Below are 66,609 nucleotides of genomic sequence, written 5' to 3' on the forward strand. Positions count from 1 at the left end.
CTGCACAGACACCTCCAGTTCAATGTGTCCAGAATAGAACTTGTCAGCTTCTCCTACAAACCTGTTTCTTGCTCCACTCCACTCCTCCGCTTCCAATCAGTCCCCAAATCCTGGGAAGGAGGGCAGTGGCTTACAGAATATCTCCTAAATCTCTCTCCTGGGTTTCATGCCCTAACACTGTCCTAGCTGAGACCTTGCCATTTCTTACCTGGATTCCTGCAATCACCTCCGATCCCTTCCCTCTCTCTGCCTTCTCTGTGCCGTGGTCATAGTGACATGGCCTCCCTGCTTAAACCCTCCAGAGTCTCCCATCAAGGTCAGAATAAATTCAAAGATGCAGGAGTAACACATGAAGTATTGCCTGATTTGGCCCCACCTCACCTTAGCTGCAATAAGGCTCCAAGTCCAAGCTCCTCCACTTACTTACTGGCTGTGTGACTTTGGGCAAATAACTTAACCTCTCTGTGTCTTATTCTCTCCATATACAAAGCAAACAATGATTCTAACGTCTGTTATGACAATGCAATGAAAAATGCACATGGGTGCTTAATACTGTGCCTGGCATATAGTGGACTGTCATTGACACTCTCATCTTTGTGGAGAAGTCGCCATCCCCACACTCCAGATACACCATGGCCCCAAACTCCAAGGATCTCTTGTTATTCCCCCCACATGGGTCAGCCTGTTACCTCTTCCTCTGCCTGAAATTCCCTTCCTCTTCTTTCCCCACCTTCTTCCCAGGCTTCTCCTTCTTGAGACCCCACTCAGGGGTCACACTTTTCTGAAACCTTCCTCCCCTTCCTTCATCCTCCGATCATGGCTGGGCTCCCTAAGCATTGTTTCGCTCACCAGCGGTAGCAATTCCTCACTGGAAGGCAGATTACAGTTACCAACATGCTTTGCCCTGCACGGTGTCTTTCAAACTCTTTGAATTTGTTACAACATTAAAAAGTTGGGAAACCTCACGTGAAAATCTAGATTTCTGTCAACTCCTGAAAAGACATGTACAAGAATGTTCTCGGTAGTATTATTTGCAATAGTTAATAAACAAATTAGTCTATTCGTACAATGAAGTACTACACAGCAGCCATTGCTGTATAGCTGCAATATTATACATGAACCATACATGAATAGCACACGTGAATCCCACGTGGCATGGAAAGAGTTGGGCACAGAAGTGTACATATGGCAGATACCCATTATATCAAGTTCAAGAATAGTCTAAACAACGTCTGCACTTGATGTCAGCATGACAGATATAGGGGAGGTAAACCTGCTTGAAAGGGGCATGAGGGGCCTCTGAGCTGGTGGCAATATTCTGTTGTTGATCTGGGCAGTGGTCACCTGGTGGTATTCTATTTCTGAAAACTCTCCGAGCGGCTAGTTTATGATTTGTGCACCTCTCTGTGTGTCTATTACACTTGACCAAAAAATTCTGTAAAAGATCATGTTGCATAACTTGATCACCCATCGTATTCATAAGACTTTGCTCTAAATAACTTCATTCTTCCCAAAATTCAAATGAACTTTCAGAAGACAGAGATTCGCCATGTTGAGAATATTTAAGAAAACATTTTGGGCATTGGTAGCCTTTCTGATGGACGAATCCAGAAATGCTCTGAGCCAGTAGTGGGTGCCCCCCTCCCCCCCAGTGGCTGTGTCCCCAGGGGCCTGGGGAGGGCGAATTAGGAGGGAAAGCTCTTTGGGCCTTGAGGTGGGCCTGCCTGCTGGTGGAGGTGACTTAGGAAGGGCTCTCGTTCTGAATTTGCTTCCTTGACACAGGCCTAACTCTAAGACTATTAAATATGGGTCATTTGTCCATTAACTTATAGACCCTTTAAAAACACTGCTGTGTGGGTTTGAGAATTTTGATCTTCTGCCTTACAGTGCAAACCCCAGGAGGCTGGCCGGAAATGTCCCATGATGGGAGGCTCCTGAGGACTCCCTGCTGCTTGGCCAGACAGGGCCAGAGAAGGGATTTCTCAGATTCTTGGCTTTCCGTGGGTTTTCCCCTCCTGACCCCCACTGTGGCAGTGTGGGCTGCGCAGAAACTGCCCTCTCTGTGGAGGCCTGTGGCCGCCCTCCCTCCTTGGAATGGAAAGCCTGCTCCCTGGGAAATGCTAGTGCAGTCCCAGTGCTCCGTGTGTCCCAGAAGCAGCTCAGGGGCCACAGGCTGGCTGGGCCACTGGTGGGCTCTTTGCTGTGTGGGCCCTGGGAAGGTCTGCCCTCCTTCCGGAAACAAATCTTTGTTCTGCCCAGTCACAAGCGGGCTTATCTATCAGGGTCAACCTCTTTCAGGTTTCACTGTAGGGTGGAACACACCGTCCTGGAGGCAGCCACCTGTCGAGTTTGCTCCAGAGCTGAGTCAAGGAGGAACTACCAACTAGGACTTGGTTCAAAGACCAGAGCCTGCAGCTGCCTCCAGGGAGAAGGGCTGGGTGGGCCACAGGGCTTGTAAGGAGGGCTCTTAGGGCGAGCCATCAGCACAAGCCAACGCAGATTTATTGAGGCCTACCTCACTGTTAGTGAAAGGCCCGGCACCAGGCCAGGTTCTAACGGTTGATTCTGTGGGTTGAAATAATGAATGAGGGGCACCTTGGTGGCTCAGTCAGTTGAGCATAGGACTTCAGCTCAGGGCATAATCTCACAGTTTGCAAGTTCGAGCCCCACATCGGCCTCTGTGCTGACAGCTCAGAGCCTGGAGCCTGCGTCCAGTTCTGTGTCTCCTGCTCTCTCTGCCCCTCTCCCCATCAGGCTCTGTCTCTTTCTCTCAAAATTAAATAAACGTTAAAAAAAATTTAAAAAAAAGAAATAATGAATGAAATAACTAAATTATGCAGTATAATAAAAGGCAGTAAGTGCTATTGAGAAAAATTAAAGCTGGTAGAGGAGATAGGGAATGCTGAGGGTGGCATTTTTTTTTATGTTTGTTTATTTTGAGAGAGAAGGAGACAGAATTGCAAGCAGGCTCTGTGCTGTCAGTGCAGAGCCCAATGTGGGGCACGATCTCATGAACCATGAAATGGTGACCTGAACCAAAATCAAGAGTCTGATGTTTAACTGACTGAGCCACTCAGGCACCCAGGGGGTGGCATATGTAACGAGAGAGTCTGGCTGAGAAAGTGTTTTGTAAGCAGAGCCTTGAAGTAGGTGAGTGAGCTATGCAGAGACCGGGGAAGGGTGTTCCAGGCACAGGGAACAGCCATTGCAAGGTCACTGAGCTCCCTGCTAGGAAGTGGGTCTGGGTATTTACGGGCCAACAAGGAGGCCAGCGTGGCTGGAGTAGAGAGAGCCAGTGGGCAGAGAAGAAGCAGTCAGGGAGGGCTGTGTAGGGTCTCCTGGGCCACTGTGAAGAATTTGCTTTTACTCTGAGCGAGATGTGGTCAAACTAACTCAAAGCCACATTTAGCAGATTGATTTAGCCTTCTAGAAACTAGCATTTGCATTAAGAATCAAAAGTCCTAAAAACTTCCCTGTTTTTTCACCCATTTAGACTCGTTTCTAAGCATCTTCCTTAAGGGAAGAATGAGAAATGTTATCCATATTTACAGTTACAGCTCCATTCATTCATTCAGTAAAAAGTGTATAGTTACTCATAAAAGCTTTGTTTATAATGCTGAAAAAATCCAGCAAACACCTGAAAGTCCAAAACTAGGGACACAATTCAACACATTATTGCACATAAATTTGATGAATTGCTATAGAACTGGTAAAAACTATTTTTCAAAGACTGATGGGGGAAAACAAGGCATATAAAAGAAACAGGGTAACTGATGTTTGATAGGATCTCAATTCATTTTTTTAAATGTACACATGTACATGGTAAACACAGACTTATGGACACAGTAACTATGGACACATGGACATGTTGCAACACGGATGAGCCTTGAACACATTATGCTAAGTGAAAGAAGCTAGTCACCAAAGACTGCATATTGTATGATTCCATTTACTTGAAATGTTCAGAGTAGGCAAATCCATAGAGACAGAAAGTGAACTAATGATTTCCAGGGGCTGGGCAGGAGGGGCTGGGGGTGATGGCCAATTACTAACAGGGTTTCTTTTGAGGGGGTGATAAAAATATTCTGAAATTAAATAGTGGTGATGGTTTGCACAATTCTGTGAGTATACTAAAAACCCCTGAATTGTACACTTTAAAAGGGCGAATTTTATGATATGTGAAATATATTTCAATAAAGCTGTTATTAACAAATGTATACCTACGCCATTGGAGAAAGACTGGAAGGAAATAAAATATTGGGTGGTGGTTTTTTTGCAGGGAAGTTATCATTTTTCTCCTATATCTCAGTCACGGTAGCAAGTTTGCAGAATGACAAAGAAAAGGGACAAGTATGGCACGGAACAGAGCCTACTTGGGGACTTTCTGCAAGTCTCACCCACCTCCTGACAAGGATTCCTATGGCAGTGATGTGTGATGTTTGCCCCACTTTTCCACTGTCCCCTCTTCTAGCAGACAGCGCTGCTGGCCCCTTTGGGATTGGGCGGGACTACATGACTAGTTCTGGCCAACGACTGTTAGTGAAAGTGACATGTCACTTCTGAGCTGGAGCATGTAGTTGCCCACGCGAGCCATCCCCAGGGCTCCTTCTGCTGAAGCAAACTTTGAACGTTCAGGATGGGGGCTGCTCTGTCAGCCTGGCTCCTAGTCATGACAACACGGAGCGCTCCCAGCAGACCCGAGATGGGCATGCGAGGTGAGTGGGACCTTCCTTTGGGAAGCTTTGTGGTATTTTTTTTTTTTTTTTTTTTTTGTCACAGCACAACCTAGCTGGTACCGACGAATGTGTGTAAACCATGTGATCTGAAGAGACGCCGCTGCCATTAGCCCTCTGCAGCTGCTGTCCAGACCGAAACAACGCAATGACTACCCATCACACTGCAGTCCAGTGTCCTACCTTCTTTTATGTTCAAAATGCCTTTATGTTTATTTTTGAGCTCTCTTTATAGCCAAGATGGGAGATAGGAGAATCAAATATTCTCACTGCACAGGCAAGTCAAGTGATTTGTCTCTGGTTCCCAGACTCATTCAGTGGCACTGTCCAGTGCGCCGGCCGCAGCGGCCCCTCAGTCTGGTCCAAAAAGATCCAGTCACTGGGCCAGGTTAAGCAATACAACAGCATAGCTTGTTCAATAAAGTTTGTCTTTAAAACAAACCAGAGACTTGACTGTAGAGGAAAAACCATAGCACAGCAAAGAAGTGTCTGGGAGAAATAGGCAAGAATGGGTCTATGAAGATAACTACTTACTTATATTTCTCCAAGGTGACCTTGATCTTAGGAAAGAAGGGAGAGAATTAGAAGAATTAGAAAATAGGGGGGTTGAGAAAGGGGATCTCCAAGTCTCCAAGCCAAAGAATTTGAAAAGGAGTTTCCCCCCTGCCTAGAGCGACAGCTCGTGATGTGAGGCCAGTGACATGGGAGGCTCCAGAAGTGGTAGTGGCCGCACAGAATGTGTCCCAAGGCCCTCAGCCCACGCTTCTCTCCTCAGTCTCCCTCATCCCTTCTAATGCCCGTCTGTCCCTGGCACTCAGTCCCCAAGGGTGGCTCAGCAGGCAGCCGGCACGGTTTTAACATCACGCAGACCTGGACTGAAACAACTCGCAGCATCAGTGTGGCCGCGGCACTCGAATCCTTTGATCCTCAGTTTTCTCATCTGTAAGACAGAGAAAGTACCTGGCTAACCCCAGGAGGACTTGGGGTGCTACAGCAAAGTAGCTGGTACAGTGTGTTCGGTCAATCATTCTTATTTCTGCATTTCTGTATTTAGAGCAGCAAACATTAAAAATTATATATATATATATGTATATATATATACACACACACACATATACACTCATGTATATACACATATATGCATATACACTCACATATATACATATACATGTATGCAGATACATGTATACACACATGTATATATACAAACACACATATACGCATGTGTACATGTATGTATATAGATACATATATACATATGTGTGTATAGATACACACACATATGTGTGTGTATACACATATACACATACATGTATATACACATATACTTATGTATATAGATATATACTCACATATATACATACGTATGCACATATACACACACACATATATACACACATACATATATACACATACATATATATACCCATATTTCCCAAAACACTTGCTAAAAGGTTTATCTCCACGAGTCAGCATTCTTCCAGAACTTTCCCAGAGTAAATCACCCTGGCCTCCCACAACTGGTCACACGATTGACAACACTTGTCTTGCCCTCTGAGATTGTCATAGTTTCATCCTACATTCTTCCACACTGAGCCATACTCTTTACCAAATACTCTGTTCAAAGTTTAGCTTCCATTATTTCCCCACTCTGCCCCCACCACAGTTGCTTGGCTTTTGGTATGAGCCATGGGATCCCTCTCAACACCATTACCAGGATATCACTCAGGGTGCCCTCTAAAAAATAAGTGGGGCTTCCCACTTTATACCTGGAGGTGCTCCACAATGAAGCTTCACGTGGGAATTCTAGCAGTTAGCTATAGCTGCATACACAAAACATAGTGGCTTAAAACAATAGGATTTATTTATATGAGTTTGTGGGGTAGTTAGGTGCTTTTCCAGCTCTGGGCCAGGCATGGCCAATCTCAGCTGGACTCACTCATGGATCTGAGGTCAGCTGATGGGTTGGCTGGTCCAGGATGGCCTCACTCCTATGGCTGGCTCTTGGCCAGCTGTTGGCCGAGGCAATGGAGACAGCTGGGCCATGTGTGTCTCATCCTCTAGCAAGCTAGCACGGGCTTGTTCGCATGGTCGTCGCAGGCATAAAAGAGAGCAAGCAGAAGCCTAGGCTCAAAACTGTCACAATGTCACATCCGCCATATTCTTTTGGCCAAAGCAAGTCATGAGGTTAGTCCAGATCCAATAGGAAGGGAGGGAGACTGCCTCTTGGCAGGAGGAGCTGCAAAGTTGTGTAAAGGGTGTGGATATGAGGAAGAGTAAAGGGTTGTTGGTTGTAGTAACCAGTTACTACAGGATCTTTCTCAGGTGCAGGGAGCAGGGCTGCCCTATTCTGAGTTAAGCACCAATGGGGTTCCAGTCCCTAATGGCTGCTGCTGAGCACTAACTTTCCTAGGACAGAGAGCCTGCAGTGACTCTACAGGTTACCACAACTCACTCTGTCTGGGCCAGTTGGGTTTGTGTTTCCCCTCATAGCTCTTTCTCCCTCACCTTCTTCCCCCTGCACACTCCCCACCGCCTTCCCTGTCCACAGTTTATTCAATCCGGACCTCCCCCTTTAACACTAAGCTCAAATGTCACCTCTTCCTGGAAGACTTCCCTGACTACTCTCATCCATCCCTTCCTCTCCTTTGTCCACACACAGTCAGTGCTGAACATTTTAAACCTTAGGTTTTTAGAGCCACCATGCATGAAGCTCTAATCAGGTGCCAGGAATGTTGATCTTCCCGATGCTTGAGTAGATACTTTTATTATCATCATTTTACAGATGGGTAGCTAGGTTGACAGGGTGACTTTCCAAAGGACTTCCAACGGGTGGTGAGGGATGGATTCTGTTTTCAAAGTCAGGCCTGTCCTACTCCACCACCTAGCAGAAGCTACGGGTGCCCTGCTCCCTGTGTGCCCTCACCTTCACCGCTTCAGTGCACACAGTGGCCCAGCTTCCAGCTGCCAGTGCCTGCATCTCTGCCTGACCTCCTTCTCATGAGGTTCACTTTCCCCACATGGAAGGTTCAAGAGCTGAGGGATTAACTTCCTGCAGGAGCAGTCCTCAACAAATGGCTAATAGGAGCAGGTGTTTAGCTACCCCAGGGTGGGGTGACTTGAATGTATGTCCTATGCTGGCTCCCGGGCAGGACTGAGGTCCCATTGTCCACAGTGCTAGAGATGGAACACATTTCCTGGCTGCTTTCCCCTTCCTGCCACACTGCCCACTGCCCACTGCCCTACTGACATTTCCTGGGAACATTCGTGAACACACTACTTTCCCTGGGACCCTTGTATCAGGGGATACTTCCTGGATGGCGCAAGCTAAGATATACCTCCTGACACCTTAGCTGTTTTCCCCCCCTTCTCTTAATCATCTCTTGTTAAGCTGTAAGCTACTTGAAGCCAGAGAAACTTGTGCTTATTCCCTTGGCCTTTCCTCAGCACCTAACCATGCTCAGAGCCTTAGACGCTCTGCAAATACTAACTGAAATCATTTATTGATTCACAGATACCCTCAGACTACAGATTTGGGGACAAGAGTCAATATCTGACCCCCCTTCCTTGCAGGTGGTTTGGCTTCTGTTTAAGATGCTGGTCAAATCCATCATAATTGGTAAATGTTCTTAGGTACCAATCTTCTCCCAAATCTTTGGAACAACTGTCCTGCCAAGTAGAAGATGAGCCTTTGACGTGGCTGAGGACATACATGCATGCTCACCTCTCTTGAGTGTCCTTGAACATGCCTTTGGGGATCAGTGGGCTGATGTGACCCTATAAGATTGCAGTCAAAATCTGAAGTAATCTGATTTGTCCTTTCTTACCCACTCATTAAAGAGTGTGTGGTCCCTAAAGAGTGTATGGTATACAGTGTCCTGTACTTGTCTACTGGAACAGAATTAGATAAGCTGGTAGCTGGGCTCCCTCCCACCTCATAGCTATGAATTCTGTCCCAAGTATCATAATGACCAAGCACTCAGAACATCAGGCTCAGAGGAGAACCCTAAGAACAGAGCCAGAGCTTCTCTTAGGAACCATGTACCTAACCTACACTATTTCAATTAATCCAGCCTTTGAAGCAAGGTAATTGCCTTCCTGCCCTTATTTTACAGATGAAGAAACCAAGGCTCAGAGAGGTTAAGTAGCTCACCCAGGATAAGGTGCTGATTGGCAGAGCTGGAATTCGCACCCATGTCTGGCTGCCTTCAGAGGCAATATTCTTTTGCCCACCCTGGACTCTATCTAAAGCACCCTTTGGCAGGGTAAGGACACATTAGACTGGAAGGAATGTATCAGTTAGATACTTCTGCATAGCAAACTTTCTCAAATATTAGTGGCTTTGAACAGCAATCCTTTATTTTTGCTCACACATTTGAGTTGGCTGAGGGTTGGCTGATCCAGGGTGGGTTCTGATGGGCAGCTTTGCATCAAGCTGCAGGTCTGGCTGGCCTCAGGTCCTTGCTGCAAGTTGGGCTCAGATCAGCTTCACTGGGGTTCATTCTAGGATGCAGGCAGCAGTTATCCAAGGAGATAGCTCTTCTCTTGGTGTTGACAGAGGCATGCGAGAGCACGTGGAAATGCACAGTGAATCTCAGAACTGGCATGCTGTCATTCCAGACTCATACCATTGGCCAGAGTAAGTCACATGGCCAAGTCTGAGCGTCTGGGAGTTACTTTGCCTCTAGTGGGAGGGACTGTAAAATCATCTGACAAAGGTGGAAAATTGCAGAGAGAAGTGAAGAATTGAAGGCAATAATTTTATCTGTGAGAAAGACTAAAATCAACACAAGGGAATGAATGGCTGTAGAGAAAATTGTGGGGAGCAGGGTTCATCCTCGGTGTCCCTCCAGTTACATTACACAAAGAACAACTACTCTGAATTTCAATATCTGTGCTAGGGTCCCTTTGTAGAGGCTGCTTAGTCTTGGAAGACCATCTCCTCAGGTTTCTCAGCTCCCTAATCCTCCTACATGATACCAGACATCAACCTGATTAAAGGGACAAATTTCAGCAATATGGGAAGTGTGTGAAAATAGAATGAAGGACAAGACTACTTCCCATTTTCCTTTCCCTAGAGCCACCCAGCTCTTGTCTTAGAAAATGAGTGACTTCTAAATCCCATGACTATTTTAGTAGAGAATTACCCCAAAGGTGGGCTGTGCAGGAGGGAGCAAGGGAAGGGCTCTGGATAGTCAGAACCTGAGGTCTTAGAAGAAGAAGATATTTATATATTTATTTAAATGTTTATTTATTTATTTATTTATTTTTGAGAGAGGGAGGAGGGGCAGAGAGAGAGGGAGAGAGACAATCCCAAGCAGACTCTATGATGTCAGCGCAGAGCCTGGTGCAGGACTCGATCTCACAAACCAAGATCATGATCTGAGCTGAAATCAAGACTTGGGTACTTAACCAACTGAACCACCCATGCACTCCAAGATGGAGTTAAGTCTTTGGGCCAGCCAGCTGGCTCACCTGGAATTCTTCTTGACCTCTTCTTGGGGACAGCTAGAGAAGCAGAGCTAGAAAGAGCTAAACAGACCTCAGTGGAAATATCCCAATCATATTATGAACTTAGGAAATGTAACATCTGTGAGGCACCCACGAAAAAATATTGAACCCAACTGATGACTGTGGTCTTGATTAGTGCTGTCACCAAATCTGCTCCTGAGTTCAGAAGAGTCTATGACCCTTTGGAGTTAGGTATGACCATGTGATTTGTTTTGACCAATGAAATGTGAACATAAGTGGAATAGATCACACTGAGTAGAGGATATGAAATAGTGTGTAATCCACCATGATACCTTCCTGATGCTGTGATACTCATAGAAGCATGTATTGAAAGAGAATCTCCATCTACCTAACTCTCACAGTGATTATAACAGACAGAGCCCTTGTGATGGCATATACTGGATATGAAGCCTAAAAGAATAATCAAGATTTGTTGACTAAATCACTGAGCTTTGGGGGATTGTTTGTTACAGCAGCATAATCTAACCTCTTCTGACTAATATAATCATCCAACTCAACCAACAGAGAGATGTTTCAGAACAAAGAATTCAGGAGTGACAAAGTTATGATTTTTAAAGTTTTTTTTTTAATTTTTATTTTGAAAGAGAGAGAGAGCAAGAGAGAGCAAGCAGAGGAGGGACAGAGAGAGAGGGAGAGAGAGAACCCCAAGCAGGCTGTCAGCACAGAACATGATGCGGTCATCAATCTTACAAACTGTGATATCATGACCTGAGCCAAGGTCAAGGGTTGGATGCTTAACTGACTGAGCCAACCAGGTGCTCCAAAAGTTATAATTCTTAAAATAATTATACCAACAAGGATTTATAACCTCTTAAATATACAACTAAGACTAAGCAACTGCAGGGATTATGCTTATGGGAAGAATGTAAATTCTATAGACCTTGACAAGTTAAAAATAATACTAAAACCTATTTTTAAAAATGAGAGGGAAGAAATAAGAGTGCTAATTTCTTTTTACTTTTATTACTTTTTTTAATGGGAATTCACACCATCTAACATAGAAAATTAAAGTTTAAAATAAACTTAATGATACTAACCTCCCTGTTACTGTTTCCCCCATATTATTCTTTATGCTCAGAAGAAATTGATGTAGAAATGATGATGTCTAGTAATGAAGAAAAAAATGCAGTGCGGTTCAAGAATTCTTTCAGTTCCATTTTTTTCTTCTGTCCAAATAAAATTAAATTCTAGCACTTTTGTCTTAAGTTGGGTTCTTCCAGAAGAAGACTGATACTAAAATTTAAATATTTCATGAGGGGTGATCCCAAGAAACCCCGGCAGTAGAGTGGGAAAACAATATAGGGAAGAAAAGAAAGCAAATGCCAGAGGTGTTAAAGGGCGGGGGGCCTCTGTGAGCAACTGGCTGAGTCCCACTGGGGAGCTGGGGGATACCACCTCAGAGCTGTCCCATCCAAAGGGCAAGGAAGCTGAGGCATTTAACTGCCACTTCCACCCATGAGTGGGTGTTAACTCCCTGGCACTCCCTCCCTGCCCTGTGCATGGGTAGACCCTACTCCTGCAGCTAGAGATACCCTCTGGCAAAGGGTACTCAGGTGCTTACTGAAGTAAGTTACTGGACTGTACTAGAACAGAGAATGCCAACAGCATATGGGGCCAGGCTCCAATACCACCTGCCGACATTTTCTTGAATTTAAAAGGCCTGTTTAATGGACTCATCTCAACTGAATTATTCCAAGTGAAAGAAGCCAGTCACACAAAAGGTACATATTATGTGATTACATTTATTTGGCTTTCTGGAAATGTCAAAACTATGAGGACAAAAACCAGATCATTTGTTGGCAGGGGGTGGGGAGGGCCACAGGGATGACTATGGGGAGGTACCAGGGAACTCTTTGGGGTGATGAAAGTGCCCTCCATCTTGATTCTGGTAGTGGTTTGGGGACAACGCATTTGTCAAAAGTCACAGAACTACACACCTAAAAAGGGCAAGTTTTCCTGAATATAAATTATAACTCAGAAATCGGACTACAATGCTCTTAAAAACATGTCTCCATATTAGTTGCTGTTTCAAGAAAGTTTAATTCTCTTCTCTTGAGGACTTAATGACTTGCTTCTAAAAATAGAAAAAGACAGAAGTGACATAGTGTGAATCAGAGACAAGGTCATAAAAGGCATTGCACTTCCTGCTTGCCCTCTTACTCCCTCTTGGGTCAGCTGCTTTGGAGGAAGTTAGATGCCACTCCATGAGTAGCCCCATAGAGAAGCCTATTTAAAGAGCAACTGAGGACTCCAGTTGACAGCCACATGAGTACAACATCTTAGAAGTGGATTCTCCAGCCCCAGTCAAGCCCTCAGATGCCTGCAGCCCAGCTGACGGTTTTCACCCTCATGGAAGACCCAGAGACAGAAACACCCAGCCAAACAACTGCGTGAGATAAAATGGCTTGTTTTAAGCTGCTATGCTTTGGGTTCCTCTGCTATGTAGCAATAGATAATCAATACACTGGCTTCAAACTTAAAGCAACCTATTCTAAAATAATTCATATGCTGAAATATTTGGCATGATATTCATGTAAGGTGAATGACAATTGTTTTTAGGTGGTCAATTTGAGGATCACTTGTCTTTCGTTTGTTCTCTTTTATATATTCTTGTACTACTTGGTATAATGACTGTGTATCCTTAAAGTTAAAAACAAAAGTAGGGCGCCTGGGTGGCTCAGCTGGTTGAGCATCAACTCTCAATTTTGGCTCAGGTCATGATCCCAGGGTTGTGGGATCGAGCCCCGCATCAGGCTCTGCGTTGAACAGGGAGCCTGCTTAGGATTCTCTCTCTCCCTCTGCCCCTGTCCCCTACTTGCGCTCTCTCTCTAAAGTAAAAACTAACAAAAAAGAACAAAAAATAATGACCCCAAGCCTGGGTATCAGTACAGAACATGTCGTTTACCCAGGCATCAGAGCAAGGGGACGTGTGTTCACAGGAAGCAGGAACACCACTCCTTCAGACAGTTAGAACTCTCCTGGGCCTCATACTCGGTGGCGCCGCAACAGCAAATGAGCCACTTCTGAAACTCGGCTTCATTCTTGTGCATCAGAAGGAACTGTCCCAACAGGATGTAGGCCTGTGGGGAGCGGGGGAGGCATGGAGAAAAATGGGAAAGGTTATAATAAGCCGGCCCAGATGTGCTCTTCTCCAACACTAGGAATTGCGTGAAAATCAAAGGAAGGGGCACAGGTCAGATGTGGGGGAGAATGACGGCAGGCCCTGAACCCCTGACCGGGGTGATGGGGATTCTGGGACTGGCCCCTGGGGAGGTGTGAGGCCAAGATAAATGCACATCTCTTGGGATGGGATTGAGGGCTGTCTAGCCTGGGGTGAACCAGAACTTTCCTTTCTCAACTTTAATGAGCCCATAAATCACCTGGGACGTTGTTAAAAGGGAGGTTCTGACTCAATTAAGTCTGGAGTGGGGTCTGAGAGTCTGCATTTCTTTTTTTTAAGTTTATTTATTTATTTATTTATTTTAATTTTTTTTTTCAACGTTTATTTATTTTTGGGACAGAGAGAGACAGAGCATGAACGGGGGAGGGGCAGAGAGAGAGGGAGACACAGAATCGGAAACAGGCTCCAGGCTCCGAGCCATCAGCCCAGAGCCTGACACGGGGCTCGAACTCACGGACCGCGAGATCGTGACCTGGCTGAAGTCGGACGCTCAACCGACTGCGCCACCCAGGCGCCCCAGTTTATTTATTTTTGACAGAGACAGAGTGCGAGCTTGAGCTGGGGAGGGGCAGAGAGAGAGGGAGACACAGAATCCGAAGCAGGCTCCAGGCTCCAAGCTGTCAGCACAGAGCCCAACGCAGGGCTCGAACCCACAAACTGAGATCGTGACCTGGGCCGAAGTCAGACGCTTAACCAACTGAGCCACCCAGGTCCCCCAAGAGTCTGCATTTCTAACATGCTCCCAGCTGAGCTGGTCCAGGGACAACATTTTGAGTAGCAAGAGCTTAGCATACTTCTAATGCTCCCTTCTGGTCTCTGATCTAGTATTTCTCTCTCTCTCTCTCTCTCTCTCTCTTTAAAGATATTAAGTAATCTCTACATGCAACGTGGGGCTCAAACTTACAACCCCACGATCAAGAGTCACTGGCTCTACCAACTGGTGCCAGCCAGGCACCCCTAGTACTTCTTTTTAACACACCCCCACACACAAACACACACACATGCACACGCATGTGCACACGTAAAGAGGAGTCAGAGAGGCTCCTCTTTCTCTATTGACCTTGCAGAGTTTCTAACTCTCTTCACTTGACATTGTGGGTAATTCTGTGCTGTCGTGGTGGAGCGGAGACCGTCTTGAGCATTGCAGGAAGTTTAGCAGCGGCTCTGGCCTCTACCCACCAGATGCCAGTAGCGCTCTCCCATCCCTCCAGACTGTGACAATCGTAACCATCTCCACACATTGCCACGTGTTCCTTTGGGGACAAAATCTCCCTGGATCAAGAATCACTGCCCGTGGCGTTGGCAGATGAGGGGCATCTTAGTACCAATTTGTTCTTGCAAACCAGCTCTGTGACCTTGGGCAACTCACTTAACCCGTAGTGAAGACCCCAAGAACCCAGCCTCAGTTTCTACATCACCTGAAGGCACACAACATGCCCCCCCCCACCTTGCAAATGGAATTAAGTGGATCTAGAGCGAAAACATTAGGAAAATGCTAATGCCTTGCTTGTCCTGGAATATGTGGCCCTGTGGGGGGAGCACGGAATATATAAAACTCCATAAACCTTGCCCACCTTTCCCTTCTGAAGAGTCTGTGTGCATGAAAAACACATGTAATTAACATTAAGTACACCGGGACAGACAGCTCTATGGCATTCTCTCATTCTCTAACTACTGCCCCACAGCCTTCCACTTCTCTCTTACAATTTTATCACATGATTATTGACAAGGAGCAAGCTCTCCATGGAGAAAGTGGTGCCTGAGACTGCATGGCCAGGATTGACTGAGTCACTAAATGGTGAAGCCTGGAGATTGAAGGTCACATAAACGCCTGCCTCTCGAGGCTGGTTTGGGGGCCCTCCAGCCTGGAGTGAATGGGAACCAGCGTCCACGCTTGCCGTCCTGGGTCCTCTCCAGGAAAACCAGCTGGTGTCTGTTTGCTTTCAGTTACATAAAACAAAGCAAACTTCACCCTAACCAAAGGGAGCATTTTTTTTTTTTTTTAAGAAATTAAATAGTAGCTGAGTCCCAGCTGTAAAATGTGCCCAAGCCTTGGAGCTTGGGGTCTCTTCTTTTGAGTCATGGTCCAGTTGTTGAAAAGATTGAAAAAACAGCCAGGATGTCATGGTCATGTTAACCTGCTACCTTCATCATCTTTTTAGAAAAGCCGTATAGATGCTTAGAACGATCTCATTTTACTTTATCGGTATCCTTGTACTTTTGCTGATGATTTTATGGAGATGTTTTTTAATTCAACTCTAAAAAAAAAAAAGAACATTTATTGAATGTTCATTGAGCCAGTAGCTTCAGTGGATGTGGGAGGCACAGAAGTGAATAACAGAATCAAGGAGAGCCTTGGCTCTGTCCAAGGAGAGGGAGGATTAGTGATGATAAATAATAATGATGGTAATAGCAAGTGGCACTTGGGTACCTTCAATGGGCTCCAGACCCCTGGCACGTTTTAACCCAGTTTCAATCTCCAGATGGAATCACCAAGAATCTGAGAAGTTGACTCCTGTTTTCCCGAGCCCCATTCTTGCACATCTCGACTGACAGAATCTGGCTGGGCACCTGTGGCAGGCTCTGCCGTTTCAGAGGCCTCGCTGCTGGTCATCAGCCGGTGGTGATTGGAGCCTCCACATCCCCACCAGCCTCAGCAGCCAGGAAGCCAGGGAATGTGTAGCACGCAGGACCAGAGGCAAATTGTCCAGGAATGCCGTAGGAAGAAGGGCCTCTTCTTGTGGCCTCCGGAGCCAAGTTGCAACCTGTCTCTTGTCCTCTCACCCTGCCACCTTCCAGTGGTGGGGAGGGAAAGTCAGCCCACGTCACCTGCTCCCAAGGGAAGCCGGAGTCGTGGGCCCCCATCACGGCCCTGCCCAAAGCCTGCTCGGTTTCTCTGCTGGTTCCAGAAAGCGAGGCCTTCACCAAGGAGAAGAAAATCTCTCGCCTCTCTCTCGGACCAAAGCTCACGAATTTCTGGCTGCGGGGAGGGAGATACAGACACACAGCAACACCGAGCAGGCAGCGTGCCCCCACCACCCCGGACAGAGCCCCCCTTGGTTTAGTGTTCTGCTGTTGCATCTTGAAGTCCTCAGTATATGTGAACGAGGGGCCTCATATCTTCATTTTGCACTAGGTGGCTGGTCCTGGTCAATGCCAATGAAAACTTTTCGTCTTCACGGTAACATCTGGCCTTTTCTTTCTTTCTTTCTTTTCTTTTTTAACTTTTTAAAAATTTGAACAAAGTTGGCGCCCGTTAGTTTTACGTGGACAACAGAGGTCCGCCATCTTGCACTCTCTGATTCTCAGGCTCGTCTGACGCCTCTGCTGGGAGCTGCCACTGCTTGGAGCCTACACCGAATGCTCTTACGTGGCCACAAGACTTTGTTGTGTGATCAACAACTCTCTTTTCCTCTCACCGCCTCTTCAGCCTTCATGGTCACTGGTAGCCATTGACAATCTTGAAAATCCAGTACCTCTCGGTCATATCTGGCTTAAAACTCCTTGCCTCTAGTGCAAATGCTCGATCCAATGCAGGGCTTGCCCCTTCTTCTTTCTTCTCCATGTCTCCCTGGGATATCCTTTTTTCTTTTCTTTTTTAAGTTTATTTACTTATTTTGGGAGAGACAGAGACAGCATGTGTGGGGGAGGGGTAGAGAGGGAGAGAGAGAGAGAGAGAGAGAGAGAGAGAGAGAGAGAGAGAGAATCCCAAGCAGGCTCCATGCTGCCAACAGAGAGCCTGACACGGGGCTCAGACTCAAGAAACCATGAGATCATGGCCCGAGCCAAAATTAAGAGTCAGACCCTTAACCGACTAAGCCACCCAGGTGCCCTTTAGGGATATACTTATACTAAAAAAGTATTTGTTTAACTGACATTCAGATTTAACTGAATGGGTCCCTGCATTTTTTCTGGCAACTCTATGCGGGGTAACCCCAAACTTGTGTGACCGACTTCTTGTAGGGCCCAGATGTCTGGTAGTGGGGTCCTCTGAATTACCAGCCCCCCAACCCTGGGACTGTCTGCCCAGATTCAAATTTCATCTTTCTCATCCTGAGTGACTTTGGAGCAGTCACATGGCTATTGTGTGCCTCCGTTTCCCAATCGGTAAAATGGAGGTGAAATCGTATACCTTATAGGATTTTTTGATGATTAAATGAGATATATGTCACACACTGAGGCCAGTCAGTGGCTGACATGTAGCAAACATCACACATAGTTCTGCTATTAGGAGAGCCTTAGGCAGCAGGCACCCAGAACATATACCCCTTCCTGACCTTCCAAGTATCTTTCAGGAGGAAGATTTAGTCTCAAGGATATGACTTTATAGTGTCTTCAAAGAGCATTGAACCAAACTAGAGTCTCTGGGATGGAAATGTCCTTCCTCTCTGTTGGATGACTTCAGGGTTATCCCCACAGTAATGCACCTGCCCCACAGGGCACTGCTCAAAGTCCCTGGATTTACTGAGTGCCTGGAAATTCACTTGCCCCTGGGCAGGGCTTTCATAGGAAGAGGAGGAGTACAAAGATCATATAACTATGATCATAGAACATAGAGGAGACGTGGGAGAGCCCCAAAGGCAAGCTGTGCCTCTCTAGCATAATGAGTGTGGGTTCTCAGGCCATGTGTGCAAAAAATAGTCAACAGTACAAATGTCACAGCAAGGGGTCCTATTGAACACTCAGTGTTCAGACACACAAGCTCGTTAGGCTGGGGTGGGTGGGCAGAAGGAAGCCTTTCTTCCCAGAGAAGGTCAGTTGTGAATGGGGTCCTGAAGCAGGTGAATGTCCATTTCAAGAAAAGCCTGCAAGGCGGGTGGTCCTGTATGTGTTTGTGATTCATGGACAGTCTGGCTTGGGTATGGTGTGGATGAGGGTGGGGAATATAAGACAGAGCTAGAGCTGGGCTATGGAAAGCCTTCAGCGCCTTATGCACAACGTATTTCTCCTTCCTGGTCATTCCTTTGTCCTTTGCAGCCCTTTCACTGTTAAATCTAGACCAGCACTATCCAGTAGAAATTTATTTTTTTAACGTGTATTTATTTATTTTGAGAGACAGAAAGTGAGAGAGAGTGGGGGAGGAGAAGAGAGAGCAGGCTTTGCACCATCAGTGGAGAGCCCCATGGGGGGCTCGAACCCATGAACCGTGAGATCATGACCTGAGCCGAAGTCAAGAGTCGGACGCTCAACCAGCTGAGCCACCCAGGTGCCCTTATCCAGTAGAAATTTAATGTGAGCCAGCCACATATATAATTTTTAATTTTCTAGTAGCCACAGGAAAAGGGGGGGACTAAACAGGTGAAATGAGTTCTGATAATATGCTTTATTTTCTATTTCGAAAATATTATCCTTTCAACATGCAATCAATAAAAAATTATTGATGAGATCCTTTACATTTGGGGGGTACTTTAAAATCTTAAATCTTTAAAATCAACCTCGTGTATTTTACATGCAGAGCACATCTTTATTCAGACAGGTGCTCAAAAGGTACAAATGGCCAGCGGCCAGCGGTATCAGACAGCAGAGGTCTAGATTCTCAGAGATCTAGATCTGCCAAAGCTGACTGGCTCGGGAAAGGGCAGGCACAAAATAACCCAGGAAGGGTGCAGCCAAATTTTTGACTGTCGAGGTCCTGAAAAGATTTGGATGAATCCATAGAGGAATCAATAGTTTTAGTTAAAAGTCATGCCGTAGCTGAGGGAGGGGACAGCCCCCCCCCCCCCCCCCAGCAGAGGCCAGCAAAGACCAACGTTAGCGTGAGGCCCAGAAAGGTGTCTCTCCCTAAGGTCTCCTGCAGGCAGGGTATAAAAAGCCAGGAGCTCAGAGGAAGTCACATCTCTGCACGTTACTATATAGATGGATATATGTGTCATTACGCATGTGTCCAAACCCAGAGAAACTCTGCAAGTGAACCCTAATGTAAACTGTGGAGCCTGGGTGATTATGACGTGCCAGTGTCATTTCTGCAATGGTTACAAACGCACCGCTCTGGTGGCGGTGTGGAATGAGAGAGGCTATACACGTGTGGGGGCAGGGGGTACGTGGGAAATCTCTGCATCTTCTGCTCAACTTTGCGTGAATCCAGAAGTGCCCTAAAAAGAAAAGCTTTAAGAATCTATAGGAGCCTGCATTTTTATCTGCTAACTCTGAGGCCCCTTCCCTGGACCACGCTCTTACTGCTGGCCCTAACCACCGACCGGTCCTTACCCAAAAGCACTTATTCACCTACAAAGTGTCTCGTGGATCCTTTTGCACACCCAGCCAGGCTCCAGCCCTGGTGTCTCGTCACCAAATCCCAGTGGAAGCCCCCTTCATGCTGCAGTAGCCACTTGGACCCTGATCCTCCTGCGTGGTTTGTGACGATACAATCCATGGCCTTTCTCCCCCTCATTTGGGCCCCTGATCAAGGCATTAACTCCCTGGAGCCTCTGTCTTCTCCTCTGTAAAGTGGACATAGAGGCCCTCCTCCCATTTGCGGGTGAGTGAGGGGCTCAAAGCAAAGGAGAAAGGCGAAATCCCCTGCGTCAGTGCTTGGAATCAGCGACCCTGGGAATGAGTAGGGCCTGGAAGTAGCATGCTGATCTCCGTGCTCACCAGGAGGTTGTGAACACAAGAGGGGCCTGGTCATACACAGCCAAACAGTTCCTTCTTCCCTACAGCCCTTCATCTGTGTAACAGGTTCCAGGATGCCTGAAAATTTCCCATTATACATTCATTCCCTTATCTTTTTTTTTAATGTTTAAATTTTTTTTATTTTTTTTTTTATTTTTTTTTTTTTTTAAATTTTTTTTTTTCAACGTTTATTTATTTTTGGGACAGAGAGAGACAGAGCATGAACGGGCGAGGGGCAGAGAGAGAGGGAGACACAGAATCGGAAACAGGCTCCAGGCTCTGAGCCATCAGCCCAGAGCCCGACGCGGGGCTCGAACTCACGGACCGCGAGATCGCGACCTGGCTGAAGTCGGACGCTTAACCGACTGCGCCACCCAGGCGCCCCGTTTTTATTTTTTTTTTCAACGTTTTTATTTATTTTTGGGACAGAGAGAGACAGAGCATGAACGGGGGAGGGGCAGAGAGAGAGGGAGACACAGAATCAGAAACAGGCTCCAGGCTCTGAGCCATCAGCCCAGAGCCCGACGCGGGGCTCAAACTCACGGACCGCGAGATCGTGACCTGGCTGAAGTCGGACGCTTAACCGACTGCGCCACCCAGGCGCCCCTAAATTTTTTTTAAACATTTATTCATTTTTGAGAGAGAGAGAGAGAGAGAGAGAGAGAGCGTGAGTTGGGGAGGGGCTCAAACTCACAAACCGTGAGATCACGACCTGAGCCGGAGTCAGACGCTTAACTGATTGAGACACCCAGGTGCCCCGATTCGTTCGTTTATCTTAAATATGCCAACTGGTCAGTTAGGCTGGAAACACAGGCTGGAAAAGGTAAAACTAGAGGGATAGGAAACAAATCAGTGGTTGCTAGGGGCTGAGGGTGGGGGATATGAAAGCACAGGGGGACATTTGGGAGTGATGGGATTGTCCTAGGTCTCGATTGCGGTAGTGGCTTCATGACTGCATGCATTTGTCAAACCTTGCGGAACTGTGTACTAAAAAAGGTGACATTTGCTATATGTAAATAAAAATATTTTTTTAAATGCCGAGTATGTCCGAACAACAGCAAAAAACATTAAATCGAAGGTGTTAGAAGCCGGAATAATGGTTACCTCTGAGAGTGAGGGGATGACACAGGCCAGGGAGAGACACAAGGGAATCATATGGCATTCCGGAGGTGTCCAATCACTGGATCTGGGGCGGGGGGGGGCATGAGCATATATATATGTAAAAATTCACTGAGCTGAACCCTTCCTATCAATGCAGGCACACCACAATAGAAAAGAAAAAGCGACAATCATTTCTTTTAAAGAGGAATTTTCCATGGAAACTGTCTCCCTAGCAGGCTTGCTTACTTCACTACCTGCTTGGTCCCATCTTTTATCCTGGAGGAAAGAATCAAATCTACCTCAGTCCCGGATCTCCAGCTTCCTAACAATATCACCTGTTGGATGTTAGATTGGTAGATATTCAGAATATTTAGCAGCTGGTGCAGGCAAGGTGTTAACCAGAAAACCACAGGCCCAGTAGTTCAGATGCCCCCTGGGAGCAGCCGTGCATTGCCCACTGAAGGCACACCACGCTGATTATCAGTTGTGCACGCCACAGTTCCCAGCCTCTTTGGGTGTTTCTGTAACATCTTCCTGCATAGTGGTGCAGACTGACATTAAAAACTAAGGGAATGGGGGCTCCCGGGTGGCTCAGTTGGTTAAGTGTCTGATTTTGGCTCAGGTCATGATCTTGTGGTCTGTGAGTTTGAGCCCCATGTCAGGCTCTGTGCTGACAGCTCAGAGCCTGGAGCCTGCTCGGGATTCTGTGTCTCCCTCTCTCTCTGCCCCTCCACGCTCACACTCTTGTCTCTCTCAGTCTCTCTCAAAAATAAATAAACATTAGAAAAAACTGAAGGAAACGAACAGCAATAACTGTGTGTGAAATCTCTCCACTGAGTGTGCAATGTTCTGCGTGAATTCCCATTTGCCTCTGCCTGTGCTCACTTTCTTTGGGTTCTCTTGGGATTTTCTCCTATTCTCCCCTAAAGTTCCAAGCAGCTTTACCAGCACCGTAAAACCAAATCATTACATAGAAAAAGAATGTTCAGATTCCACTGGATACCCTTGAGGCCATTCGTGGGTTGTGAGCGACATCTTGGAAGCTCGTATCTTACTCTGGTGTAGCCCCCAGTCTGCTGTTACTCCACCTGCCGCTGTCAGGGTGGTGCCCTGGTGGGGCAAGTGAGACCCCGCGAGTCTCTTCATGGAGATGGAAGTGTGTCCAAATCATCCGTCCTGACAGCTCAGCCCCAGGCTCGGGCTGCCGGCTCACTTCTGTTGACCTCTGGGTGTTGGAACACCCAGTGAATCATGCCTGGCCCAGCTGCTCTGAGCCAAAGCCATTCAATTTGCCCATCATCTGCTGGCCCTCGAGGCTGCCCAAGCATGAGGGGTCAGCAGCACTGAAGACTGTGGCACCCTGCCAAGTGGCAGCTTTCCTCTCTGATGGCGCCTTGCAGGGACACAGAGCGGCAGCTGCCATCTGGCAGGACTAGGGGAAGAGACATTGGGGAGAGAAGTTGGGGAAATAGGAAAAACAATGAATTACCTTGTTGAAACCTTTGGTGACCAAATTGATTGCAAGCTCTTGGCTGATCCCGTCCACCCAGGCAACATCCTTTTCTCCGATGGGTTCAGAGAGGAAGGCTCTCAGCCTGGGAGACATGTGATTCATCTTCTGTAACCGCAGTGGGAGGAACACAGTTAGAAGGTGGCCAGCTGCTCACAGCGAGAGGGGACAATGGGGGACTGCCCTGCCGAGGGATGGGGACAACAGATGATGGCAGGCTTCCTTCCAGCACCCAATAGTTATTGGGGACTTTCAGATAGCAGGGGCAGTGCCCTGCACTGAAGGCCTCAACACATCCATTGCCACCTGGATGGAATGAGAGATGTGTTATGATGGCTGTGGATGAGTTCAGCAAATTCCACCAAAAGATTGTGTTTAATGCTAAGAACTGCAACAGGTTCTCCTCTCCTCCTCTTCCCTCCCTAAGTGCTTAAAGGAACATTGCTTTTTGAGACTAGGGTTGCAGTTGGGGCAATGGGGATATGTGGGTCATAGATGCAAATGTTTAGTTATGTGGGATGAATAAATTGTGGGCAGCTAATATACAGCATGGTAATAATGGTTACCGATAATGTATTATATACTTGCAAATTTCTAAGAGGATAGATCTTAAGTTAAATCTCACCATACACACACACACAGAGAAGGATACCTATATGGAACTGATGGAAAAGTTGTTTAGCTTGATCGTGGTGATCTTTGCACCATGTATATACATTGATCAAATTATACACCTTTTAAAAAAACTTTTTCCTGGAGTGTTTTTTTTTAATGTTTATTTATTTTGCAGAGTGGGGGTGGCAAGCAGGGGAGAGGCAGAGAGGGAGGGAGAGAAAGAATCTCAACTAGGCTCCATGCTGTTAGCACAGAGCCTGACGTGGGGCTCAATCTCATGAACCATGAGATCATGACCTGAACCGAGATCAAGAGTCAGACTCTTAACAGACTGAGACACCCAGATGCCCCTGTACACCTTAATATAAACAGTTTCTATAAGTCCAGGATATCTCAATAAAGTTGTCTTAAAGAAAAAAAAAAACATTGCTTCTCTTAGCTAATTAACCTACCTTCTCCACCACCAACACTTTTATCACACTCTGTAATAGTTGGTTGTTTGGTGGCAAGTAACAGAAATCTCTTAAGCTGGATCAAATATTAAAGAAAATATTATAGAACTCAAAAGCCCAAGGATAAGGACAGGGATGGTTTAATTGGGGCCACAGCTCCATTTTCTCTGATTCTTTCAACTTTTTCTCCCTGTTTTGGTTTCAGTCTTGATTGGTTCCCCTCATAGCAGTGAAATGGCTGCTTTAGGATTCACATTCCTCAACACTCCACCCCGGAAGAAAAAGGAAACAGAGAGAACGTATCTCTGAGGAGTTCCAAGCAGAGCCCATCCAGTCTTGAAGGTCTACACAGGGCCACCAGTGTGAGCTTAGTGTTGGCCATATGCCCTAGTCCTAGATTTGGAGTGGAGTTAGCTTTCTCTGAACCATACAAGCTGTGAGATCAAGCAAAGTTTACCTGAGCAAAATTAAGATTATTACCCAGAGAGGGTAATAGTATATATTAGGATTATTAGGATAATTTATTTATTTATTTATTATTTATTAGGATAAATTAGGATTATTACCCAGGGTGGGGGGGATGAGTGTTAAATAGTAACCATAATATCCCACTATAGTCCACCCCTTTGGCGCCCCAACATCGGTACATTCTCATGCCCTTACACTGTCATCAGAAATACCCACACTGGGCAAATGTAGACTCACCTCCTCCCTCAAAGGGTGAAGCCCTATGACTCATCTAGTTACTGGATTCAGATTCAAGTTTGTATTTTCTGGAAGATGCATCATAATCTCCATCATGTCTGGAAGTAACAACTCATGGGATGGTAACCTATAAATTAAATTCTGAACTTCACTACCATCAACATAGTCAGTGCTAGGGGGAAAAAAAAAACCCAGTGTATCTGCAATAAAATTTTCCAGAAGGGCAATTCTCCATTTGAAGAAGGGGACAATGGGAAACACATTCAGATGTCATTGCCCTATAGTATATACAATATTGAGGAAATATTGGGGGAATTCCTTGCCATGATGGTAAAGCAAGTTCCTCAGTTGGCAGAGATAGTTGCCCCCAGTTCTGGGTTCAGGTGTATCTGCCTTGCTAAAATCTGAGTGGGCATAGGGTTGATGTCTTTGGAGGAGTATCACTGCTTTAACAACACACTTCTTGTGGGTACAGGTTCGGGGATTGCCCCGAGGAATGGGCAATTTCAGGCATTAGTTGGCCACTTGCTTTGGCAAGTCAGTACCCTAAAGAATTTACTGGGTTTCTTCTATTCAAGTCCATGGGCCAGTAGTTCAAGCTGGATTTTGTTTCAGGTCAGAATCCTTGAACTGGCAACTGGGCTCTGTGTCTTGCCCACTGCCCTGCTCCTCAGATTCGTGGCATCTTCCTTTACCTCTGATGTGAAGGTACCCCAAGTCTGCTCCTGCCCCCCAGATATATCCTAGCTGCATGTTCACAGTGAGTTGTCCCTGTCATCAAGCTAGATGTATCTAAGATCAGATGCTCCATAGAGACCTGAGAACTGGGGGCACTGCTTTTCCAGGGCCCCAATCTTTTGTTAAGTCACCCTACTTGCTGCCCGTGTTCTAACTTTAGCTCGATACTTTAGCTTTGCCGACCCAGTGGAGCTTGCTTATAGAAGTCCAGTAACTTTGGATTGCAGGCCACTGGCAGAAAGACCCTCTCTCAGCAAAGCTGGGTTTTTATCCCTCCCCATTTTCAAATGGGCACCCCTCCTTCTAAATTGGAGTCTTCTAGGACCTTAACAAAGACTGCCAGAGGTAGCCAACATCCTGAGTATTTCCCTCCAGATCTCCAAATGTCACATCTCCCTACACATAGGGTCTCTATCACAGGGTAAAACAGGAATAAGCAGCCATTTTGCTAAACCGCGATCACTGTCTTTCTAGTTCTGGGTAGAGACACCCTGCTGCTCTCTGTGCGAATATGTCTTCTTGGCTGAGCCACTTTTGAGGTTTGGTTATTGTAGTATCCCTTTCTTGGTACCAAACTCTGGGTCAGTTTGGACAGTTCATAATTCAAGTAACAGAAAAATCCAATTCAAACTGGCTTGCACAGTAAGAAGGTTTTATTAACATATGCCACCTAAAAGCCCAGAGGTGGATCACAAGCTTTCAGCTTGAGTTCCCTGCAAATCTCTTGGCTCAGCTTTCCTTTATATGTTGGCTCAGTCCTCAGCTTGACTCCTTTTTGGAAATAATCAGGCTGTAGCCGGGCCTGGTGTCCCTTTTGCAAGATGCGACCCCCTCCCCCAAAGGAAAACTGTTTTTCCCTCGAAGCTGCCAATGGATGCCTTCTCCAGTCCAAACCGTCACATGCCAAGCCCTGATGTGTGTCCTTCCTCTGGTTCAGAAGGCAAGTCAGTGACCTACAAAGCACATAGGCTGCAGGGGTGGGGGTGGGGCACAAAATTGCGGTAGCTGCCATGTTAGTGGGGGTAGTCGTCCCCTACCACGATACGGGACAAGGTCAGGAGAACATACCAGTGTCCACCACATGGTCCTCAGTAGATTGTGAGGGCCACGGCTACCTCCTAATGCCCTTTGCTGCCCACCCCAGTCCCAGCCCTAGTGCCTGGTATGCAGTAAGTGCTCAGTGACCTAAGTGACTGATCCATCCACTGTTTGCAAACACTTCCAGCACTGGTCCCCTTGCCTGTTCTTATGCTCCCAATTCCCCACATTTAACGCCCAGCTCCCCTTGTAAGCCTTCCTGCTCCAGGAGACATTTGTGACGCTTTAGAGATACAAATTCTCTAAGAAACGATGAAGGCACTGATTGTAACAGCCAGGGGACTCCTAAGGACAGAGGCCTTGATGTGTGGTGGGTTCGAGGAAGGATAGCGGGAGCCAAGACTGGTTGTCCAGGGGCCCCTGACGCTGTGGGCCTCAAATACACAGATGTGTAAGCTGGGAATACACTATTATGTGGAGGGCATCGACCTCTTCAGCAGCTCAATATGAAGATCTCTCTTAATCGGTGCAAATGCATTAAAGGGTGAGCTCTACAGCCCCCATCCTTGGATGATGAGTCGGGATCAGGGGTCCAGCTCAGGTCTGGGCTATAGGAGATCAGAGTTTCTAAGCAGGAGGAAGAGCCCCAGAGAGTTCTGGCGGGGCTCACCAGGTTTGCCCAGGGAAAATTCCATTCACTATCCACGTTGGCCATCTGGTAAGTTAAACAGTTCTGCCCATTAAAAGAATAAATGGAAACTACAACATTGCTATCAATGCAGCAGCGGCATCAAAGACAGGTAATGATTAGCAACACCTTGTGTGTATTTGCTTTTCTCACACACCTCATCTCACTTTGATCCTTGAAACACTCTGGGGCATAGGCAGCAGCGATTTTGATCCGCCTGAGGACCCACTAAATAGAAGGCCCTCACATTCATTAGGATGTTTTTATCTGCGACAGTGGTTCTTAACTGGGTGCAAATTGTTTCCCCCTCTAAACCCCAAACATTTGGCAATCCGTCTGGAGACACTCTGGGGTGTCAAAGCTGAGGGAGAGGGTAGTGCTATTGCCATCTAATGTGTAGAAGTCAGGGCACCGCCGAACGTCCCGTAATGCACACAACAGACCTCCCACAACAAAGAATTATCCAGCCCCAAATGTCAATAATTTCAAGGATGAGAAACCCTTGGCTAAAAGTAATAGAAAACCCTGACTCAAATGGTCTTAAACAAGAAATACTTTTCTTTTTTTTAACGTTTATTTATTTTTGAGACAGAAAGAGAGACAGAGCATGAACGGGGGAGGGGCAGAGAGAGAGGGAGACACAGAATCGGAAGCAGGCTCCAGGCTCCAAGCCGTCAGCCCAGAGCCCGACGTGGGGCTCGAACTCATGGACCGCGAGATCGTGACCTGAGCTGAAGTCAGACGCTTAACCGACTGAGCCACCCAGGCGCCCCAAGAAATACTTCTCTAATCTCACATAATCAGAAATCCATTGGTGAAGTGGACCCCAGGATATTGTCTGTTAGTGGCCGTGTCAATAACCAGACTAGCAGCGTCCAAGGTCCCAAGGTGCATACAGAATTTGTGTGGATCCTGTCCTGACATGGAAACTTCCAAAGGAAGGACAGACCATTTCTTCTTAAGTGTCTCCAGAACCTCTTCAGTAGAACTTGCCTTAGTTTCATTGGCCAGAACCAGACAACATGTCTGCCTGTAAGCCAGTCACTGGCCAGGGGAGTGATCTGTGTGGAGATGTGGATGAGGTCAGCCCCCTGAACATAACTAAGGCAGCTCAGAGAATGCCAGGTTCTGGAACAAGTAGGGAGAGGCGGTGGATACTGGGTAGCAAAGGCACGTGTCCACCACGTCTTTCAAACTGGTCAAAGGATCGGGCCATCACAAGTAGCGCTTCTCAAAGTTTAATGTGCACACAGACCACCTGTGGCAGGGGTGGGGAAGTCTTGTCTAAAAATGGGGGTTCTGATGCAACAGGTCTGGGGTGTGACCCGAGGTGCTGCATTCCTAACCAGCTCTCAAGAAGATATCCAATCTGGGGGCCCACAGATCACACTTTGAGTGGCAGGGAACTACATGATGCTATTCCCCCGCCACCTTTTTACCATTTTATATTGAATTGTGGCAAAATACACATAGCAGGAAATTTATGTCTTAACTATTCTTAAGGGTCTAGTTAGGTGGTGTTGAGTATATTCACACTGCTGTGCAACCAACCTCCAGAAGTCTTTTCATTGCAAAACTGAAAACTAAGTCAAATTTAGAATTGACTACTCCAGATTGCTCATATAAGTAGAATCATCAGTATTTGTCTTTTTGTGCTGGCTTATTTCACTTAGCATGATGTCTTCAAGGTTCAACCATGTTGTATCATGCACGGGTCAGAGTCTTTTTCTTTAAGTTCATTTATTTATTTTGAGAGAGAGAGAGAGAGAGAGAGAGAGAGGGTGTGTGTGTGGGGGGGGGAGCATACAGGGAAAGAGGGAGAGAATCCCAAGTAGGCTCCACACTGTCAGCAGTGTGAGCCTGACATGGGGCTTGAACTCATGAACCCTGAGATCAAGACCTGAGCTGAAACCAAGAGTTGGACGCTTAACCGACTGAGCCACCCAGGCACCCCAGAATCATCTTTTTTAAGAATGAATAATATTCCACTGTATGGATACATCACATCTTGTTTATTCACTCGCCCATTAGTGGACATTTGGCTTGCTTCTACCTTTGGCTATTGGGAATAATGCAGCTATCAACATAGGTGGGCAAATATCTCTTCAAGATCCTGCTTTCAATTCTTTTGGATTGAGTGGAATCGCTGGATTATATGCTAATTCTAAGTTTCATCTTTGGAGGACCACTGCACAGTTTTCCACAGCGACTGTACCAATGCCGTGTATTCTTAAACTTTACCACACATTAGGCTCATGCTGGGAGACACAACCCATGCTTGGGTCCCTCCTCTACCATTGGACTTAATCAGCACAGGCCGTGGGCCGGACATTGGAACTTGTAAAAACTCTCAGGTAAGTCCAATATACTGCCAAGTTTGAGAACCACTGTTTCTCTGTTATTTGCTTTTTTCTCATAAAGTTATGAGCAGGTTTTCTAGGATGATGGGATTTCAACTAAATGGGACTTTATAGTGGGTTGTCTAATGTCCATGTTTCCAGATGGCTGATGCTCACCAACTAGCAGGCAGTGTCTGTCCCCCTTCCCCAGGCACATCAAATCCTCATTAGCCATCGATAGGAAGATTTAACTATGACCCCTGATGGCTTTGAAGTCAGAGAACTTCAGAGCGGACAGACCTCAATAGCGGCCTACTCCTTTTTTTTTTTTTTTTTTTTAATTAAAAAAAGGGATCTTCACTTCAAAGGAAATTTTACCTGGAATCCCTTTATATAAAATAGATCAAAGCAGAATTACTCTATTGACTTTTGAACGAGGGGAGGGCACTAGAGCCTACCCTGGATATGTGGCGCCATCCCTATGCCCCCCCCCTTAGGTCCCCTTCAAACCTCTGTCTGATCCAGCCTAAAACCCTCATTTCACCCTAAGAAAACCAAGGCCCCAGAATTTCAGCGGCCTGCTCAACATCCTGCACCTAGCACAATATGGTTGGCTCTGTTTCCCAGAGGAGCACTCCTTCTAAGTCCCCGGGCAGCTCCTGGGTGGGATTCAGGGTGGGCTACATTATGGTCAGATCAATCACTTGACCACCCTATGACAATACTACCGCAGATGGCTTAACATGGTCCTGCCCCATGAAAGTCTTATATTACAAGGTGTTCTCTCAATGACACCATTTTGAACCACAAAGTACTGTTTGGGGAGGATACATTGGCAGGAAATGACTTTAACCAAGTCTGGTTTTAAAGGCTCAGAAAGTCACTTACCTGTTTAAATAAGGAGTAAAAGGGTCAATGGAATTTAATCATGATTCCCAAAGGAATGACCTAGTTGCAAATGTTTGGCATCCTTTAAAGATCATTTTAAAAATCTATACAATAAGTCTTTGTAAGGAGGCAATCACAAGTGCTCCATCAGATTAATGGAGTGGTGGTGGGGGGGAGGGTACTGCTCTAATGTCATACAAATTGGAACTGGGAGCTTGGGATACAATTTCTGGTGGGGACATCATTGTACACAAATTCAAAAAGTGAACATCTCAACAACCATTAGCTGGAAGGGAAGTTCATTATTCTCTGGAGCCCAAGTAAGATGACTCAGGGAGTGACCCCAGTGATAGAGACACAGGTGTGGACCATACATGAATATAGTTAGAATATGATAGTTTCTTTGAAATCTAAATGGAAAAGTGTAATATTTCTAAATATATTACTTTGCATAATATGTGATTTAAAAATTTTTTTTTAACGTTTATTTATTTTTGGGACAGAGAGAGACAGAGCATGAACGGGGGAGGGGCAGAGAGAGAGGGAGACACAGAATCTGAAACAGGCTCCAGGCTCTGAGCTGTCAGCACAGAGCCCGACACGGGGCTGGAACTCCCAGATCATGACCTGAGCCGAAGTCAGCCGCTTAGCCAACTGAGCCACCCAGGTGCCCCATGTGTTTGCTTTATATTTGGGCATATGTGACACTGCCTACTCTAAGGAACTGAGGGTTTTTTTTTTTAAATTTTTTAAGTTTATTTATTTATTTTCAAGAGATAGAGAGAGAGACCCGGCAGGAGAGGGGCAGCCCAAGCAGGCTGTGAACTGTCAGCATGGAGTCTGAGTGGGGCTCAAACTCACAGACTGTAAGATCATGACCTGAGCCAAAACCAAGAGTCGGACACTTAACCGACTGAGCCACCCAGGAACCCTGGGAACTGAGATGTTAGTACTACCTAAGCTTCACGTTTTATTGAAGGGATATGGGACAGAAATCTGCATAGGCAGTAACATTGTTGAAAATGCTGCTACCCACATTTCCGTTCTAGAAAATGCCCCCCGTGGTGAATGTTTTTTTAATGTGAAGAAAAAAGTATACCTTTCAAATCTGGTATATTTCTACCTTGATGAAGAAACAGAATTTGTAAACATATTTCTCTTTTTACTCAGCCTGCTGGGAAGCTTTGAGCTAAACCAAATGGCCACATAGAGAAATTAGCATGGATAAAACCTCTCTCCCCTCCTGGTCACCATATATGCTTCGTCTGCTCAATGCCCTCATTTTCTTTCTAATTTTGCTTTAAAACTTAAATTCATGTGCTCAGAGTACACACACACTATTTAAATAATGCTGCTTTACTTTGTGCTCAAAGCCTCAAAGATAACGGAGAATAAAAATCATTCCTAAACTAAGCAGATTTATGGAAAAATTAGGGTCCATCCCTACGGCCTCAAAACACTGCAGCCTTGTAGCACCAAAAGAAGGCAAGAGAATGAGGGTTAGAATAATCTCAGGATTGTCCCTACAGAGGCCTTTGGCCTGCAGTGTGTGGATGGGGAGACAATGGAGTTGGACCAGAAGGGAATGAGGACAGTAGACACTTCTCACCATCAGGATCCAAGGGAATGTTGTTTGTCAAATACCACTCCTGGCTCTATATACCTCTGCCCCGCTCTTCCAAGCTACATCTTCTCTCTTCAAATGAACCAGTCTGCCTCTCCCTCCCAGTCATTCATAAAGAATAAAAAGAAGGGTGGTGATATCCCTTGGACAATGAAGTCTGACCCTGCGGGGCTCTCTCCCTCTTAGCCGTTAAAGTTCTAAGGAGATGCTGTAAGGTTGCCTCCCTTTTTGGATGGACACTCATGGCCTCAAGACCTAGGGCTCCACTTTGTACCGTCAACTCAGGAATTACTTTCCAGGGCCTACCATGCTCACCACAGTGTCATGGGATTGGCCCATGGACACACCTCACCTTCTCAGACTACATGCTGGAGCACCTATGAATGCTTTCTCTGTGAGGATGGCTCAGTTGATGGGCTCTAAGCCTGCTGGCGGCCCTCTTTGCCACCACATATGGAGAGCCTGCCTGAAAAGGAAGCAACATGGACAAAAGCAGATCTGAGAGACAGAAGCCCCAGGCAATGCAGATGGGCAGAAGAAATGCCCAATATAGGGAGTCAGAGATAAGTGGGTGCAAACATCTGCCCCTTCACTTACTAGCTGGGAGACTTGAGAGGATTTCTGAACCAAAGACTCGATTTCCTCATCTGTAAGGTGAGCATAATGAATGTCACCCAACCACAAGGTGGCTGTGCAGATCAGATGAGTTAACTGAATGTCAAACGTGCAGTACTCTGTCTGGAAGAGAGTAAGGACTGCTGCAGGACAGCCAATTCAATGGGGTTGTATTATATCACGACTTCCCAAGCCTATCATTACACAGATCTCTATGGTTATATGATCAAGTGGATTTCTATTGCACTAAGCACTATCTTCTTGTTTGTTTTTAAGTTTTTATTTAAATTCCAGCTAGTTAAAATACACTGTAATATTAGTTGCAGGTGTACAACATAGTGATTCATCACTTCCATACAACACCTAGTGCTCATCACTACAAGGGGTCTCCTTAATCTCCATCATCTATTTCATCCACCCCTTCCACCTCCCCTCCAGCAACCCTCAGTTTGTTCTTTATAGATTGCTTTTTGGTTTGCCTCTTTTTTCCCTTGCTATGTTCATCTGTTTCATTTCTTTTTTTTTTTTTTTTTAATGTTTGTTTATTTTAGAGACAGAGAGGCGAAGCACAAGCTGGGAAGGGGCAGAGAGAGCTGGAGACAGAATCTGAAGCAGGCTGCAAGTCTCCAAGCTGTCAGCACAGAGCCCAACGTGGAGCTTGAACCCACGAACCATGACACCATGACCTGAGCCGAAGTCAGACACTCAACCGACTGAGCCACCCAGGTGCCCCTGTTTCATTTCTTAAATCCCACATATGAGTGAAATCATATCTGTCTTTCTCTGACTGACTGACTTCACTTAGCATAATACACCATAGCTATATCCGTGTCATTGCAAATGGCAAGATTTCATTCTTTTTGATGGCTGAGTAATATTCCATCGTATATAAACATCACATCTTCTTTATCCATTCATCAGTCGATGGATATTTGGGCTCTTCCCATAATTTGGCTATTATTGATAATGAACATTGGGGTGTGCATTTCCTTTCGAATCAGTATTTTTGTATCCTTTGGGTAAATACCCAGTAGCGCAATTGCTGGATCATAAGGTAGTACTACTTTTAACTTTTTGCAGAACCTCCATACTGTTCTCCAGAGTGGCTGCACCAGTTTGCATTCCCACCAACAGTATAAGAGGGTTCTCCTTTCTTTGTACCCTCGCCAACACCTGTTGTTTCCTGTGTTGTTGGTTTTAGCCATTCTGACAGGTGTGAGGTGATATCTCATTGCAGTTTTGAGTTGTAGTTCCCTGATGATGAGTGAGCACTAACTCCTAAAACATGAGCTTCTGTGTCCTTCACATCCCATGGAAAGAGCCTCTGGTAACTGCCCCTATAAGGGGTTACCTATTGTCTACCTCTGTTCAGCACAGGCTGTCTCTAATTCTGGGACCAGCACCTCTACTTCCCTGTGGGCATTCACTCTTTTCCAAACCTCAGTCTCTATCTTCCCAATATCCTGGTGTCAGGGGGCAACCATGTTCAGGCCTAGACAGTGAAACTCGTATATCATTTTGGCCACCGCAAATGGTTCTGAGACGGGTGCATTCTCTAGCCCAGCCCAAGCTCAGTTGGTAGGATAGGAATACAAAACTGCTGGTGACGACCTCTGCCATCACCCGTATCTGAGAACCTGCCTAGGAAGGAAGCAACATGTAGGAAAGCAGATCTGTGAGAAGGAAAGAGACAGAGTCCCAGTACTCATTTGCAAACCTGGATCTAGCTGTGCCTGAAGGCACCTACTTCTGGACTTTTCAGTGGTATCAGGCAATATTTCTCACTTTTGTTTAATGCAATTTAAGTTGGGATTGTGCGATTTCTGACTAATATACCCCCAATGTTCATTCACTCATTCACCCACTCGTTCAACAAGTGTTTGTGGTATACCTTCCATGCACCAAGTACAACGCAAGGTACAGAAGCATTCTCATTCCACCCAGAGGCCTGGGGCAGGATTAGCCCCACAGCTAGGCATCAGGGGTGGAAAAAAATCATTTTTCAATGACCATTAATGCTTACCATTCACAAATAAAAGCAATATTTGCCTTCCTTGCCCTTAACTCCATTAACTCCAATTCTACAATGGCAAACAAGATTCCTCTGCTCCTTGGTGGCTGTCTTACACATGACCCTTTAATTGTAAATCTTTCTCCTGATGCATGCAATGAATACCCAAATAAATGCAAGGATTCCTCAGAAGTTTACTGAGCACCATCTGTTACAGGCCTTGAGTCAAGCCTGTGAACATGTAGGACAAAGATTTCTGTGTGCCTGTCAGAGAAAACCTCAGTGATGAGGGGGAACGTTCCCAGAAGCAAGAGGTCACCTCTTCAGGAACTGTAAAGGAGAGGGACGACTGTTTTCACAGGCTCCAGACTTGAAAGGTCAGTGTAGGTCTCCTAGAGCCCTCTGGGGTGTGCTGGATTGAGGGTAGGAGACCTGAGTCTCATCTCAGCTCTGCCCATGAACTTGGGCGTGTGACCTTGGTCAAGTCACTTCCATTTCATGTGTATAAAGTCAGAATGTTGATTAGCTGGACCTAATCTTTCTGATCCCTCCCAACATTGTGTGTCTATGTTAACTTATGCCTTTTTGGTGGTACAAAATTCATACAGGTTTGTCATCCCTTTTCTGCCATTTTCAGGTCCAAAAAGCTCTGAAAACCAGAAGATTGTTTTGTTTAAAAAAAAAAAAAAAAACGTATTTGGCAGCAAAACCTGGCCTGGACCAACATAAAGCTATTTATAGTCTTTATTATCCCTCTTAGTGTGAATATTTATACATTTCACCACAAGAATATTAATGGATTTGTTTACAGCATACTGAGCCAGACTCTACCAGGAATGTTCTATAACACACAGAACCAGCACCATATTGCCTTTCTAAAATTAAAAAAAAAATCTGAATTCTCCAAAACTTCTAGCCCCAGTGGTTTAGACGTAGGTTTTATAGACGTAGGCTAAGATCACTGTGCCTGCAGCCAAAACACCCTGCAACAATCTCTTGCAGAAGGCACTTGTCTCTCCGGCTTGTCCACACTCCTTTCTTGTCCATGTCACTAAGGCTTCAACTCCCTCTCCCTGAATATCCTGTCTGCGCTGGATAGCCTCTGTCTGGATGGTAGTTATAACTGGGACATTGCTGGTTACATCTTTGCTTCATGAAAACATTTCCTGTACTTTGGAGCCTTGTTCTCTGCAAAGGACCGGGGTCTGAGCTAAGAAAATAAGTCACCTAAGGAATGGTTGAGTGTATTAGCTACCCTCTGTGGACAAGACATCTGCATTTGTAATGGATTTTAGGAGCTTATTTTTATCTTTTTTATTTTTATTTTTTTAAATTTTCTTGTGTATTTATTTTGAGAGACAGAGAGAGCAAGCAGAGAAAGGGTAGAGAGAGATGGAGAGAGAGACCATCCTAAGCAGGCTCTGCATTGTCAGCACAGAGCCCAATGCAGGGCTCGAACTTGTAAACCGTGAGACCTCGACCTGAGCCAAAACCAAGAGTCGGACACTTAACTGCCTGAGCCACCCAGGCAGCCCTGTATTTTTATTTTTAATTGTGAGAAAATACTCATCACACAAAATTTACCATCTTAATAATTTTTAAGTGTACATTTCATAGTGTAAAGTCTATCCATATAGTTGTGTAAGCAATCTCCAGAACTTCTTCATATGCATTAAATTCTAACTGCACCCCCCCCATTCCCCACACCCCCAGCCCCTGGAAACCACCATTCTTTCTGTTTCTATGAATTTGATACCTCGTGTAAGTGGAATCATACATTTGTCTCTTTGTGACTGGCTTTTCCCATTTAGCATAATGTCCTCAAGGTTCACCCACTTTGTGTCATGTGTCAGATTTTCTTTTTAAGGTTGAAAAATATTCCATTGTGAGTATATACCAAATTTTATCATCATTCATTCATTGAGGGACATTTGGGTTGCCTCCATCATTTGGCTATAGTGAGTAAATCTGCTATGAATATGCCTCTCTCTGCTATTACAGCCCCAGAGAGATGGGGAAAGCAATGTCATCTTGGGAAGGGAGAGGATTTCCCCCTAGAAAGAAGAAAAAAGAAAGGGACAGCCTATCTCTTCTGCCTCTTTCTGGAGAAAGCTTTTTCCATTATCCACAAGAGAGAAGACAATGTCTGGGAAGTCGGTAATAGGGGCAGGGGACTTGGTCTTCCCTCTCTGGGACACAAATCCCAAAGTGGGCAGACATGCTGGATTCTAGAGGGTAACATCTGGGATACCAGCTCGGCTGTGAAAAGGGTGTCTGAGACCTAGTGGCCTCCTTCCTTGGGCGTACCCAGAGATGACAAGAACAGGCACTTTCAGAACGTTTGGGGCGGTGGTGCAGCACTGTGAACAACAGCTAGATAGATGAGCCTGCGCACAAGGCAGAAGATACTGCGAGGGCTGATGGGCTAGCCGAAGCCTGGAGTCAGAAAGAAGAGGCCCCATGAGTGGAGACCTTACAACCAGGGCAAAGGTTCACGTCACAGACTCCAGAAGTGGGTGCCAAGATACCCCTAAAAGACCAGAAGGGGCTAATCACTTGTGTGGACCAGAGCGGCCACACTGCCACAGGATCAGACTATTGCCCTGCAGATCCCATGAGTATTCAAAGCCCTGGGCCCCATAAGGACCGATCAGCACCTCTCCCCACCCCCACAGCACAAATCCCCTTAGGGAAGGCAGGGAGGGGCAGAGGGGTCCCTAAGGAAACACACTTTCCAACACAGACTCTTTAAGGTTTGCAACTGAAAAGACAGAGTAGTAGGTCCAGAGCCCATGGACCAGCTGATATGCCCATCCCCCAGCTGCTTGTGCTGCTGTTTATGCTTCCAGGGGTGGCTCTCTCCAGAGCAGGGTCTCAGCAATGGAAGCCACCACGCCTGGAGACACCTGGGAGGTTAGAAGGCCCAGGCCCTGCCTGAGGGCGGCCAGTGACCTCGGACCTTGAAGTAGAAAAACCCGATCCCCTCTTCTCAAGGTGGGACCAACTCTCCGGCACCACTCTTGTTCCAGAACGCTCATGGCGCCAGGTGGAAGCTGATTCCAGCCAGCACCACAGCTTCCGGAGCTTCTGCTCGCCTGTTTCCCTGCCCTGAGGGTTTATCATGAGGGTAGCCAGATTTAGAAAGTAAAAATACAAAATGCTCAGTTAGGTTTGAATTTCAAATAAATAATAATAAAAAAAAAACTTATAGGCTAAGTACGATCCCCAAGTATTTCATAAGACAGACATACCAGGGGCGCCTGGGGGCTCAGTCGGTTAAGCATCTGACTCTTGGTTTTGGCTCAGGTCATGATCTCATGGTTCATGGGCTGAAGCCCTGTGTCGGGCTCCATGCTGACAGCATGGGGCCTGCTTGGGGTTCTCTCTCCCTCCCTCTCTGCCTCTGCCTCTCCCTCTCAAAATAAATAAACTTTAAACAAAAAAAGAGACAGACATACCAAAGAGGTTATTCATTGATTATCTGAAATTCAAATTTCACGGGGAATCCTGCATTTTTTTTCAGGCAGCTCTCTCCTACACCTCCGACTCAGCAGAAGCCCCTAAATCTGCCCACACTCCCGACCCTGGGCTGCCAGGTGAACTACAGGAGTCAGAAATTCTTTCTGTTGGGCTTTCCCTCCTGGATCTTATTCCACTTATGCCTCCCCGTCTGGATCTGATGAAAGCCACAGACTCACAAAGCTTGTAGCTAAGGGGGAAATGGCATGATAATACATGGCTAGGGAGATAATTGCTGTAGGACAACACATCACTCAGAAGTCGCCTCGAGGCAAACACTAGTTTGGACGTCAGGGCGCCCCTGCTCATCTGGAAAGAACGTCTGGTGCCAGCAGGGCTCACCCTGGGTCTGGGAACCGAAACAAGGATTGTGGGCAAGTGGGAGAAATGGAACCAAACAGATATGGTTCGGGCAGGGACACCTGCTACCATCGCTGCTGTCGGCCTTCTGAGGCCTCTCCTGGAGAGGAAAGAGCGTGGGCTTTGGAGCCCCCCGGATCTGAGCGACATCCCAACATTGCCTCTTACTAGATATGGGGCCCTCTTTGCCCTGCGGGCCTTACTTTCTCCACCCACTACGTGCTTGCCTCTTTCTGGCCGTAGTCCCACAGAATCCTCAAAATTCATTCGGCAGCACTGGAAAATTGTTTCTGTTTTGAGACATGGAGCAACTAAGGCCCAGAGGGGCAAAGAGGGTCCCATTATCTAGTAAGAGGCAACATTGGGATGTCGCTCAGATCTGGGGGGCTCCAAAGCCCACGCTCTTTCCTCTCCAGGAGAGGCCTCAGAAGGCCAACAGCAGCAACAGTAGCAGGTGTCCTTGCCTGCCCACATCCTCTTGGGGGTTCACGGTTCCCTCAGCCGGCACCTGTGGCTCTCCCGGCAGCTGACGCGTGCCAGCAGATGGATAAATGCTCAGGAGGCGTGTTCCAGGTCACCTCCAAGATGTCCCCAGAGGGGTCGAGTCCCGATGGCTTATGAGCAGAATTAGTGGCCTCTCCCTTCCTGTTTTAGCTCCTCGCTCTCCTGCTTGTATGACCTGAACCCCTCCCGAATGAACTAACTGTACTTCAACTAGGTTCTCAGGGTTGGTGACTGGGAAAGCCAGCCTAAGAGAGCAGTTAGTGCCTCTCTGGGTTCCCCAAGGCATCATGGGAAGTTCTTTCCCATGTATTACCTCATTCACCCTGCTCTCCCTGTGAGGACGTGGGTTCTGTGATTGCCCCCATTTTACAGATAAAATGCTTTCACCGACCCAAGGCATTGCCGGGCCTCAAACCCAAGCGAGCCTCAGACTAAAATCTGCATTCCCAAGTGCTGAGTCATCAGGAGAGGCTTCTGCTGGGTTTCTGGACCGTCATTGTCTCTCCTTCCAGCTCTGCACTGCATTCTTTCACTTGGGTGCAAATACGAACTGGGGCGGCTGGCCGATGGCCAGCACGGGGATGTCTCGTGGTATAGGGGGAACGGTGCAGTTGTATACTATCGTAAGCGCTGCACTGGTCCCACCCTAAGATACGTGAGGTCACCATGCCATGTGTCTTCTGCCTGTGCTTTGTCAGACAGCACGCTTTAGACCTAGATTCAGCTTTCCTTGATTCCTTTTGCTCACATTTTATGTACCTGTCCTTGTTTCCTGGTCCTCAGCCTAGTGGTCCTTCTTCTAAGGACCCCTCCCATTCTGCATGTCTCTGGTTGCGAGGGCATGTGTCTATGTTCTAGGAGTTTCAGTTCAGAAAATGGCCCTTACCCATTTTCCCAAGTGCAAAAAGGTTGGGTGACTTACCCAACCTTCCCAAGTGCAAAAAGTCTTCCCCCCAAAATCACTAGCCTTCTAGGCTCTGGCTTCAGATAGAGGGCCCCCGCCAGACAGTGGTGTTCTCTTTCTGATTTGTTTCCATTCAAAGCCAGGTTCTCAAGGCCATAAAGAAAGGATTTCCCAAAGATTGCCATTGATTTCATTTATTGCATTATTTATGTGAGCAGATAATGAACTGTTTTGTATTGCAAACAGGACTTTTGCAGAGATTACACAAAGGAGTTTCAGTAATTCCTGGAGACCTTTTGGTGTATTGTAGCCATCAAACGATAAGCCTGCCCGTTTGTAAACACGCTCTTGGACATGCACCATAGCCACATTCCTTAGGGGGAAGAGACTCAGTTCCCTGGCCTGGGCAGGGTGGTGCCCCTCTCCCGCTAAGGACCAGTATCAACCCTGGATTGTCAGGGAAGAGTTTAGGCTGAAAGAACCTCAATGACTCTTTTGAAATCAGACACTGTTTTGAGCATCTATTAAAAGTTCAGATGAGAGGCGACAAACAGAAATGCAAAGGGTCCAAGTAAGTGAAAAAATAAATAAATGAGTGAGGAAAAACAGTGCAAGGGCAAAGATAAACAAGGACAGACATTTGGCATTCATCAGAGAGGCCACAAAATGTGGGGGCTGTGGCTGAGTGCAGTCCCACATCCCACGAAAAGGAGGTAGTCCCCTCTCAGGAACATGGGTCCCGGGTGGCCAGATCTTGCGAGTTATTTCAAAAGAATCTAAAAATGTAGAGTTTTATGTGAAAGCTCCCATTTTCTAAATGTTGGGCAATACTTCAAGTACCTATAACACGATGTGGGCCCAACCACACAAAGCCATACCACCAGTTTCTTCCAGAAAAATGTCCAGCTTGCACACATAAATACAACTTGACGTCAAATTTCAGAAGTCTGTGAACCTCTGCCTTCAAGTTTCAAGTGGATGAGTGGTTCTCATCTTTAAACTTGCACATGGTTTGGGGCACCTGGGTGGCTCAGTCGGTTGAACATCAAACACTGGATTTCAGCTCAGATCATGATCCCAGGGTCATGGGACTGAGTTCCGCATCGGGCTCCGCGCTGAGTGTGGAGCTTGCTTAAGATTCTCTCTCTCTGCCTCTCTCCCCTCCGCGCGCTCTCTCTCAAACAAACAGACTTGGACATGGTTTCTTGGGAACATGTTCAGACTGTCCCCCATGAAGGTTATCTACAAACAGGCAACCAACATCCTTACTTCCACTCCCATCTTTCCACTCGGTGGCCAGACGCTACTCCCAGCATCTTCCCTTAAGTCCTCCATGGGGATTTTCATCTAAAAAGCATCTGATGATGGTCAATCCTCAGGAAAATGCAAATCAACACCACAATAAGGTATCACCTCACTCCTGTTAGAATGGCTATTATCTAAAAGACTGGACACGCGAGTGCTGTAAAAAGGGAACCCTTGTGCACTGCTGGTGGGAATGTAAACTGGTGCAGCCACTATGGAAAACAGGATGGAAGTTCCTCAAAAAATTAAAAATAGAACTACCAGATGATTCAGCAATTCCACTTCTGGGTATTTATCTAAAGAAAGCGAAAATGCTAATTCAAAAAGATACATGCACCCTCATGTTCATTGAAACATTATTTACAGCAGCCGAGACACGGAAACAACCTAAGTGTCCATGGATGGATGAATGGACAAAGAAATTGTGGCATACATACACATAAAATGGAATATTACTCAGCAACAAAAGCAAATCTTGCCACGTGCAACATAAATGGAACGTGAGGACATCATGCTAAGTGAAATACGATGGAGAAAGACAAATATCGTATGACCTCACGTATATGTCAAATCTAAAAAACAAATGAATACAAACAAACTGAGCTCATAGATACAGAGAACAGATTGGTGGTTGCCAGAGGTGAGGGGTGGGAGTGGAGGAAATGGGTGAAAGGGGTCAAAAGGCACAAACTTTCGTTTATAAAATAAATAAGTCACTGGGACTTATGTCCAGCATGGTGACTCTAGTCAATAATACCGTATTATAGGGGCACCTGAGTGGCTCAGGCATTTAAGCACCTGACTCTTGATTTCGGCTCAGGTCATGATCTCGCAGTTTGTGAGTTCAAGGCCCGTGCTGGGCTTTGTGCTGACAGCGCAGAGTCTGCTTGGGATGCTGTCTTCTTCTCTGTCTGCCTCTCCCTCTTTATCTTTCTCTCTCCAAATAAATAAAAATAAACTTAAAAAAAAGATCTTGTATTGTGTATTTGAAAGTTGCTTAGACAGTAGATCTTCAAAGTTCCCATCACAAGAACAAAATCTGTTCCTATGTGTGATGTTGGATGCTAACTAGACTTAACTGTGGTGATAGTTTCACAATATAAACAATTATTAAATCATTATGTTGTACACCTGAAACTAACATGATGTATATGTCCATTTATATCTCAATTTAAGGTGGGGGGGAAGCATCCACTGGCGGAGACATGATTTCCAGTCCATGTAAACCTGGCTGAAAATGCCAGGGTGTGGTCCCCAGTCTCTTCTCTTCCGGAACTTGATTGCTGATGGCAGATGTGCAACCAAGTCATGCTTGGTGCTGGTCCTGCTCACGTGAGTCAGATACACACAGCCCACCCTGCTCACGACATCTACTTCTCCACCTGGCCTTTGGATAGAGTCCCCTGGAAGTGACCAAAGAGACACATCTGCCACCCTGCTCTGATACAAAGGAAGACTTGAAAAGCCCTTTGCACATCTTGGGTTCTGAGCCATTGCCGTATGCTCAGTGCTGCTGCCCTGAGTGGTGGCACAGGGGAAGGAAAGAGTCAAGCCAGGGCATTGGCTGGACTTGTGTTTGATATTGGCTTTGCCCCTGACTAGCCAGGAACCTGGACCTGAACCCACCTGTCCATTACCACCACCACATAAGGAGTTCTCACTATGGATAGACAAGGCACATTGAATCCTCAAATGTGTATGTGTATGTGTGTGTGTGTGTGTGTGTGTGTGTGTGTGTGTGTGTGTGTGTGTGTCTACATACTCTGGAACTCATTTTTGGCCCACTTAACGGATGACAAAACTGAAGCTCTTAATAACACATCTGCGACTGTGTACTTGGCAAGGAGAGGAGCTTGAATCCTTCATGTTGAGGTTACTGCCAAGTAACCAATGGCCGCTCTCTATGCTTTGCAACTGTGGGCCATCGAGTGGCTTAGAAGCATCACACATGAAGGGCTCAGACCAGAGAGGTCCTCGGAGATGTTGTTGTTATAACCAGCACCTCACCCCACAGCCCTGACGCACAATCTCTGTCTGGATTTACAGAGCACACTTGGCCCCAGGAACCTCATTTCCCCCAGCCCCTCCTGCCCGGCACTCACGGTGCCCTGGCTGTTGCTCTCTTCCGCGTTTGGCCAACCTTCAAGCCTCTTCAACCTCAAAATGCTGCCATCTTGCCGGTTGGGTGGCTATGTTTTTCCAAGTCCAGACCCACGGGGCTTTCTGCCCCGTCAGTGGATCCCGTCGGCCCGACAGCCCCAAGGGGAAGGTCCCAGGCAGGGGTCTGTGGCCCCTTACAGAAGCCAAGAGCCATTGCAGGGGGTGTCTGAGGGAGAGGAAAGCAAACGCCCTCCAGAGGGAAGGAAAACAACCAGTGCTGGGGGACAGGCCACCCTGAGCTACAAGGCAACGCTTCCATGGAGGATCAGATTTGTCACTGTCACGGCAGCTGGGGAGAAGCTCCATACTAACTAGTTACATTAACTTGCCTAAATCACTTTCCCCTCCTCTGCCTTAGCTGTTTCATCTATAAAATGGGTGAGGTGGAGTTAGGTTGATAATTTTCTAAAGTGTGCTCAAAAGAACATTAGCCTCTCATCTTCCCCTCACTCTTGAAGATCATAGCATAGTCCAGCTTATTCAAGGCCCTGACAAGTCCTGTGCAGCAAGCAACTGCTGTCTTGGCTTAAGGCACCATCTTCTAAGCTTCCTGGACCAGAAAGCTTTTTAGGTGACACCAGTTAACATCCCTTTGGCCAGTGTTCTGCGGAACATGCCTTGGCTAATTCTCAAGTCTTTTCTGGTAGTCTCAGCTCCTGAGTCTGTGCTGGGGTCCAGAGGGCCTGGCTGGCTACGGGCCGCCTGGAATTGATAAGGTTCCTGCCCTCTGCTTCCCTGGCCATCACAGAACATCTGTTTTGCATGGCCAACTGTGGTGAGTTCTTGACTTCTCAAGACCTCTCTCTCCTTTCTGATTTCTGCACCTTTCCTGACTGCCTTCCACGTGGCTTGGGTGGGGCTGGCCTCACCACCTGGCTCCAGGAACATACCTGTGACCTAGGCCTGGCTGTTGAGGTAAAACATCCTCCTGGCCATCGTGATTGGTTTGTTACAGGCATGGCACTCCAGTGGGACGAACCAGAGAACTCCGGCACTTTTGCTGGGAAGGTTTGGAAAGAACTGGTGCCTTCTTCCTGGCATGGTTGCAAAGCAGGGCGTTGTCTCTTCCTCTACTGTGGAGGGGCCTGCCAGAGAGATCCCTAGGGGAGGCAGAGCTGATGACGGGGGCAAATAATGCCTTGACAAGATCACCAACGGGCTGGATCCAGGCTTTCCTGAAGCCATGGCACACTCACCCATCCTTTTCCACTAAACTATTTTGAGTTTGGTTCTAACCTTGTAACCAAAAGAGCCCTACCCCACCAATTTTACAAGCGGTGTGGTGGGAATCCAATATTAGCGGAAAGGGGGAAGGGACTGTAGGGCTTGGCGAAGCAGTGTGCGGGAAGCATCTGGGAAATGGAGTGGGATGGTTCCCGTGGCATCGTGTGGGACCAGGCAAGAAAGGACTGATCCCAGGGACCCTGGCAACAGTGGGTAATGCTGAACCCAATGGAATGATGCACCAGTGGTAGTGTTCCAGGCCAAACCTAAACATGGGCCGGCCCTGACAGAACACACGCCAACACAGCCTTGGCCGTGGTTCTGATGGTCACAGACCCTCAGGCTTGGCATCTCCTGGGAGCTTGTTAGGAATGCAGAGTCTCAGGCCACACCTCAGACTTACTAAATCAGGATCTGCATGTTAACAAGGAGCCCAGAGGTGCGTGTGCACAGCCCCGTTTGAGAAGCACCCCTATGGGGTTATTGGTAGTGACTGTGGTAGCATGCCAAGATGGCCACCATCAGCTCCTTCCTTCCTGTTTGCCCGCCCACTGGGGGGTGGGCAGTGTCTTCGTGCCTTTTATCTGGGCTTGCCCAGGAGTTGCTTGGAGCAACAGAATGCAGTGCCCTGGTGGTGCCAGTACTATGTTTCACCCCCCAAGAGCCTAGCAACTCTGCATCATCCCTCAGAAGCCAGCTGTCATAAAGTCTGACTACCCTGAGACCTCCATGCTAACCACATGGAGATGCCATATGGAGGCCCTGTGAGTTCCAGAAAGGTGAGGGAGTGACCTTCGCCAATGCCATGCAGAGCTGAGTCCTGCCCAAATTCCTGACTCATGGGATTGGGAGAAATAATTGATCATTGCTGTATTAAGCCATTAAGTTTTGGGTTACACAGCAAAAGCCTACTGAAGTAGCGACTATCTTTCCTCTTGCAGGGTGTTCACTCGCTCTAGACCCTGCTGAGCACATTCCGCCTGCCAGATGCTGTTCCAGGCACTGTTCCAGGTCCAGGGTGAGTGATCGTGAGATAGACAGCACCCCTGCTCTTGCAGGACTGAAGTTTTTGTCCAGGAAGATGGCAACAGGCAAGAAAACACCCAAATACAATGCAACGGAGGAATGTTTGTCCCCTCCCCTCCCCCTACCCCAGTATTCATACGTTGAAATCCTAACCCCAAGGAGCGACAGTAAGAAGACAGGGCCTTTGGGAGGTGATTAGGTCATCAAATGATTAGGGTGGAAGAGTCACGCATGGGATTAGTACCCTTATAAAAGGAACCTTAGAGAGGCTCCTGGGTGGCTCAGTTGGCGAAGTGTCCTACTCTTGATTTCAACTCAGGTCATGATCTCACGGTTTGTGAGATCAAGCCCCATATCAGGCTCTGTGCTGGGCATGGAACCTGCTTAAGGTTCTCTCCTCTCCCTCTGTCCCTCCCTCCTCTCTCACTCTCTCAATAACTAACTAACTAACCAACTAAATAAATAAATAAAAGGAGCCTCAGAAAGCTCTCTTTCCACCACATGAGGTGACAAGGAAATGGCTGTCCACAACTTGGAAGCAGATGATCACCAGAACCCTCCACTCCTGGCCCCCCGATCTCAGACTTCTAGCCTCTAGAACTGTGAGATAAGCCCCAGTCAATGGTGCTTTGTTACAGCAGCCTGAACTAAGACACACGATAATGTCTGAATTTAGGAGCAGTTTGGAGTGGGGCTGGGGACAATATTAGACAACACAAGGAAGGCTGCTCTGAGGGGATGCACCTGATCCGGGTGGTGACGTTGAACAGGGGCAAACCATGCAATGACCAGAGGGAAGGGTGATGTTGCCAAAGCCCTGAGGGAGCAATGTGGCTTGTTGGAGGCATAGGCGGTGGTCTGTGGGGGGCGTTTGGGGGGAGGGGGGAGAATGAGGTCAAGAGATGAAGTCCCAAAAGTTGGCGGGGCTATAGCTACACTGACCGGTTCAGTGGCCACGAGCCACACAAGGCTATTTAGGCCAAACGTAACATAAAATTACAATTTAGAGCTCAGTTCCTCCGTCCCACTAGCCACATTTCGAGCCCTTGAGAGCCATACATGGCTCGTGACTAGCATATGGGACACTACAGATGAGAATATTTCCCTCAGTGAGGAAAGTTCTATCAGCCAGCGCTGGCTGTAGAACAAACCAGGAGTCGACCAAGGTTCAAGGTCAGACCACGTGCCCTTGAGCTTGGCACCTCATTAAATCCCTGGAGGTGCTGGTTTTCCCCAGGATGAAATGAGGCTCCCGCAGCCCAACAGTGGGGCTGAATTATCCACAGCAAGATATCAAGTCCACAAACAGTTGAACTGAGGTCTTACTGGGAGAGCATGTTCAAGGCTTCATCCACGGTAAACTGGCAGCAAAAAGGCCTGTTTAACTGACTTCTTTGCAACCTCATTTAGGCTGCCAATTTGGGGCTCCCTGATGTGAAAAAAAAGAATAGAGCGTGGCTACTATTTCAGAGCAATGCGCAGAAGGGAAATTGCTACAATTAGCCAAAGCTGATTTTGATTAGCATATTTTCTTCCTCGGCGCATAACATCTGTTGGTGTGGAAACAGTCACTCCATCTTGTCCCGTCAGAGCGAGAGGCATGGGCAGTGAATGAGGCAGGCCCACGGGGAGCCCGACAGCAGCCGGGACGAATGTGAAGAGGGGGGTAAAAGAGCCCCTGAGGAGGGGCACCTGGGCGGCTGTCGTTTGAGCATCTCTTGATTTGGGCTCAGGTCATAATCTCAGTTTGTGGGTTCGAGCCCCGCAATGGGCTCTGCGCTGATGGTGCGGAGCCTGCTTGGGATTCTCTCTCTCTCTCCCTCCCTCCCCCCCCCCCCCCCCCGCCTCTCTCTCTCTCTCTCTCTCCCTTGCTCGCTGCCCTCTTTCCCTCTCTCAGAATAAATGAATAAACTTGAAAAACAATTTTTTTTAAGGAGGTAAAATAGCCCCTGAGGAACTGGGCAAGTTACCAGAAGTTTGTCCTTAGGAAGGATAAATAGGAAAGTGTTCCCCTCTCCCACCACCCTCCCCGACCCTGCTCAGGCTGGGGGACGGCAGCTGGAGGCTGCACGCTCTCCTTAGAGTCGGCCACACCGGCATTGTCATTTGCTGTTGGTGGCGGCTCCACAAGTTCTCTACCCCTTGGAGCGGTTACCCAAACATCCTCATCTGAGAAATGCAGACGATGACATCCACGTGATGGGTGAGGGGCGGATTACGGAAAATAATCTCTGTGACCACATTCGGCATACAGTAGGTGCTCCATAAATGCTGGCTGAATCATAATCTTCATAGGAAAGAGTTTTGGGAGAGGGAGAGAGATGGGCTGAGGGGTGTGTGATTAGCACTCAGGCTGGTTCCAATCCTGTCGCCCCTCATTCATCCATTCAACAAACATTCATTCTGGGAATTGGTCTGTGGCCTCACACCAACCCCCTAGAACCAGCCTGACCACCGCTTTCCTATCTGGGGCCCAGCAGATTGCTGGAGCTGGTCTCTATGGTCCCTTTAGTCTTTCCCCACTAACAAAGTTTGTAGCTGTTCTGGAAGGCCTGACCCATTTGGGTTCAAACATGGGAGCTTAGCAAGGTTTCGAGACCCAGATCCTGCAATCTGGGATTTGGAACAGCTTTTAAAGATCTTTTGGTTCAGCTCCTGACTGATCACAAGGATCCTGTCCCAGCCCTGCTGATGGAAGGTACTCGGTTTGCCTGGATGCTTCCAAAGGTGTTCTTACTGCCTCGCAAAGCAGCCCATTCTATTTTCAGCGCGCTCTAATCTATGGATACGCTTGCCTGTATATGGAGCGTATAGAAATTCTAGGTTAATGTCCCTCTTAGAACACGGCACCCAGCACAGAACATAGTTCTCAGTTTCCATATCTGTAAGATGAGCACAAAAATACCGACTTCATCTTCCTAGTGGCAGGAACTCAGAACAATAACAGAGATAGGGGGTCTGATACTAGTAGGCGCTTGTTTGTTCCTTCCCTTTCCAAACAAGGGCTGTTACAAGTGGAGGATGCAGACCCCTCTGGCTCCAGCCTCTAGACCATTCTTTTCCTTCGGTGGGGCCTGGGATGAGACACAATGTTCCCAGCAGGCCTGATGGACCACTACGACTTGGACTCCCGCGTGTGAGGGAGAGGATGGCAGTCAGCTCTCACAAGAAGACAAACCACCCCGGGGTGTGAGGCGTTCTGCGCCCTCTGGTCTCTCTGGCGAATGGTCCCTCTGGATGCAGGGGGCCAACGGACAGACAGACAAGGCAGCGGGGAAAGCTGGCTCTGCCTCCTGGTGCCCCTGCTCGGGTCCCCACTGTTGGCTGTTGAAGGCCTGGGTGCTGGTGTCCCAGCTGGGAAGAGCCAGCATCCTCCCAGAGAGAGGGCCCTGCACCCCACCCCCGCCCTCCTCTCGGTTGCCTACTCTTCCGGTGTGCGAACCCATCTACCAATTTCCCAGGATGGTCTCAAATCTCTCACTGTCCCAAGAGGGAAGGAAGAGATTTGAGACGCCCAGCGCCACTGGCAGTGGGATTTCAAAACAGCCAAGGAGGGAAGGCACAGCGTACAGAGAGGAAAGTCGTCATGCATATGGTGGGGGGCGGGGGGGGGGGGGCTCGCATCCCTCCCATCGCCAGTGAAGCTACACCTGCTCCCTCTGCTGTAAGGGTGTCGCTGGGCCGATGGCTGCCTTTCTCCCCAGCTGGGACCCAGAGCGATCCTCTAGTGGATGTGCCATCTGGGAGCCTGGCCTCCCTGCTCCGAGCCTCTATCGAGCACCGAGATGACCTTTGCCCAGGCAGCCGGAGCAGGTGGCCGACTGGGGCTGGGTGGCGATTAGAATACCACTTCCTCCATTTGGCAACCCTGCCGAGAGAGGTCTGGAAAGGGGTGTCTGAGTCAGGTGAACTAGCTTCCCCAGACAGGCTCGGGCTTGTCCCGGCACACTCCCGGTCACCAGATCGGATGAGCCGCTGTGAGTATGAGACCCTGGGGGGCTAGCCCGGCCAGCCATGGGCTGGGTCTCTTTCCATGGTTCTCAGGAAGTGTGAATACTCACCAAGAGCGCCTGGCGGGTCCGTGCCACAGGTCGACTTGTCTCCGTTGCCCTGGCCCTGTTAAGTGCAGGTCAGCCCTGGGAGGGTAAACTCACATATCCTGGGCCCAGGGGCAAGTGAGGCCTGAGATCCTGAATGGGCCACATTGTGATGTCACAGCACTGGGGTCCCCCACAAGGCCTGCTGTCCCTGCTGGTATCAGGGGACAGGGAGCTGTTCCTGAAGAAGTAATACATCTGATTGGCACTGTTGGAAAAAAAAGCAACCGCCCTGCTAGGGCTCATCAGCCTGGGAGGCCCATATCCCCATCCTGCCTGGTTGGGTCAACATAAGTAACCCAAGTGCCTCTTTTCATTTTTCCCACACATTGACTTACAGAGGTACCCCCAACCCTTAGCTCTTCCTTTGCACATTTTCTATGATTGATTTGAGAGTCCAAGGCAGACCCAGGACTTTTCCCCCACCGCCCACCTGGTGTGTTCAGAGTGCAAGCAGAAGAATTTCAATATTAGCTCAGAAAACAAACAGGAACATGTAAATCTCCCCCACCCTCTCTCTTGAGTCAAACCTGTCGCATGCCTTTCAGGGTATCTTCTATAGTTTATACGCCCGCGCTGCTCTCCTCGGCAGGTGATTGGTAATTAGGTACAACTTCCAGTGAATAAGCCCCCAAAGGGAAGAAAAACCCACAAAAAGGGGCCAAAGTCTAAAAGGTTTCTAGAAGTTCTGTCCCCTTGCTTCTCTGGTGCTTCAGGTTGGGAACAGGAAGCATTCTAACCAAAGAAAATGGCCTTGCCTTGGAGACGATCCTAAATTTTCGAGTCTGAAACAGTGGTTTTCAAGCTTTGGGGGTACATTTGAATCACCTGAAGGCTTGTTAAAGTACAGACTTCCCCCCCCCCCACCAGATTTCCTGATTCAGTACATCGGGTGTAGGACCCAAGAATCTGTGTTTTTAACAAGTTCCCAGGTGCTGCTGCTACTGGTCCAGGGAGTACCTTTTTTCTTTTTAACGTTTATTTATTTTCGAGAGAGAGAGAGAGAGAGAGACAGACAGAGCGTGAGCAGGGGAGGGGCAGGGAGAGGGAGACACAGAATCCGAAGCAGGTTCCAGGCTCTGAACTGTCAGCACAGAGCCCGGTGCCGGGCTCGAACCCACAAACTGTGATATGACCTGAGCCGAAGTCGGACGCTTCACCGACTGAGCCACCCAGGCGCCCCCAGGAAGTACACTTTAAAAAGTATTGCTTGGAAACATAATGCTGCTGGTCTTCTGGGTTTGATCCTAAAATAACACTGCCAGCTGATGGCAGTATTCAGGGCTGGCTGGGGAACAGAAAGAAGTCCTAGCTTTGGGGCCAAACTCGCTGAGTCCTAGGTTCAACCAGCCTGCTGTATTGAGGGTCTACCTGTTCACGGCCAGTGCTGAGCCATGTTGGGAAGGCACGGCTCACGTCTGTGCCCTGCCCATAGCCTCTTGGCTTTACCATTTCTGTGCACAAAGGTAGCCTGACTTCCAGCCGCCAGCGCCTGTGTCCCTTTGTCTGGGGGCTCTCCTCAGCTTCTGGAGCCCATCCTGTCTACAGGCAGTGCAGCTGTGAGCCCAGGAATCAAAATCTCCCCAGGAACCTCCTCAGCCAGTGACGTTTAGGGATTGGTGGGTAAATGCCCCACCTCCTTCCTGCTCAGGTGGAGTCACTGGGAAGCACGCTCTACGCCATCTCCCAGGGGTCGCCACAGGACAGAGCCTCCGTTGCCCAGTGGTAACTGGCTTGATAATACCCGATCTTGCTGCCCCCCCTCTCCTGGCCCACCTCCCCGCCTCTCTGCCAGAGTTTCCCGGAATTGCCTCTAAATAAGCAACTTGCCCTTGAATCTTGCTTTCAAGGTCTGCTTCTGGGGGAACCCAGATCAAGACATCATGGATAAGGAATGGTTTTTGTGCTTGATAAGTTCACATTTACAGGAGGGAAGACACATAGTGTGGCTTAGTAAAATCAGGAATTTCTGGGAATTGCTGGTGAGTGTCGGGTCTCCAGGCAGATGAGGCATTCTGCTGGTTGCCCTTAGGAGTGTCATCAAGGGTGTCTTAACGCAGTGTAGGAGCTCAGATGACACTATCAGGGGGAGGCCAGGGGGAAGAAGGGGCCTGGCAACCTGGCCCAAAGGCCTTTTCTTCCACACAGGCAGGCCTGAATGGGGTACCTGCAGGGGACTGATTTGCTATGCAAATTCCTCTTGCTTCCACCTCCCTGGACAATTTCTGTTAAAATATTAAAATAGGAATACGGAGGTGCACCTGCACCATATAAAATATGACTCTTGTTAGGTTTGGGGGGCTGTCAGAATCTGGGGGAGGGGTTGGTAAGGGTCTCTGCTGGCCTGATAGCATTAACACGCTGTCCTAGGTGCCCACCCCCATGCCATGGCTGTGTCTAGCCTCACACCTGCGCTGTAACAGGATTGATCCAACTCATCCCTTGCCTTTGCAGTGGGCGTGGCCCCCCAACTCATCCCACATACCCCTCCTCATCATCAGCGTCTGTCCTCCAGAGAACCCCCACATACAAACACACAATCCAAATGAAATCACTCCACGTGGCATCAAAACACCCTTCAAAGCAAGTCCCTGGCCCCTTCAGTCAGACACTTACATACAGAAGTTATGGAACGACCAGTGAATGGCCCCATTTGCTCCTTGGCCGGGCACCCTCACAGATCATTCTCAGGGGACCAGGCACCCCAGAGTTCTTTCCCCCCATTTCAACTTGGCTAGAGGGAGAACAAAGCCTATCATCCTGCAACATTGTGTTAATGATATTATCAACCTTTTTGGCATTACCCAAGACTCAAAAAATAATGGCTACCAAACAACCATGAGCCTGGCCTCTAGACAAAAGGATCATGTACATGAAGGGCCCCAATTCCGAGACCTCAGCACAGAGCTAAGAGATGAAAATGGGGGCTCAGCTTGTGCCTTCAAAGACAACAGTCTCGACGTCCATCTCATATTTTACACTCCCAAAGCCACAAAAATGCCTTCGACCTCATCGTTTTATTTTGTGATTAATTTGTGACATAATTTAACATATGGGAGAAACATGTACATTCATGTGTTAATTTCAGTGCCTTTTTTTAGAAATGTGGGAAATTGGAAATCATGTAAATGTCTGAAAGAGGAATGATTGAATAAATTGTAGAGAATCCCCATGTTGGAGTATTAAGACCATTAATAAAATGATCATTAGGACCATGGGGAAACAGAAAAGAACGGTATTATTAAGTATAAATTTAAAAGGCAGAGTCTACAAACAATTACAACTATGAAAACACTTGCCTGTGAAAAAATACTCAACATCACTACTGACCAGGGAAATGCAAAAAAACTAGGGCACACTCACAAGCATGGCTACAATCAAAAAGAATAGCAATACTAAGTGTTGGTAAGAAGGTGAACTTGAACTTCCATACGTTGTAAAATAGCACAACCATCTTGGAAAAGTGCTTGGTAGTTTGATCTAAACATACAGATCTACGAAATGACCCCACAAATCCACTCCCAGGTATTTACTCAAGAGAAATGAAAACCCCTCCAACCGTTGTACAAAAGTGTCCATAACTGCTTTATTCACAATGTCCCCCAACCAAAAACAACGCAAATGTTCAATAACAAGTGAATAACAAATTCTTGTAAATGTTTATAACGGAACATTAGTCAGCAATGAACACAAACAAAGTCCTAGTGCCTACATGATCATGTGATAAACCTCAAAGACACCCTGAACAGCAGAGGCCAGAGACAAAGGGGACATACTTGATTCCACGAACTTCTGGAACAGGTAGAACTAGTCTAAGGCAGCAGAAATGTTTAGTGATTGCCTGGAGGTGAGAGTGGGGTGGGGTGGGGTGGGGGATGGACTAAAGGGATAAGGGAACTGCGTGGTGTAAAGGGAATGTTCTAGATCTTTAGTATAGTGGCATTACTCAGGTACATATATTTGCCAAAACTTGTCAACCTGCACAGTTAAAATGTGTGAATTTTAAAGCACGTAAATTATACCTCAATAAAGGTAAGAATATGTGTGTGTGTGTGTGTGTGTGTGTGTGTGTGTGGTATGTGTATATATGACATATATATTACATATCCATACATTCACATACGTAGTCATATCGATACACACACACACACACACACACACACACACACACTGCTTGCCCTGGAGTAAAACCCAAAAGGAAATACACTAAAATATGAAAAACAGTTGTGTTTCATTAATGACATTATAGATGATTTCTTTTTCACTTCTTAGAGTTGCCATAATTTTACCTGTGTGGTCCTATGGTAGAATAATAAATATTCATTTTTTTTTTTCATCGCAAATTTCTGGAAGCAAGCACTTACGGTGATGTATATGACACACTAGGTTTTTATTGAATATGTGTATGATGACTCCTATGGATTTCTTTTCCTGTATGTCCACCAATCTAAATCTTCAAGCCAATATCAAATCTCACATCTCCTACTGAACCATTCATAATATCCTTGTCAGAAACAAAAACTGTCTTATATCATCCACCATCTCTTCATATATTGTTTCTCTTTAACCACAATCGTCTGCTCACCAAGGGCTGGAATAATCTTTATTCTTTGTATTCCCAACAATCCCTAGCACAGAAAAAGCACAGAAATTTGGAGAAAATAGATCTGAGCTAGCACAGGGTCACTATGTACAGTGGCACAGGCTGTGCACTGCACAAACTCTGAGCAATGACACAAATGGCTCCCCCTGCTGCATGAATAATGCCCTCTGGAGTTGTGCAAACAAAGTTCTTGGTCAGAGTCCCTGTTTAGTTTTGTGACCCTGAGGAAGTTACCTCCTGAGCTTTGGTTTCTTTATCTGTGTAATGGGAATGTTGAGATGATTGAATCGAGATAGTGTGTGTTCAAAGCCCTGTGCAAACTATGTGTTATCTCTACAATGTTAGATGTGATGATTCTCATAATAAATCTGGTCACTGCCTTTACAGCTTGCTCATTACCACCACTTCCTCATCAGCTTTTCCTCAATTCCCTGAAATTGTCAAACATGTTCCTGTTTCAGGGCCTTTGCACATGCTGTTCTCTCTCCCTAGAAGACTTTTGTGCCCACATCTTCTGGCAGATGGTTCCTTTGGGTGATTCAGATTTCGGCTGCAATGTCACTTGAGGCTTTACCTAAGCCTCCTAAAATAGCCTCCTCCCCGCTGTCATTTACTATCTTGTCACCCTGTGGTATTAATATCTGAAATTATTTTATTTGTTTAAGGCTGATTGTCCACCTCCCATCCCAAACCTTGTTGTGTAGAGGGTCTATGTCTGTTTTGTTCATGCCCTATCTCAAAAATCATTTACTGAATGAATGAACAAATACTTATTGGTAAGTAGGCGACATGCCGTATTTATTCAGTTCAGTCTGCCAACTGTTTTCCAAAAACCAGAGACTGTGAGGCAAACACGGCTTGTTCCCACCTCTGCTGAGAGTGGAAACCCACCCTAGTGGCTGAGGGAATCTGGCTAAGATGTGCCCGGCAGCCGCAGGTCTGAACGTTTGCCGCTGACGCTGTGCCGGGTAAGGCTCCAAGTCAGCCACCGTGTCGTGAGGACACGGGGAATAAGGAGGGCATTGTGCTGCCCACGGAGACAGATGGTTCCGAGAACGGCTTGGGAAAGCACCTCCCTCCGACTGGACACACCTCTCCCAGCCAGGTACTTTGTTCCTTTCTCTCTTCCCTTTTTCTTTCCCCGACTGTGAGCAAGGATTTCAGGCCTATCAGCCTTACCTTTGTTCCTCCTAGCTCTCATTGTGGGGTTTCTTTAAAGTTCTGTGTTGGCATAAGCTCGGTCAGCGCCACGGTGGAATTTTCTGATCCATGCCAAAGATGGAGCTCATTAGTTTCCTTGCCTGGAAGAAAGAAAACACTTCTTTAGGAATTGGCGTGTTTAGCGTTCTGCTGAAGGAGGGTGAGGCCCACTTGCAAGGAAGTTTAATGTAGGTTTGTAGGTGGGTCATTTAGGAAAAACCAGTGCACTGCAAGGTGCTCACGGGCCTGCAGAGACCCCTGCGTGTTGCCCGCACCGATGGCTACCCACTGTCCACTGGCTGAGTGCAGGGCAGGGCCCTGGCAGACTTAACCAGAGGCAGGAATGCACCCCCACTCCCCTTAAAGTGCCCACCCAGTACTTTCTAGAAAGTTCTTCTGCCATCTCCTTCCCTCCTCTTCTGAAATGTGCATGATTCCTGGAGAGGTGACTCCTGAGGTCCTGCTTTCCAAACTGGAAAACAGGTGGGTTATCCCCAGTGCTGGGAACTGATGCCACCAGATAAAGAGCCAGAATCTTTTCATTTTATTTTTAGTTTTTTTAATGTTTATTCATTTCTGAGAGAGAGAGAGACAGAGCATGAGCAGGGGAGGAGCAGAGAGAGAGATGGAGACACAGAATCCAAAGTGGGTTCCAGGCTCTGAGCCAGCAGCACAGACCCCGACGTGGGGCTCGAACTCACGAGCTGTGAGATCATGATCTGAACCGAAGTTGGACGCTTAACCGACTGAGCCACCCAGGCACCCCATAGAATGTTTTTATATAATGGTAGATAATTTATTTATTTATTTTTTTTTTTAATTTTTTTTTTTTCAACGTTTATTCATTTTTGGGACAGAGAGAGACAGAGCATGAACGGGGGAGGGGCAGAGAGAGAGGGAGACACAGAATCGGAAGCAGGCTCCAGGCTCTGAGCCATCAGCCCAGAGCCTGACGCGGGGCTCGAACTCACAGACCGCGAGATCATGACCTGGCTGAAGTCGGACGCTTAACCGACTGCGCCACCCAGGCGCCCCAATGGTAGATAATTTAAAAGCTTATGTTAAAATGAACTTTGTGTATTTATGAATAGAAAATGGTGTAGAAGGAAAAAAGTAAGAAATATTACCTCATGGGGTTGGAACTTCAGATGATTTTTAAATATTTTTCATGATATTTTTCCTATATTATCTGCACTATGTATAGTATTCATATATACTGCTCTGATAAAACTAACAGTAAAATTATTTCCATTTTTAGAACATCTGCTTTTGTGGATTTATTTTGGAGAAGAATGCAAAAATACATACATGGCTATTTATGTATACCTGAATGACATCCTAATACAGATGATTTAGAGCCCGGAATCCCCAGCCCCCGCCCATCCTCAATATCTACCTTCACCCTCCCCTGTGTTTAGAGTCAGTTTGGTGCAAATATTTAATAAGAGACATTGCATTGAGGGGCCTGGGTGGCTCAGTGGGTTAAGCGTTCAACTTTAGCTCCGATCGTGGTCTCGAGGTTCATAAGTTTTAGCCCCACGTCGGGCTCTGTGGTGACAGCTTGGGGCCTGGAGCCTGCTTTGGATTCTGTGTCTCCCTCTCCCTCTCTCTGCCCCTGCCCTGCTCACGCTCTCTTTCTCTCTCTGTCAAAAATAAACCTTAAAAATAAAAAGAGACATTGCATGGTAAGTCAGTAAGACTTTAGCGTGATTTAGTCTGAGTTCATCTCCCTCTCCCTCTCTCTCTTCCACACACACACACACACACACACACACACACACACACACACACACACCACAGATAGTTCCTAGAACTCTGAAAGAATCCATGGACTCCCAGTATAATGACACTGGAAGAAGAAACCAAAGTTGCCTAAATTAAACCAGCTAACTGATTTCTGCCCAGGCCTGGATTTTTTCTGACGACAGTGACCATTAGCAGTCTGAAGAGGAATGTCAACGGCGTTACAGGCAATGTTCTCATCCCACCAAATCTAATTTTTCTGCAGTGCACATTCAGATCGGTGGAGACTGGGCGGTCGTGCTGAGCCAAGACAGGCGGCTTGATGTATGAGCTGGTTGGGGGGCCTGCCAAACCGAAGCAGAGGGCTCAACTCAACCGCCCTAGCAGGCTCTTTCTGAATTTCTCATACCTTTTTTTTTTTTTCCGCTTCTGGTTAAAGACCTTCTTCAAAATTCTCACTAATGATTTTAAAAAAAAATCTGATTAACAGAGTTTGAGAAGAGCCATGCGATGATTAAGTGGTTGGGAAAAGACGTGGAAGAAAGGCTCAAGGACCCATACTTTTAAAGTCTGGAGGGGAGAACCTGGAGGAGGGTATAGAATAATGATTTTTAAGTGCCAGGCACTTACTAATCAACTGACATGCACTCTGTGAACACTTAGCAGATGCCAGGTCTTGAGCGGGGTGCCTTAGCTCTGCCCTAGAGCTGGGAAGAGTAAGCGTTTAAAAAGCAAGTACACAGTGACGTGGGAGTGATTTAAGATCGACAAAAGAGGGATGCCTGGGTGGCTCAGTCAGTTAAGCATCTGACTTTGGCTCAGGTCATGATCTCGCAGTTCTTGGGTTTGAGCCCTGCATCTGGCTCTGTGCTGACAGCTCAGAGTCTGGGGCCTGCTTCAGATTCTGTGTCTCCCTCCCTCTCCACCCCTCCCCTACTTACTCTGTCTCAAAAAATGAATAAACATTAAAACAGTTTTTTTCTTAAGACCAAAGAAAGGACTTCCCCAACCTGAAGCAGCTCACTGCAGAACTGAAATCCCAGGGAATCCAGAAGGAAAAACGTACGACATAGGCCTTTTCTAAGTTTTTATCATCGTCGAAGAGTCGTGATTCCTGCACACAGACTCTGCCAGTGAACTCTGGTGCCCAGTTGTGTCAGAGAGGCCTCGACATGAGGGTGGGGAGGAGGACTGTAGCCAGACGTTTTCTGGAGGAAACGGTTCTGTGGGTTCTGGAAGGGCAGAGAGAAAGCAGGTTCGCTCCAATGTTGCACCTCCACCAAGAGGGGGCCTGGCAAGCTTAGCACCTGATTCTGGAATGAAGGGCCACAGGCAGCTCTTGAAAGGTGGGAGCAAGAGATACTAATCAGAAGTGGGGAGAGCCTCCTGGGGGCTGAGGCACAGGGTGGGCGCAGATAGGAATAGCCACGGCTTGGCGAAGGTCGCGGCCAGCGGGCTACGGCATTCCACGAAAGTCTGGCAGAGAAACAACGATTTGATGTGGTGGCTCCTGAGGGGGCGAAGGCAGGATGGAAGCAGTAGTTTGGGAAGGTTACGTTTGCTAAAACTGAGAAGGATGGATGGGAAAGAGAAAGAAAAAAAAAAAAAGACGTTCAGGTCTTCTCACGGTTCCTCTGTACCATTTCACTCTGTTTACTTTGGAGCATTTACCACAAGCTGAACGTTAGTCTAATGAATTATTGATTGCCTGCCCCCCTCTCTACCAGACTCTAAGCTCAGGGAGCATAGGGTGTTATTGGTCTGGTTCTCTGCGGAATTCTTAGCACCTAGCAGAGACTCTCGTGTGCAGTAATGCTCCGTAAGTATTTATTGAATGAATGAAGTAAATCAGGAATGGGGCGGGGGGCAAAATTCCGGAGTCCTGAGGTCTCACTGCTGGTCATCACAAAGAAGAGGCAAGATGTCTAGCCAGCTAGGCTGGTGAAGGATGCTTTGTGCACATGGCTGGAAAAATGAAGCCCTGTCGTGCGTCTAACTCAGTGGCTCTCAGGCTTTGTCCCAGGATGTCCAGTGAGAGGCATCTAGCCCTGCCAAGCTGACCTCAGGGCCACGAAACATTACTCACGACTGGTACTTCCCATCGCAGACTGAGGAGGGTGATTCCAGACCCCAGAGGGTTGTGTTACGGAAAGATGCCATTTCTGGCGTCTCCGAGGCTTATTCAACTTTGTCATAAGTGTGAAGTCACCTGCCACGCATGCTACTGAGGGGAGCAATAACACCACGTCTCTCTTGTGGTTCGAGTCAGGATCATTTGCAAAGCATTTTAGAAACAGGCAAGTGCCAGATAAACATCATCCATCTATTCCCGCCCCCCCCCCCCCCCGCCTCCTTGCTTTCTTTGGGTGCTCACAACCAGCCAGTGGGTTAGTCCTCATTTTTACAAAACTCCTAACTCCAAGCTCCCTTCCAATGTCACCCACACAAAACCAAACACTCTTACCAGAGTTAACTGTTACTACCACTAGCAACCGTAAAAATGGGTGATTTAGGTTCACGCTGACCATCTAATTTCTTTGTGTAAGTTCTATTTTTCTTTTGACAGTTATTCTAACCCATCTATAGAGATTTTTCTTTAAGTGCATAATAAAATTCCTCTGACTTTAAGTAACACTACTGCAAAGCTTAAATCATCTGGGGTATCATAGGTCTTCCGCTCTAGTTTTTGCAAAAGTTGAAATGTGCTGCCTATGGAGTGGAAGGAGCTGCGTTCTCTTCTAAGACTTTTGAATCTTAAATTTGTGTTTAAAAGCACCCAAAGGGGGGGCGCCTGGGTGGCGCAGTCAGTTAAGCGTCCGACTTCAACCAGGTCACGATCTCGTGGTCCCTGAGTTCCAGCCCCGCGTCAGGCTCTGGGCTGATGGCTCAGAGCCTGGAGCCTGTTTCCGATTCTGTGTCTCCCTCTCTCTCTGCCCCTCCCCCGTTCATGCTCTGTCTCTCTCTGTCCCAAAAATAAATAAACGTTAAAAAAAAAAATTTTTTTTAAAAAAAGCACCCAAAGGGCCCTACCTTCATTCATTCGCTCGTTTGTTCATTCCTTCAAGAAATGTTTAGGAGTTCCTGACCGACACGGTTGGTGGCTTCTCACATCCGGTCTGCCATTCCTGTGCATCTCAACAGCCTCTGATCACAAACACCAGCAACCTTCTTCTCAGGACTTCATCCGTAGTGTGGGCTGGAAATAGGAGTAGCCTTCAACCAGTGGTGGATAGGAGCTGGTAAATAAGTACCCAAGCTTCCTTGCTTCTCAGTTTGGGTGACTCTGAGGCATAGTCCACACTGTCTCCCAGAGTTCCCTGCTGGAATTAAGGCTTCAGCTGCCTAGAGAGGAAATGTGCTGACCAGGCACTGCTCTTTGGCCATCTTCCCTTCCTGTCTCACTTCTCCACTCCCTTCCTGGTGATTCCTAGGATCACCTTCCAAATAAACTGCCTTCACTCAAATCTTTTCCTCAATGTCTTCTGGGGAGACCCAACCTAGGGTGAGTTTGTGCCAGAATCAAGGCATTGGGCTAGGTGTTCAAGGAGCATCGTGATGCATCAGATTGAGCTACTGACCCCAACGAGTTCAAAGTTCACACAAGGAATGAGATGTGTGCAGAAATGTCAACATGAGCACGTACAATATCTCATTGTTCTAATATTTTCAAATCTCGTTGGGTCTCTCTCTCTGTCTCCCTCTCTCTCTTACACACACACACACATACACACACACACACACCCTCTACTCTGGTCCAGATGACTATTATATTCAGCGGTGTGGAGAAGCCAACTGGCTCACAACAGCTGATTGTTACATTTTCAAGAATTTTTCAAGCAGTTCATTAAACACAGCCATTATTAAAAATTTTAATGATAAAGGGCGCCTGGGTGGCTCAGTCGGTTAAGCATTTGACTCTTTGTTTTGGCTCATCATGATCTTGTGGTTCGTGAGATCGAGGCCCACATCAGTCTCTGTGCTGCCTCCTTGGGATTCTCTCTCTTCCTCTCTCTCTGTCTCTTCCTGGCTCTCTCTCTCTCTCTCTCAATATAAATAAATAAACTTAAGAAAAAGCTTGTTACAAAATTTTAATGATATAAACTTACAATGAAATAGATTATGTGAAAAACAAAAGTAATAAATACTAAACATCATCACTTCCCAATTATTTCACTACATTTTACTATTGCGTATGTCTGTGAGATAATTTATGAGATTATCTCTGTGATATATGAAGGCATATTGTTGCAAATTCCTTCCCACCTTTGTGTTCAGTGACTCAGTAGCTTGAAATCAGCTATGATGGGAGTAGTGACACCATTGAAATTGGCAATTGCTGCAAATTAGAAATGCCCCCTCTACCCCCTACCTCCATAGCCATTGTTAAATATTTACCAGCGTAACATTCTTATCTTGCCTGGAATTTTGCAAAAGCCTCCCAGCTGGTCTGGGGATCCCTCATTCCCACTGACTTAACTAATGCTAATATAATCTTTTAAATGTGGATCAGATTGCAAGACTTTCCTGCTTAAAGCTCCCCACCCCCATTGGCTTCCCAATACCTCCTAGGGAATGCAGGACCTACCTAGGTACCTTCCTGCTTCCCTTGCCTTTCTTCTCTTCCTCCTGGAAGAGCCATACAGCCTTCTTCCTGTTCCCTGAACTATCTGCTAAGCTTCCGGCCACCCCTGGCTTTTTTTCACTTATTCTTCTTATCCTCGTTTCCAAGACAAGATCAGCTTCTTCTCATGTTTAGGTGTCAACTCAACCATCACCTCCCCAGGAGGGTTTCCTCTGACCATGTTCTCCATCACTAGATGCTGCTCTCTTTTTCTTATAGCCTTTTGCACCATTTTAATTCGTCTTGTTTATTTATTGGTTGGCTTGTCTACTTTCTCTCACTAGAATGTGAGCTTTAGGAAAGGAAACCCATTGCTTTGTTCATGGCTGTCTCCCCATCACTTAGAACAATGATGGAAACATAGCAGATACTGAGTTGGATTCATCCGTTGGATGGATGGGTGCACATGGTTTCGTCTCTCCCCACTGTCATTCATCTCTGAACGTTCCACAAGTTGGTAGCTACCTTATCATCCACTCCTTCTCTAAAACTGTTTCCCCAAGGTCCCTGGTGACTCCTGAGTTGCCATGTTTAACACATAGTCCAGTCTTTATCTTGCTGGATTACCAGGATGCATTTAACAGTGCTTACCATTCTTTATTTCTCAAAACTCTCTCCCTTCCACGAACGCCCATCCTCTCCTGATTTACCCTTGCCATCTTTCTTGGGCTCAGTGGTAGATTGCCTCAGTAGTGCCTTTCTTCACGCCTGGCCATATTTCCCCTCCTGTTGAATCTAGGCTTGTCCATGTGACATGCTTTGGGCAATAGAACAAGGTGGAAGTGACACAGTTGTAAGCCTTCGAGAGACCTTGTGTATTTCTGCTTGTTTTCCTTTGCTTCAGCTGTTGCTGAGGTGAATGACCCTTTTACCTCCCTGATCCAGGAGAAGGGAGGGATCCAGGTGGAGCAGTACTTCTAAGATGCCCCAGTCAAGCCCAAACTAGAGGTGAACCCCAGCCCACCCAAAGATCCAGGCATGGGCCAGCCAAGATCATCCAAGACTCAAGCCTTTTTTAAAGCTATTGAGGTTTGGAGTGGTTTGTTATGCAGCAAAAGCTGATCAATACAGACTCTTTTGTGGGGTTTCCATTCTCTGTCCAGGACTCTAGTCTTGGCTTTCTCCTGTCTCCATCCACATGCAGCTCCCAGCTCTATATGCCACACATGAGCATCTCCGTCCTTAAGGTTTGAACCCCCACTCATGTACTTGGGTTTCCAGTGTGTGTTACCCACACCGGCCTCAGCGCCTGGGCTTCACGCCCACAGAAACAGTGTCTCCACCTGGACTTCCCTCAGCCTCCTCAAACTCCACATGTCAATAAACATGTAATAGCCTCTCCAGTTCCTGTCCCTTATGTGTCCATTCTCCTGTGGGTCCTGCTCCAGTGGTGTCACTCAGGCCAGGAACAGTGGCTCGCAAGTGGCAAATCTCTGTCCCTCACCCCATGGTCACCAACCCTCACCTATTTCACCTCCTAATCACCCCTCCCAAAGGATCATTGCATCCCCCGCTCCTACCACTGTCCCACTCCTAAACCCTCATCTCTGGAGCTATTACGACGGTTCCTCAACCTAGTGGGTCCCCAACCAAGCTGAGCATCACTATCACGGGAAAGAGAGTGCCAAGGGAGTGATATCTGCTGTCATTGATCACAAACCTTTCCCTGAGTCACCACCACTGAAGGTCAGAGTTACCCCCTCCACACATAGGTACAGCACGCCTTCCGGTATCTGACACCAAATGCAGGAGTTACGTGCATGTGCCCTGAGCCAAACACTCCTCTTCTGATTAGCCCTGTGACACTGGGCAGGTTGTCTAACCTCTCTGTGCCTCAGTTTCCTCATCTCTAAAATGGAGATAAAAAGGGGCGCCTGGGTGGCTCAGTCAGTTAAGTGTCTGACTTTGGCTCAGGTCATGAGTTCGAGCCCCACATTGGGCTCTGTGCTGACAGCTCGGAACCTGGAGCCTGCTTCCGATTCTGTGTCTCCCTCTCTCTCTGCCCCTTCCTGGCTTGCACTCTGTATCACTCTCAAAAATAAATAAACATTAAAAAAATTAATAAAATGGAGATAATAACTGTACCTCCTTTATTGAATCATTCTGAGGGTTATTAAATATTTTTACCTATATGTAGGGCATCTCAAATAATGTCTGGCACATGACAAGATGTAAAAATGTTACATATTGTCACAATGACTTTTTTCCCACATAACATTTAATTCTGTTTGTCATTTATCATCCTTTCATAGATGTCGATAAAGCAAAAGCTCTTTTTACACTGTAAGATATTCTCATCTTTCTACTCATTTAAAATAATATTTGCAATTAAGTAATAGAAAGCAAAGTACAGCCATGAGTTCATAGGCCATACCAGGTAATTACTCTTGTATATTTAGGGTTTCCTATTAAGAATGTTCTATTTGTTTTTAACACACAAGGAAAACCCAATACGCCCTCTTTTTGAGTCAGGTTGATTGAAATACAATTTCCTCACAAACCAACTTCACCCTTTCAAGAGAGGGTGATTTGATCATGTGACCATCACTATCACCAAGATATGGACCATTGACATCATCCAAAATGGTTCCCTTGGTGCTCGTTATGATCACATTTTGAGACTCGTCTCTTCTTACGGTCTTCTGCAAGTCTTGGGGGTTCTGGCAAAACCAAACAACTCAGAGTTGCTCCTAGTGCATCATGCCAGCTTGGGTCACCAGGCCTTTGTCCTTGCTCCTCTCTCACCAGGTGCACCCTTCACCCACTCTCTGGGCTAGGTAACTGCCACTTCTCTTTCAAGCTTCTGCTGTCACCCCCTCTGCTCTCCTCAGTCCAGGTTAGCGCCCCTGCCTGAGGGCCCTCCATCACCTCGGGCCTCTCTCTCTGGCCCTTTTACCGTGACAGCCCCTCACTGGACTATCATCCAGGGGGATGGCAGAGACCTGTTTCCCAGGCTCTAGCCTCGTGCCCGGCACTGAGCAGACAGGACCTGGAGGCTGCACTGTGCCACGGGGTCTCTCTGCTGCCATGGAAGGCTGTGTGATTTGGCAGATATGAGCCTGCGATAGAAGACACAGCAGGGCCAGGGGCCCTGAGCCTGAGGGAAGCCCGTCCGGCTCCACACAGGCACCCCCATCCACCTAATCCTGGGGTGGTTCCTGTTTTCCCCAGACACACCACGGGAAAGCGCAAGATCAAGACACGCTGACAACGCTGAGCAGGACCAAGGCTGGGGGGCTCCGTGGGCACGTGGTGAGAGTCAGGCTAGGCCAGGCGGCAGGGGCAGTGGGGCGTGGGGGCTGCCCTGGCCCTAACAGAACCTGGTGGAGGGAGGACAAGGAGCAGGGAGGGAGGACAGGCGAACGCTCAGGCCAGGCCACCTCTCCGTATTGAAACATACACTGGGTTGAAGCCAAACCAAATGTCAGATTATGGGAGGGAACACAGAGCCCCTTTTGGGGAAGTAACCCTCACCCCTAGGAATCCTGTAATCCTTTGCAATTGTAATTCACTTGACGTATTTATGGAACATGTGTTTACTGAGCCTCTACTCTGTGTAGGTGCTGCGTCAGGCTCGGCATCACAGTTGCAAAGAAGACACTACTGTGACCCTTCCACACCTTCCAGGCACACGCATCCTTCTGCCAAGGGCTTCTTGTTGCAAGCGGCTGCCTTTTTCTGCCAGAAGGCTTTTCTCTGGGGCATGAGACCAGTTAAAGTCCTCCCAGAAGAAGCCCTCAATCAACGAGGAGTGGGAGTGGTGGGTAAATAACACACCTCCTCCTCCTGCAGGTAGGACGTCTCTGGGACATGTGCCACACAGTGTCCCGGCATGCCCAGCGATTCTGAGCCCTGGTTGCCCACACCAGTCACTAGCCTGATATTGTGCTACTTGCCTGACACAGCTCTCTCCCATTCTACTTCTCTACCAATGTGTCCTGTGATTACCCCCAAGTGAGTCACTTGAATCCATGTCAGGATCTGCTTCTGGGAAAACCTAAACCCACAGCAAGGCCCTCAGGGGCAGTTGAGTCTTCACCTAGTCTGCATATCACTCTAGGCTATGCCCAGCCTGGTAGTGAATACCAGGCACTCAACAAACACCAATGAATGCATGCATGAATGAATGAATGAATGAACAATGAGTGACTTTCTTCTCTAAAACTCAGATTGCCCTAGAGGGATACATCCATGTTCAGAAAAGTTAACCGGTTTACCCATGATCAATTAGAACTAACTGATGTGGGGCACCTGGGTGGCTCAGTCACTTAAACATCCGACTCTTGATTTCAGCTCAGGTCATGATCTCACAGTCGTGAGAGTGAGCCCCGTGTTGGGCTCTGGGCTGACATCTCGAAGCCTGCTTGGGATCCTCTCTCTGCCTCTCTCTCTCTCTGCCCCTGCCCCACTCATGCTCTCGTTCTCTCTCTCAAAATAAATAAATAAACTTAAAAAAAAAAAAAAAGAAGAACTACTTGATATGCCGGCCAGAGGCTGAGATTCTTGACTTTTATTTCAAGCGGGGGCTCACCGCTGGAAACAGACTGAGTGTTGAAAGTTAATCCAGGTTAATTCCCTTTGATTAATCATTAATGTGTTAAGGAACTGCTGAGATTAAAAATAGGAATGAACGGTTTAATTTCAACTCCGCCCCTCTAGTCCCTTACCATAGCTTGTATTTTTCACATCTTTCTAACAACAGCTAGTACCGCACCAGTGACAGAGCAAGGGGTAATGTGAAATTGCCCAACAAACAGATATTAGGAACAGGACTCTGCAGCCACAGGGGCCAGGGAAGTGGTGTGGAGATTAGGCTGCAGCAGCCCTTTTGGGTTTTTGGAGACCTTAATTTGAAAGAAGCTGGCTTTGGCTCACATTCAAAGAGTTGGCCTTAAAAGACCCTGATATAATGGTTAAAAACCAGGCCTAAAATTATCTTAATTGAAAGACTTATTTGGTTA

General features: G+C 47.1%; 1 protein-coding gene across 5 annotated transcripts; it reads right to left on the reverse strand.

Annotated features, from left to right (window-relative positions):
• Positions 1-9,070: 9,070 nt before the first annotated feature.
• On the reverse strand, positions 9,071-60,230 carry BANF2 (BANF family member 2). 5 transcript variants are annotated; one of them, XM_086701627.1, is made up of 6 exons: positions 60,058-60,230; positions 55,264-55,385; positions 49,446-49,662; positions 22,649-22,777; positions 13,171-13,345; positions 9,071-9,275 (listed from the first exon to the last, which is right to left on the reverse strand). In XM_086701627.1, exons 4-5 carry the CDS (start codon positions 22,772-22,774, stop codon positions 13,199-13,201), a joined length of 273 nt encoding a protein of 90 aa, XP_086557753.1. In that variant the 5' UTR covers positions 22,775-22,777; positions 49,446-49,662; positions 55,264-55,385; positions 60,058-60,230; the 3' UTR covers positions 9,071-9,275; positions 13,171-13,198. The 5 variants fall into 5 exon arrangements, with proteins under 5 accessions (XP_086557753.1, XP_086557752.1, XP_086557750.1 ...); XM_086701626.1 differs by lacking the exon at positions 9,071-9,275 and adding an exon at positions 58,094-58,259 and having other exon boundaries at positions 13,146-13,345; positions 60,058-60,228; XM_086701624.1 differs by lacking the exon at positions 9,071-9,275 and having other exon boundaries at positions 13,146-13,345; positions 60,058-60,228.
• Positions 60,231-66,609: the final 6,379 nt, after the last annotated feature.

Source organism: Puma concolor, chromosome A3 (genome assembly GCF_028749965.1).
Source record: "Puma concolor isolate L17-30 chromosome A3, mPumCon1.1.hap2, whole genome shotgun sequence".
In the NCBI taxonomy this organism is placed as follows: domain Eukaryota; kingdom Metazoa; phylum Chordata; class Mammalia; order Carnivora; family Felidae; genus Puma; species Puma concolor.

Excerpts from the sequence above, each read along its gene's own strand:
- BANF2 (XM_086701627.1), bottom strand. The coding sequence starts at position 22,774 with ATGAATCACATGTCTCCCAGGCTGAGAGCCTTCCTCTCTGAACCCATC. Across the intron at positions 13,346-22,648 it reads TCACCAAAGGTTTCAACAAG|GCCTACATCCTGTTGGGACA; the intron begins GTAATTCATTGT and ends CGCTCCCCACAG.